This window comes from Vombatus ursinus, unplaced genomic scaffold, assembly GCF_900497805.2.
Source record: "Vombatus ursinus unplaced genomic scaffold, bare-nosed wombat genome assembly UNPS02000546.1, whole genome shotgun sequence".
NCBI classification, from domain to species: domain Eukaryota; kingdom Metazoa; phylum Chordata; class Mammalia; order Diprotodontia; family Vombatidae; genus Vombatus; species Vombatus ursinus.
The window spans coordinates 705,824-777,912 of record NW_020940324.1 but is presented as its reverse complement, the minus strand read 5'-3'; the positions used below and the strand labels follow the sequence as shown (position 1 = coordinate 777,912).

Below are 72,089 nucleotides of genomic sequence, written 5' to 3'. Positions count from 1 at the left end.
GAAAAACTTCCATTCAATTTTGCAATTAAAAGATCATTGGTAACTTTGGAGGAAGTAGTTTCAGGTGAGTGATGAGGCTGTAAGCCTGGTTGTAAAAGGCTAAAAAGAGAATGGGAGAAGAGGAAGTCAGGCATGCACTCTTACAGGTGATCATCTCCCATTTGGCAATTAGCATCTGAACCTCTCAATGACTCCTCCTCCTCTGGAACTCACAACATAGTTGCCAAGACTACAAACATCCATCATAGAATGACTATTTGGTCACCTGTACTCAAAGAAAGAAATTCAAAGCATGAAAGACAACTAGGAACTTGAAATTGACTATCAGGTTCACCTAGACAAGCACATGCTCTCACCCACGGGGAGCACCATAAGGACACCATGAAAATAGCAAAGCTATTGGGAATCTGTCAGCCTGGAGGTGAGTTGCCTTGGCCACTTATGTTTCTCATGTGTGTGTCTCTCTGGTGGTAGTGTACAATATGCTCACTCTTCCCACTGAAGCTGTGTAATTCTGTAGAAGAGTGATCCAGATTTGGTGGTGTGGCGTGGGAAAATACTTTCTTACTACTGTTCATGCTATGACGTTTCAGTACATGTCTTTGTTTTGAACTAATTGTATTTTCTAGGTGACTATTGAAGGTAAACACATTTGTGGAAGCTTGTGAACTATGGTTTTAGAAGTGCAAACTCACAGAGTACCTGGAACCTGGGGGTAGTTGCCATCTGGGGAACACAACTTGTGAGTACAAATCAATCGGAACAAAGCCTAGATGGGAGCACTAAATAATTTGCTTTTTTTTTTCTTTCCAGAATTTTTCGTTTGTATCCTTTAGCTATATGTTGGAGAATGGTTCTTAATCTCACAGAATTGTGCCAATTCCCTGTAGATTTTAGATCTTTGACTTTCATCAGCATTGTTTTTTTGTTTTTTTGTTTTTTATGAGGCAGTTGGGGTTAAGTGACTTGCCCAGAGTCACACAGTTAATAAGTGTTATGTGTCTGAGGCCAAATTTGAACTCAGGTCCTCTTGAGTCCAGGGCCGGTGCTCTATCCACTGCCCCACCTAGCGGGCTGCCCCATCAGCACTGTTTTTTGCAGACCTTTTCCTAGTCCTTTATTTTCTTCTGATTATCTATTGTAATTTTAACTTCATTTATTTTATTTGTGGGAAAGATCTTAATTTTTATGTAACTAAAATAGTCTATGTTGTCTTTTATAACATTCTTTATGTTGTGACTTAATCCTCTATCCACAGTTGTGAGAGAGAACTGTTTTTTCCCTTCCTCTAACTTTTTTTTTTCACTTTTTGGTGAGGCAATCGGGGTTAAGTGACTTGCCCAGGGTCACACAGCTAGTAAATGTCAAGTGTCTGGTTTGAGGCCAGATTTGAACTCAGGTCCTCCAGACTTTAGGGTCGGTGCTCTATCCACTGTGCTCCAAGAATGCAACTTTTTATATTTAATTTGTATGTCCATTTGGATCTACTGTGGTGAAAAGTACTTGCTTTTATATATTTTCTGTCAATCCTCTGTCTAGTTTCCCTGAAGTTTTTGTTTACTCATTTTTAATATTTTGTTTTTTTCCAATTACATGTAAAATAATTTTTACATTCATTTTTTAAAAATTGAATTCCAAATTCTCTCCCTCCCCTCCTTTCCCTCCCCCTTCCTGAGAAGGTAACCAATTTGATATAGACTATACATGTGCAGTTATGCAAAATATTTTTCCATATTAATCATGTTGGGAAAGAAAACACAGACTAAAGAAAACCCCCAAAACAGGAAAAATAAAGAAAGTAAAAAAAAGTCTGCTTTGATCAGCATTCAGACTCCATCAATTCTTTCTCTGGAGGTGTATAGCCTTTCTCATATTAAGTCCTTCAGAACTGTTTTGGATCTTGTATTGTCATTCACAGTTTATTGAACAATATTGCTGTTACTGTGTACAATGTTCTCCTGGTTCTGCTTATTTCACCCAGCATCGGTTCATGTAAGTCTTTCCAGGTTTTTCTGAAATCTGCCTAATCATCATTTCTTATAGCACAATGATATTCCATTACGTTCATATGCCACAACTTGTTCAGCCATTCGCCAATTGATGGGCAATCCCTTATTTTCCAATTCTTGGCCACCACAAAAAGAGCTGCTATAAATATTTTTTGTACATATAGGTCCTTTTCCTTTTTCCTTGATCTCTTTGGGATACAGACCTAGTAGTAGTATTATTGTGTCAAAGGGTATGCACAATTATATAGCCCTTCAGGCATAGTTCCAAATTGCTCTCCAGAATGGCTGGATCAGTTTACAACTCCACCAGCAATGCATTAATGTCCTAATTTTTCCACATCCTCGCCAATATTTATCATTTCCCTTTTCTGTCAAATTAGCCAATCTGGTGGGTGTGAGGTAGTACCTCATAGTTGTTTTAATTTGCATTTCTCTAATCAATAGTGATTTAGAGCGTTTTTCATATGATTATGAACAGCTTTGGTTTCTTCTTCTGAAAACTGCTTGCTCATATCCTTTGGCCTTTGTCAATCGGGGAATGACTCATCTGTTGTTATAGATTTGACTCACTTCTCTATATAGTTGAGAAATGAGGCCTTTATCAGGGAAACTTTCTGTAAAATTTCTCTCCCTTCCACCACCAGTTTTTTGCTTTCCTTCTAATCTTAGCTGCATTGGACTTGTTTATGCAAAAACTTTTAAATTTAATATAGTCAAAATTATCCATTCTACTTTTCCTAATACTCTGTATCTCTTGTTTGGCCATAAATTCTTCCCTTATCCATAGATATGACAGGTAAGATATTCCATGCTCCCCTAATTTGCTTATATCTCCTTCTATGTCTAAATCATGTACCCATTTTGGCCTTACCTTGGAATACAGTGTGAAATATTGGTTTATACCTAGTTTCTGCCAAACTGCTTCCCAGTTTTCCAAGCAATTTTTGTCAAATAGTGAGTTCTTGTCCCAAATGCTTGGATCTTTGGGTTTGTCAAACATTAGATTACTATAGTAATTTACTACTGTGTGTTGTGTATCTAATCTCTTCCACTGATCCACCACTCTCTTTCTTAGCCCGTACCAGATTGTGTTGATGATTACAGTTTTGTAATACTGTTTGAGATCTGGTACTTTTTTCAGCAGTTTTTGAATAAAGACTTCTTTCTCTTGTGCTTAATATTCTTGGGTTTATCAAAGATTAGGTTCCTTATGTGTTTTCTTTAAATCGTGTTTATTTAATTTATTCCACCAATCAACTATTCCATTTCTTTCTAATACTAAATGGTTTTCATAATTCCTCCCCATCAGACCTCCACTGTTTGAATAATTCAGTATCATAAGTATAGCAAGAGATATACCTCATCTCTTGCCCCCTTCCCCTACGAGATATCTTTAGTGCTTCAGTTTTAGGAGCCATGTTGGTAATTTTCTTCTTTCTCCAAGTCTGAATGCTATTCAAAAACAATATGAGTGATCGCCTTGTTTCTCTATAAGGTCTGTGGCACATACTCAGGGGCTACAATCCAAACTGCCGCTTGTCCTAACAAATTGGGTCCCCAGAGGGCAGCTGATACTTCTCTCAAGATTCTAGGGAACCCTGAGAGGCTGTGAGTATGTCTTTTGTAATACCCTGTTATAGTAATTAGCTTGTTTTAAGCCTAGTGGCAATACAATGGATCCTCAGGTCCACATAGTTTCCTTCTCTGCAGGTTCAGGGACTTTATATCAAATCATAATTTAGAAATTCACAGTTTCTCTAAGCCCCAACTTGGAAAAATTCCTAACATTTAAACAGATGTTTGGCTTAATTGACATTTATATTAATCTAATGCCACTTTGTAGTTGAGACAAAATTCAGGTTACCAGAAATATTTGGGTGAAGAAGTAGCAGAGTACATTCTGGTATTTGTTATTAGACAAATATCAGGAAGGGAAATTGGAGAAAGAACCGATATCTTTCTTGGAACTTCCGTCAGTTAATGAGGAAGTGGGTATGACCGGTGGCATGGGCCTGAGTCTTCTGCTTTCAGATGCCTGGAGGGCTAATGACTCTCCTTTGTCTCTCCCTTCTCTGCCACCACTTGCTGACCTAGATGTCTCAGCTGTTGGGTTGATTCACTGCTAGGCTGGATCAGCAGGTTGAGCCATGGGGCTTTGGCTCCTCACTCGACTGCTAATTCAGTTGCTACTGCTACCAGCCCAAACTCTGATAAAAACTCCAGGTGATAGACCTTGGGTGGTTCTTTTGACCTTTCAAAGCTGACAAGGTCCTCTCCTGGTTCATTCCATCTCCAGCACTCACTCATCTAAGACTAGGAAAAAACAAAAAAACAAGGCAAAAAAAAAAATTGCAGAGGGCCCATGTATTCATGGCCACATGTCAGTCTGGGTGGAGAAAGTAGGCAGCTATCATTATCTCTCTCTTCCAACCCAGAGGTTTACAACAGTTCTTACCTTGTTTGCCAACAGGGAAGAAAGCATGGTTTTTCTTGGCTCTAACAGGGTGTGCATACTCAGTTCTGTCTCACCACCCAACAAATCAACAAAAAAGTCAACAAATTAAATCAACAAGCGTTTATTATGCACTTACTAAGTGCCAAGCACTATGCTAAGGGCTAAGAGATCCTAAGAAAGGCAAAAGAGTCCCTTAGAGTCAAGGGACTCACAGTTTAATGAGAAAGACAGCAAACAAAAACCACTACATTCAAACAAGAGATATACAGGATAAATTGGAAATAACCACAGAGAGAAAGCCCCAACATTAAGGGGCATCAGGAAAAGCTTTTATAAAAGAAATTTATGTTTTCTTCACCAAATAGTAAGCAGATAGGAAGCAGTCATAGAATGCCTGGTTATGCTTTGAGTTGGGGGCAGAGCCTCTATACCAGGGGTGGGGAACCTGTGGCCTTGGGGCCACCCTAAGCCACAGGTTCCCCACCCCTGCTCTACACTATCTATCATCATCCATTTTCAGAAGCACTTCTCTCTGCTGGGCAGTGATCTGTCATTTGAACTAGGCAAAAATGTAAGAGGAGGCCAGAGGGGTGGTTCTTTAATTAAGAATCCATCCTCATGAATCCCCAGCCTCTAGAAACCAATTGGAACCCCAGGCCCTAAGAACCAATCTGTCAATTGTGCTGTAACAAGGTCCCAGTACACTTGTCCCAACTGTATAGAGCGAAACTATATATTCAAATTTATGAGAAAGGGGGGAATGCCCTGATCAATCCATCTTATGTTAATTTAATTCCAAAATGTTTAATGCATTTTGTTGCATTTTAAGTGGTTTTTAGAACTATGGTTTTAGAGTTATGTGGGATCCAATCTTGTCCACTCTTTAATAAAAGAAACTGAGACAGAGCTCCAGGCCAATAGCACTTTATTAAAGAGTTCAAGGTCCCCTCTAATGAAGTGGACTTCAGATCTTCCTTATGATCTGAGACGCCCCCTTTCTTTAAAAGCTTAATTTTATGAAGCTTGATACCTAGATGACAGACGAGGCCAAGTAAAACACATAGTCTCATTGGTTGATAGACCTATATCTTGATCTTCCAGAAGAAACTTTAGCTCATGCTTGCAATAGATTAGCTGGTACAGGATATCTAAATACGTGCAGAGCCTACAGTCTTTCATTGGTCCCATGTTGGACAACAGATTGGGGAATAAATTTGCAGGCAGCTCCTGCAATGTGAAGATAGGGTCACCCTTTGGTCAACTACTCATAGGACCAGTTGGCCAAACGCCATAGGCTTGTTCCCCTAATGAGGGGATAACAAGGATGGAGATATAATTTTAAAAAAATAGCTTTTGGAAGGGGGAGGTTTTTTGAATTAATTAATTGATTTTTACTTTTCAACATTCACTTCTATAAAATTTTGAGTTCTAAATTTTCCCCCTCCCTGTTCCCCAAAATGGTGTGCAATCTGATGTAGGCTATACATGCATGATCATATTAAACATATTTCCACATTAGTCATGTTGTGAAAGAGGAATCAGAACGAAAGGGAAAAACCATGAGAAAGGAAAAAACAAACAAAAAAACTTCCAGAAAATAGCATGCTTCAATCTGTATTCACACTCAATAGTTCTTTCACTGGATATAGATAGCATTATCCATCATGACTTCTTTTGTAATTGACTTAGGTCATTGCATTGCGGAGAAGAGCTAAGACAGGGAGACAGACAGAAAGATAGAGAGATAGAAACAGAGAGACAGAGACAGAGAGTCATAGATATTACACAAAGGGAAGTTCCCCAGGCTTTAGTGTAGTAAGCTGGGGATAGGGATATGATGGAGACTGCCAGCTCCTTTCATATCAGCTTCTTTCCAGAGTCTTTTCCTTTAGCAACCTGTAGTGAGGTTGGTGTTATCCATCTTCTCTCTCAAAGCTGGAAGTCAGAAGAGTCCAAAGTGACTGCAGAACCTGAAGAAACTGAAAACCTCCAAGGAAATGATGAGATTCAAAGAGCCTGGCACTCTCCTTTCTCCTGTGCTCACCAACTCCTCCCCATCCCTCATGAAGGTACATGGCATTGATCTCCACCAGTGAGGAGAGAGTCTCATACCAATAGGCTTTGAGACTTGAGTTACATTTTTTATCATGTTGACGAAAGGTCTTTTAATTTCTGCTTTTTAGTGTTTTTAACCTAAATGACTGCAGGTTTTCTCTGCATAAGTTGATATAATCATATTGTTTTTGTTATGAATATGATTTACCATACTAATTGTTTTCCTATTGCTGAAACATCTTCAAATTTGGGTACAAATCCAAGTTGGTTCGGATATATTTCTGTTATTTCTTTGCCACTGTTTTGTTTAATTTTTTGTTTGCTTTAGTGTTCATCAATGTTATTAGTCAAGAATTGTGTTTATTTTCTTTATTTCACCCTGGTTTGGAAAATCTGGACCATGTTTGTCTTATAGACTGATTTTGGTAGTATGACCTCCTGGTCCAAGGCCATGACCCCATCATAAGGGTCTCTGGCTCAGGATTCAGTGAGAGGAACTTGACCCCTAAATGAGGAGGGTAAGATTTCTCTCACTCTTTCTGACTCATAAAGAATCTCCCCATCCCAGGAAGTACCTGGTCTGTGTGAATCTGGAGCCAGAGTTCCTTGTGGGAGATAACCCATTGGTACCACAGGTCACATCTTGGGGGCTTATCTGAGATTTGAAGATATGATTCCCATCAACCCAAAGTGCCTAATCCCTTTCTGAAAGTCCCACACATCTTTGGGGCTCACCCAAGTTTGTCCTATTTCTACCAGTACTAGTGTTCTTGCTCTATGATTGAGTGAACCTGAATTTTCATTTGGATGTCTTGTTTTTCAGGGACTCACTGGAGAAATTTTGGGTGCAGAGGCCCACTGGAAATATTTTTGTCTAGACTTCCATTTGGAATTGCCCTCTATGTGGCAGGGATCTATTGTAGATATTTACGGCCTCCCTTACATTCTGAAGCGACCATGCGAGGAATTTCCATCCTGGACAGTTGATTTCTCCCCTGAGGGTAAAGGGGTGACCTCTATTCTACCCCAATTTCCTGATTGCTCTTGGAGAAGCCCACACCCTCTGTGAGCTGATTTGGACTCAACTTCTCTGAAAAAGGGAGCCCATTTTCTTTTATTTTTTATTTTCCTCTTCTTTCTTTCCTCTTCTTCTCCTCTTCTTTTTCTCCTCTTTGGGTCGGCACAGTACCTTATATTTACAAGGCAGTTAGTAACCTGTGTGCCCAGTCAGTTCCATGCTCCTCTGGTCTGGTTAGCACCTCACTTTTACTGCCATTCTTTTCCACTATTCCCTACCTTTAATGTCAGGAAGACCAGGATGCCCTTCCTACTAAGCTTCCTACTGGGCTGGGTGGGAGAAACAAGGACCTGGGTGTCATCATGCTTCCTCTTTCTCTGAATCCCAACATGTCCTTTCTGGAAGGAAATGCTTTCATTTTCCCAGAAACCTGAGAAAGTCTAGGTAATGTCTGTGCCAACACTCTTAGGACCGTCCCAAAAACATCCCCACCCACCAAGTCTCCATGTCAACATCTCAGTGGGAAGGGTGATTTCCCACAGAGGTTACTCTAGAATGCTCATTCTTCCTTCCTTCCTCCCTCCCTCCCAAAAACATTTATTAAGCACATTCTGTGTTTCTTTTCTGTCTTCCTTCCTTCCTTCCTTCTTTCCTTCCTTTCCTTCCTTCTTTCCTCCCAAAAACACTTATTAAGCACATACTGTGTTTCCTTCCTTCCTTTCTTTCTTCTTTCTTTTCTTCCTTTTTCCTTCCTTCTTTCCTTCCTTTCTTCTTTCCTTCCTTCCTTCCTTCCTTCCTCCCTCCCAAAAACATTTATTAAGCACATACTGTTTCCTTCCTTCCTTTCTTCCTTCCTTACTTTCTTTCCTTCTTCCTTCCTTCCTTTCTTCTTTCTTTCCTTCCTTTCTTTCTTCCTTCCTTCCTTCCTCCCTCCCCTTCTTTCTTTCTAAATAACTTATGCAGCGGGACAATTCTTTGTTATTCAAATGCTTGATAGAATTCACTTATAAATATATTTGGACCTGACATAGGTTCCCCACCCCCAATGACTATTCATTTATGACTTGCTCAATGTCTCTCTCTGAGATCAGATTATTTAAATCATAATAATGGTTATCATTTAATTACTAACATTTATGTAGCACTTTAAGGTTTGTAAAACACTTTGCAAATATTATCTCATTTGATCCTCACAACAATAGTGGGAGGTGGGGGTCTGTTATTATCATCCCCATTTTCAGATGACAAAAATGAGACTAGGAGAGGTTAAATGACAAAGGTAACACAAATAGTAAGTGTGAGGTCAGATTTGAACGCAGATCTTCCTGATTCCATGTCTAGCTCTCTATCTACCGAGCCATGTAGCTGCCAAAAAGGTCATCTTTGGTGTCTCTTGCTAATTTTGCTCTTTTATATTCTTGTCAAGAACCTGTTTGACGTAGTGGAAAGAGGACCAGCCTTCTCAATGAGAAGAACTGAATGAGCTCTAGTCCTTTATGTGAAATGTACTAGCTGTGTGACAGTGAGGGGAAAAACTGCAAAAATCAGTGCCTCAGTCAACTCTAGAAGAGTGTAAGTTACTATAAAATATTTCATCTGTGTTCACAGAAGAGTTTCCACACCGGAAATTCTCCAAACCAATAAAATCAAAGGTCCAAACAAATATATGTATGTATGTGTATAATGTGTGTATGTGTATTTGTATGTATATACACATATTCACACATAAATGAACACACATCAACTTAACTCAGTAAGTCAATAAATACTTATTAAGTCAGGCACTGTGCTAAGTATTAGAAACAGAAATAGAAGTAGAAAGAAAGAAAGTCTTTACCCTCAAGGAGTTATATTCTTTTTTTAAATTTAATTTTAAATTTATATTTTTTGAAGTACAGACTTTTTTATTCTTTTTTTTAGTTCCAAATTCTCTTCCTTCCCCCTCCCCCATCAAGAAGGCAAGAAAAATATCCATTATGTATATAGTCATACAAAACAAATTTCCTTATTAACCATGTCTCTTCCCTGACCCCCCCTCAAAAAGTATGAAAAAGAGGGAAAAAATACATATACACATATATACATGCATATATGTATATATGTATGTATGTATGTATGTATGGGTACTCTGAGTCCATCAGTTCTCTATCTGGAGGTGGATAACATTTTTCATCATGAGGCCTTTGAAATTCTGTTGTCTCATTGTGTTGATCAGAGTTACTAAGTCTTTCCCTGTTTATGATCTTTTTATTGTTATTTAGTTGTTTCAGTCTTGTCCCTGTTTGACTCTTCGTGACCCCATGTGGGGTTTTCTTGGCAGAGATACTGGAGTGGTTTACCATTTCCTTCTCCAGCTCATTTTACAGATGAGGAAACTGAGGCAAACAGGGTTAAGTGACTTGCCCAGGGTCCCCCAGCTAGTAAGTGTCTGAGGCCAGATTTCAACTCAGGAAGGCCTGGCATTCTATCCACTACAACACCTACCTGCCCACCTGATTATTTTTACAATATTGTTATTACTATGTAAATTGTTTTCTTGGTTCTGCTCATTTCGTTTCACATCAGTTCATATAAATCTCAGGTTTCTGGAACCATTCTCTTCATCATTTCTTGCATCACCATAGTATTCCATCACAGTCATATACCACAACTTGTTCAGCCATTCCCTAATTGATGAGTACCCCCCCCAGATTCTCATTCTTTGCCACCACAATAAGAGGTACTATAAATATTTTTGTACATATGAATCCTTTTCCTCTTTTTTTGATCTCTTTGGGACATAGACCTAATGGTGGTATCAGTGGGTTAGAGAGTATGCATAAATTAATAGTTGGACAAGAAGCTTACATTCTAATGAGGGAAGAAAACCCATGCAAGGGAACTGAAAAGTAGGAGAAAGGGAAAGAAGGTAGAAAGAGGATGGGGCATGGTGGAGAAAGTTCTATGGAGATGAGTCAGCAGTACAGCCTGGAGAAGGATAATATATGCACACACGACCACGTGTGTATATACGCAGCACAGCAATCTATACATGCATGTGACACATGTGTTCCTATACACACATACAGACACTGTCATATATGCACACATAGCAAGCCAAGAAAAAAAAAACCACCACATTTATTAAGCACTTACTATTTGCCAGGTGCTAAGATCTGGGGATTAAAAAAAAATCAGAAACACAGTCCCTATCTCCAAAAAGCTTGTACTCTAATGGAAGAAAACAATACATAAAAGCAAGCTGAAAAGCAGGGGAAAGAGAGAAAGAAGATACCAGGGTGGGGCCCAGGCTGAGAATTCTGCAGAATGAAAGATGGCTGATCCAGCTCTCACTTAAAATGAAGGTTTTCTGGCTTTGGGGCCAGAGAGTGAAGGAGGCTGAGTCATGGTGATAAAGTCCCAAGAGAAATGTGCATACATGTATGTGTGTGTGTGTGTGCATGTATGTATATTGTAGCAATGTGTGCGCGTATATACATGTGTGTATACATATACGTGTGTATGTGTTTCCTCTGGGAAAGAGGAGGAAATATATGTATTTAGACATACAAACAGGTATACATTTTGGAAATAGTCATCTCTTACAGTGTGTGGGCTCATAAGGAGCTTGGTTTAGCAGGAAGCCTATCTTTTCTCTCTGGACCCCACCTTCACTTGGACAGATTCATTCTATTGTCTATTTCTCCCTTCGGGCATAAATTTTTCTCTAATCACTCCTAATTACCCCACGCTCTCAAACCTGTTTGGTAAGAATTATTTGGGATCTGAAGTGAACAAGGCAATTGCCTCTGAGGGAAGTTATTTCTACTCTTTAATTTCCCCTGACCAGCATGGGTTAGTTCCATTGCCTGGGAGAATTCAAATTCACGTGGCTTTTTCTTCTGTCTGCTTTTTGGGAAGTTACAACAATACTTCTCAGTAAAATCTCCTTAGTTTATATCAAGTCCCAAATCAGATATGCTGGTGATCTGGAAAGAAAATATTTCTCTGTTTTGTCTCTTCTAGAATAACCATAGCCTCTCACCCCACTATTTCCACTATATACCCAAAAAGACTCACACCCACAGCACAGTATCGTAGAGAAATTGGTTGGTTTCTTTTTGAGGACACTTTGCCAATACAAAGAATGGGAAGTAAGCTCGGTGGGAGAGCTAAGGTAGAAGACAAGGGGGTAGTAGTGTTCCCATTATGGTTTAAAAGAGAAGATTGGGAGCAACAGCAGTCTATAGCATCTTGTTTTTGACATTCTCCCTCTTCCCTGAAACGTCAAGGTCATGGCAGAAACGGTTGCCCTGGCCCTCCAAGGCCACCCACTCTCCGTTTTTCTTTCTCTCCCTGTCTGAGCACTACTGCTCCAGTGGTGGAACCAAGTCTTCTAGCCCCAGAACATTGTTCATCTCTCACTTACCTAACATGTCAGCTCTCCCTTTCCTCGGATAAAGGGAAGGAGCTCTGTCTTTTCAACTACAGACACAATGCCCGAGGCTCCCAGAAACTTGTGTAAATAAGCATTAGGGACTATGTCCAAACATAGACTTTGTCCTCGGTGGCCTGCTACACACTCTTTTCATTTAGGTTTCCAGTTTTGTTATTATATAATTTGGTATGGTAATGAACCCCATTTTGACCTGAGCTTGGGGTGGTTTTTCTGGACAGTACTGTGTGACCTGCATGCTTACATATGTGCAGGGAGATGTGACTCCTGATGGCTTAGAGAACACTTAACCACGGTGTAGCATACCTACATCAGGAAGAAGGGATTTCTTCTGAGAGCTTGAGAGAAGTGGAAATGAAAACTATGACCTTTTGAAAACCAAATAGGTGCGAGGTAATAAAACTATCTCTTTTTGCAAACAATATGACAATATACTTGGAAAATCCTAAAGATTCAACTAAAAAGTTAGTAAAAACAATAATTTTAGCAAAGTAGCAGGATATAAAGTATACCTACAAAAATCATCAGCATTTCTATATATCATCAATAAAACCCTACAAGAAGAGATGGTAAGAGATACCCCATTTAAAATAACTGTAGACAGTATAAGATACCTGGAAGTATACCTACCAAAACAAACCAAGGAACTACATGAACATAATTATAAAACATTTTTATACAAATAAAGTCAGATTTAAATAATAGAAATATTAATTGTTTATGGGTAGGCAGAGCCAGTAAAATAAAAATGACACTTTTAACTAATCAAATCTATTCATTCAATGGTATCTTAATTAAGTTTCCTAATAAAAACTATTTTACTGAGCTAGAAAAAAAAATAACAAAGTTCATTTAGAAGAACGAAAGGTCAAGATTATCAAATTAATTAGTGAAAAAATGTAAAGGAAGGAGGCTTAGCAGTACTAGATCTTATACTATAATGCAGTAATTATCAAAACTATCTGGTACTGCCTAAGAAATAGAAAGGTAGATCAGTGGAACAGAGTAGACATAGAATATCCAGTAGCTTTATGTTTGACAAATGCAAAGATTTAAGCTTTTGAGATAAGAATTCATTATTTATTAAAAAGTCAGGTAGACAGGCAGCTAGGTAGTTTAGTGGATAGAGCACTAGACCTGGAGTCAGGAGGATCTGAGTTCAAATCTGACTTCAGACACTTGACACTTACTAGCTGTGTGATCCCGAGCAAGTCACTTAACGCCATTGCCTAGCCAAAAAAAAAAAAAAATGTCTGGCAGAAATTAGGCATGGACTGATATCTTCCACTATTTACCAAGATACGGCCAAAATGGATACATGACCTAGATATTCAGGGAAATAGCATAAGAAAATTAGAAGAATATGGAACAAATTACCTATCAGACTTATGGATAGGAGAACAATTTATGAATAAACAAGAGATAGAGAGCACTGTGAGGTGTAAAATGGATAATTTCAATTGCATCAAATTAAAAAGATTTTATACAAATAAAACCAACATAACCAAGATTAGAAGGAAAACAGAAAATATTTATAGATTGTTTCTCAGATAAAGATCCCATATCTCAAATATATGAAGAACTTTGTCAAATTTATAAGAATGAGAGTCATTCCCCAAATGGTAAATAGTCAAAGGATAAGGACAGGCAGTTTTTCAATGAAGACATAATATTATATATATGTATATATATATATATATATTCATTTAAAAATCCTCTAAATCACTATTGATTAGAGAAATGCGAATTACAACTTTGAGATATCATCTTACACCTATCAGATTGGCTAAAATGATAGAACGGGAAAGCAACAAATGTTGGAGGGTATATGGAAAAATTGGAATACTAGTTCACTGTTGGTGGAACTGTGAACTGATCCAACCATTTTGGAAAGCAATTTGGAATTATGCCCAAAAAGTTATAAAACTGTGTATACCCTTTGACCCCACAATACCACTATTAGGTCTGTTTCCCAAGATGATTAGGGAAAAAGGAAAAGAACATATATGTTCTAAAATATTTATAGCAGCTCTTTTTGTGGTGGTGAGGAACTGGAAATTGAGGGGATGCCCGTCAATTGGGGAATGGCTAAACAAGTTGTGGTATATGATTGTGATGGAATACTACTCTGCTATAAGAAATGGTTAACTGGTTGATTTTAGAAAAACATGGGAAGACTTGCATGAAATAATGAAGAATGAAATGTGAGTAGAACCAAGAGAATGTTGTACACAGTGATAGCAACTTGGAATGACTAGATCATTCTGAGTATTATACTCAAATCAATGACAAAGGACCTATGAAGGAAGATGCTATCCACATCCAAAGAAAGAACTGATATATAGAAGTGTGTATAGTATGGTTTTACATACATGTACATATTTGTGTCTAATGGTAGCCTTCTCTAGGGTGAGGTGGGGAGGGAAGGAGAAAAAAATAAAAAGTGCACAACTGAGAACAAAGAAAACTTGGAAGCACAGAAAAGATGGTTTTGAAAACAATGTGTAGTATTTATTACATAGTTTTTTCAAAAAGAGTAAATATTGTGAAATGGAAATTCATGGTTTTATATTGAATCTTCTTTTCATGTTGTGCTGTCTACATGGAATTTTTTTGTCTTTTTGTATTTAAGTTCAATATGAATAAAAATTTTTAAAAAAGAAAAAGAAAAGCAAATAGAGCCACTGACCCCAGTACATCCCTTGACTTTCAGACCTTGCAACTCTAGTGACTATTAAGAATGGTTCCCCCTTGGTGAAATCTTTCTCTTGGTTTGAGTTGAGATCTTATTTTGCTCCTAACCAAAGAGACAGTTTACTTTTGTGTGTTTTGGGGATTTCTAATTTGTGTATTTCCCCAAATTTTGTTTTACTGCTTACTTTGCTAAAGAGTGGTTTTCAGCTTGGAGTGTGATGGTAGTGAGAGATGTGTGTGAACAAAGGATAAACTCATAGCTCCTAGGGATTGCAAATATTTTCTTAAAGCCATAATCTGCATCCTTAAAAGGGTCATGTACTTTACAGATGCTTTCTATCTCAAGGGGTTCTTTTTCTATATGCATCTGTGTCTGTTTGTCTGGGCTAGTCTTCAGTGTGTGTTCCTTGTTGGAAGTTTGCTTCAGTTTCTTTGATGACATGGTCCATAGAGGGAAGAAATGTAATCCTATTTCTGGACGCACTCCTTCTTTTCCCAGAATGCCCTCTGGTACAGTCACAAGTTTCAGCTGATTTCTGGGGATGGAAGCCAGATTGCAAAAGTGCTAAGAATCTAGTGGGAGGTGAGAAGATGAGGCAAGGATACTTGAATTCAACTGAATATCAGTTAGATATTAGTTAGATATCACTTAGATGGGACAGTATATCTGAATGGGATAGGAGGGAAAAGAGAAAACTTTTTTTTTAAAGGATTGGGGAGACCTCTGAATATTTGTAGGCAGATGAAAAGAAGCTGATTAGTCAATGACTTTTATTAAACCATATGCTACATACCAGGCACTGTACCAGGTGATAAGGTTGTAAATGCATGCATCCTGAGGCCCAGAGAGCCCTCCAAAGGGATTCTGGGCTGACACAGACTCAGGTTTGAACATGGGTGCAGCCTGATCCCAAAAGGGTCAAATTTCTCTTTCTTTTGGCTTATCACTTTCACATGGATTCATCTAGAAATGTCTCTAATAGAAAATGTAGGCAGAGCTTGTGTCCAGAGTGTCCCAAATGAGTGTGTGGCAGGGTCCCCAAATCCTGCACCCAGCTTACAGTATAGTTATTGTTTATAGTACAAAATTTATTTCATCTTACAGAAAAGACAAAATGATTTCCAGGAGTTCATGAAAAATCATGGAAGCATAGTCCACTCAAATAACTCATCAGATAAGAGGATTTTTTTCCTCCATCTTCAAGAAGGGAATTGACCTTGGGAATGCTATCAGGGAAGTCCTCTGTCATTAGATGAGTTCCTTCCCCTCCCCAACCCCTGTACTTCCTACACCCTCTCCCAAAGACTCATAGTATGACTGTAAAAAGTAAATATACTTTGGAGCTCCTTTTTTTTTTTTTTGTGAGGCAATGGGGGGGCAGTAAGTGACATGCCTAGGGTCACACAGCTAGTAAGTGTCAAGGGTCTGAGGTCACATTTGAACTCAGGTCCTCCTGACTCCAAGGCCAGAGCTCCATTCACTGCGCCAGCTAGCTGCTTCCAGAGCTCTTTTTTTAAAGTATATTTGCTGCTGAAACAAGAACCATGCTCTTGGGGCAGCTAGGTGGCGCAGTGGATAGAGCCCTGGCCTTGGAGTCAGGACCTGAGTTCAAATCCGACCTCAGACACATAACACTAGCTGTGTGACCCTGGGCAAATCACTTAACCCCAATTGCCTCGCCCAAAAAAACAAAACAAGCAAGCAAACAAACAAACAAACAAACAAACAAAGAACCATGCTCTGGAACTTACTGAATAAGCAGAGCCTATACCATCTAAATAACCCACTGGCTTTGCTCTCCAGAGAGGACACTGTGCAGGAACTATGTGGATTGTCTCCTTCCTTTCCAAAGAACAGGAGTCTATAGGAAATCTTATTTCTCCAGAAGGTCCTGTGACATAACTCTAGAATTTCTGAATTTGAAGTCACCCAGGGACAACTCCCAAAGCTGGTGGTACCCAAGAAATCTGTCTTCTTGGCTAGAAAGCTAGTATTCGGGATTACACAACCTTGAGATTTCAATTCCTGCTCCACCTTCTCTTCCTTTATATAGGAAACTATATACACAGGCTTCCTCTCTGGAGCTATAAACGGCAGCTATGAAAAGACATTGTTGGAGCTTCTCAAGCAAGTGACCCCAAGAGAGGATGGAGCTATGGCAACTAGGCCCTTAGAGAGGCAAGGGCAGAGGCTTGTGCCGATCAGTCATGCTCTCAAACATGAGGGCCCTCAACAGAGGTGATAGCAGCTGGAGGCAGTGGTGGAGACTGGACAGAGCCCAATGGAGGAGCATCAGAAATTCCAGAAGTGGCCCCAGTCAGAGTCAGTTGTAGAGCTGTGAAAGAGCTTGAAACTCCAGCTTCTTAGAAAGGAGACGACTAAGCGCTGGCCTGGGACTTGAAGTCCTATTCTTTGAGGCAGTTCTATAATGGTCTGGCTTCCCTCCAGATGGGAAATCTGCCCAATTAATCAATCCACAAGCATTTGCGGTTGTTAAAGAGGCATTCCAGTGAATTCCACCTTCACCCCAGGGACCTATAATACTACCCTAAAGGTCCATGCTCTACCCACCCAAGGGAGGAGAAGGAACTCAAGTTGCCCAAGCTTATTGCTGGTCTTGTCCTCTACATGAAAGATAGGATTGCAGAGTTAGATCAAGAAGCGGCCACTGAATCCATCCCCCTCACTTTACAGATGAAGCTGAGAGAAGGCTGGATCCTACAGCAAGTAAGTGTCCGAGGCAAGATTTAAAACCAGGTCTTTATGACTTGAAGCCTAACATTCTATCCCTCGAAGTCACCCAGCTGCGTCAAGGATGTGTGTGCTCAGGGTAGAGCCAAGTTTCTGCTAACACTAGAAAGGAAAAGAAATAGTGGTTTCAGAATGACAAAGGCATGGAGGTAGAAAGAGAATTTGCATTTGCAGTCAGAGAACACAGGTTCAAATCCTGGTTCTGCTACTTATGTGATCTTGAACAAGTTTCATAGGACCTTCAAGTCACTCTACAAGTCTGATTTTTCTCATCTATAAAATGGGGGTGGCGGTGGGGTTTCACTAGATGACCTCTAATGTCCTTTTCAGCTCTAGATTTATGTTCCTGAGACAGAATCTCAGAGTTTGATGAGAGGCCATCAGGTTTAACTTGAAGGTCATCAAGTTAAATTTGCAGGTCATCCAGTTCAACTTGGAGGCCATCAGGTTCAACTGGAGACCATCAAGTTCAACTTGAAGGCTACCACATTCAACTTAGAGGTCATCAAGTTCAACTTGGAGGTCATCAAATTCAACTTGGAGGCCAACAAGTTCAACTCGAAGACCAATAAGTTCAATTATTCAACATGGAAGCCCTCAAATTCAACACACAGAACCAGGATTTGAACCCAAGTCCTAGACCCAAAGCCAGATGACAGGAGGTTTGACTCCTGGCTCTGCCACTTACTATCTTTGATGCTGTGCAAGTCATTCATTCCCCTTCTCTGAGCTTTAGTTTCCTCATCTACAAAATGGGGGTTGAGAGGCAGATTAGCAAAGTGGATGGAAAGCAAAGGTCTAAGGAAGATCTGGGTTCAAGTTCTGTCTCTGGCACATGCTAGCTGTGTGACCCTGGGCAAGTCTTAGCTTCTCGGCGCTCCTAGGCAATCTTTAGCTATTTAGAGGTAAAAGGAATTTTCCCACCCTGGAGTTCTCTACATTAAAGAAATCACAAATTTGAACCAATAAAAATGAAATAAAAGGGAGTGATAATCACCGCCAATTACTCCCTTCAAGGCATTCGAAAAGGGAGCCTTCTGTTAACTCCAAAGTCCCAGCAGACAGTTCCCTCCCACTCCTTTAATGATGTCTATACATTCCCCTTCCTCCTCTTTGCTGTCTTTCCATTTCCTGTGTAAGCTCTGAGGGTCCTTATCCCAATTCCCCCTTGTTCTTCCCAGAACAAGGCTTCCTATTTCTCCTCAGGGCACTAGGGGTATCCAATTACAAATCCTGAAGTTCCCAATCTCCTTCCTTGGTGGAGGAGGAGGGAGAGGAGAGAAGACAAAGACTACTTCTCTTCCCCACCCCCACCAGCTTCTCCAAACAATTCCTTCTCAGGGGCAAGACTGAAACTACTCTTTCCTCTAATCTGTCAGGCATTTGAATCCTGGGTTCCTAATTGGCTTGCTGTTTTATAGAAAACCCAAAGAGCTTGACCAAGTTTCTTCAGCAGATCACAATACATTTCATGTCACATCTAGGTGAACTGCATTGATGAATTGATTGATTGAATGGAAATGTCTAGGCCTGGTTCATATTTCTGATTGATTCGATTGAGCTCCTACGTGTATACTAGTCAAGTCAGAGGACACAATTAGCTCTGAATGTAACACTTGTTTTGAATCCATCTCTTACAGAGGTTATAGAAACTGTTACTATTTTTTAAGAGCATAAGAAACTAAATGGAATTCTGACAGTTTGGGGGTTTTTTTGGTGGGGGAGGGGGCAATTTAAAAAGTCAATTCAGTTGAGAAAATGTCTTGATATGAAGTACCTCTCCCTAGAAGAGTCAGGAAGAAAGTGTTGGGTTTTGTTTTGTTTTGTTTTGTTTTGTTGGGGTGTGTGTGTGTGTGTGATTTATGTGGATCTGTGGGAGAGGTCTGACTCTGTGTACTCTTTTCCCTATGGAATTAGGGAGAAAGTATGTGTTTTATCTGTGATCCATAAGGATCTAAGAAGGAAGGAGGAAGGGAATTAGCATTTATATACCGTACTAAGCACTTTACACTTATCTCTTCCTCGATTCTCAGCACAACCTTAAGAGGTAGATGCTAATAAAATTATCCTCATTTTACAGTTGAGAAAATTGAGGCAGATAAAAGTTAAAGCTGGAAAGAGATGTTGGGGCCAGGTTGTGAAGGGCTTTAAAAACTAACTAAATAGGGAAGTTTATATTTTATCCTAGGGGCAATAAGAAGCCCAGTGTTGATTGAGTAGGGGAGTCACAAGGTCAGATTTGCCCATACGGAAAATTCCTTTAGCAGCAGTTTGGAGGATGACTGGAGTGGAGAAAAACCTGAGTCAGGGAGACCAGTTTGGAGGTTGTCACAATAATCTAAGTTAAAGGGGATGAGTGCATGATGTAAGGAGGTAGTTTTGCACAAAGAGTTGGATGTGAGAGATGGTGTGAAGGTAGAAAGTAATTGAATATGTGCAGTGAGGAAGAGTGAGGAGTCCAGGAGGATGCTGAGGTCACCAGCCTGGGAGACTAGAAGGATGATTGTACTTTTGACAGAAATAAGAGATGATGTCAACAGGTTTTGAGATGAGAGAATGGGAGAAGAGAGAACGCATATTAGATGACCTTAATTTTTTCAGTAAATTAAGAGGTCAGGGCCTCAGTTAAGAGATTGGAGGGCAGAAGGAGATATGGAAGGCTTGAGAAGAGAAGAAATGGTCTGCGATAGTTTCTGTGGTTAACGAGAGAAGGGATCAGTTAGAGAGGAATAAAAGAATTGTCTTGCTTCAGAGAGGGCCCTGTTGAGGCTGGAGGACACAAATTAATATTGTGCCCTCTCAGCGTAGTTATGAGCCTTCTTGCAATTCATTTAGCAGCTTTGGAGGAGGAAGGGAAAGAGGAGGAGAAGGAGGAAAAGAAAGAAGAGGAGGAAGAGAAAGAGGAGGAAGAAATGAGAATAATTCTGTGCTGAGGTTTGGCAAGGGAGGTGCAGGAACAGAACTAGGGGATGAGGGATTCTAAAGCAGAGAACATTCAAATCCAGCCTCAGACTCTTACTAGCTGGGTGACCCTGGGCGCGTCATCTGACTGCCTCAAAAAAAAACCAAAACAAAACAGATTTCAGCGTAGAGGTGAAACGTCTAACTACTGAGGTGAGATTGGAGAGGGAGGAAAGTATTCCTGATGGAGGGTGTAGAGGTCTTGAAGAGGTCCAAGAACAGGTGAATCAGAGAGAGATAGGAAGAAAGGACTCAGGAATGAGTGAACAAGCAAAAGACAGAGGATTTATCATCAGTGTAACTCTGAGCAAGACACAACCTCTCTGGGTCTCAGTTTCTTCATCTGTTTGTTAATTCTATTCAGTTTCCAAGCACTTATACTCATGATTGAATTTGTAAAAAGCAGTGGGAATTACAAGGAGGGTTGCTGGTATGACTGACAATACCTGTAAACAGAGGGACAAAATGATCATGTTGCAGATTTTTTTCTGGAGAAGAAGAAAGTCCATCAGCTTTCCTTCGTCCAGCAAGAGATTTACTCTAGGCTACAGCTGCACCTGAAGAGTCCAGAGGTCACCCTGACTTGCCCTGCTGATGTCAGGCTGAAAGATGTCCATCCAGAATGAAGAAACAGATGGCAATTCAAACCAATCCAACAGTCATTACGCGCTTCCTATGGATCCTCCCCAATCGACCAGGGGCTTGCTAGCTTAAAGAACCCATGAGCCATGCCATGCGGGGTTACCCAAGAAGGAGAGGTCATAGTGGAGAGTTCCGACAAAAGGCGAACCACTGGAGAAGGGAATGGCAAACCACACCTGTGGCTTTGCCAAGAAAACCCCGTGGCCAGTGTTGGCCTGGCTCGATGTGGGCCACGGTGTCACAAAGAGTCCCCACGACTGAGCAGCAGCAAGTGGAAAGACAGGGTGCCAAGCTATGGGAATGCAAAGACTAAGGCACGGGTGAGCGATGTGGACAAAAAGGGCAGGATGTGGAGACGGGGGTCCTGGGTTCGAGGCCTAAACTTGCCACTCACTAGCTATGTGACCTTGGGCTACTTCTTCACCCTCCCCTTGCCTCAGTTTCCTCATCCGCAAAATGAGGGCTTTGAACCAGATGACCTTTAAATTCTTCTCTAGATCTCCGATTCAGAGGTGAGATCTGAGGGGCTTTACAAAGAAATGAAGGTGAAATACCTGAAGGTCACTTCAGTTTATTTTGGAGGACGCCTGAAGCGTGCACAAGCTCACATCTTCTGACCTACAAGGTGTACGCCTCCCGGCCCCGCCCGTGGGCGGCCACTCTGTCACGTGACACGCCTCCCTCTCGCCCCTCCCCACCGGCCCCGCCCGTTCTCCAGAGTCCTAGGCCTGAGCTGGAAGGTGATTAGTTGTCAGAGGCCCGGCGCGTGCGGGGGGAGGGGCTACGGACGCGAGCCCGACGGCGTCCGCGTTCCCGGGCGGCGCCCCTCATTTCCCTCCGTCACCACGTTCCGCGCGTGCGCCCCCGAGCCTCTCTTCCGCGGGCTCTTATAGCGGCGGCCGGGACCCTGGAGAGGTCGAGTGACCGAGCGAGCTAGCGAACGAAGGCCTGGGTCGGCCGCTCGAAGACCTCGGGACACCGACGCCGCGACATGGGGGCCCCGCTGCTGTGGCTGCTGGCGGCCGTGCTGCTCTGCGCTCGGGCCGCCTCCGGAAACGGTGAGTGGGTCCGGGGCCGCCGGAGGCCCCCACGGCCCGGGCTCGGGGACCGTTGGGGGTTGAGGGGACCCAAGGTGGGCCCAGGGTGGAGGCAGCTAGGGCTCGGGGTGAGGGATGCGGGCTGAGGAACTGAGGCTCTGGGGACCCCGCGGGAGGGGCGCAGGCTGGAGGATTGAGGTTCCGAGCATTGGGGGGGAGGATCGCGGACTGAGAGTCTGAGGCTCCAGGGGGTCCGGGGGAAAAGGTGCAGACTGGGGGCCTTAGGCTCTAGGGGTCCTGGAGGGAGGAGCGTGGGCCCAGGCTGAAGCTCGGATGGTCCGGGAGGGGGAGGGGTGCAAACTGGGGAGCCTGAGGCTCAAGGGATGCTGGGGGAAGGGGTGCAGGCTGGAGGTCTGAGGCTCAAAAGATGGGGGGTCGTGGGCTGGGGGCCTGAGGATCCAGGGAGAGAGGTGCAGACTGGGGGCATGAAGCTCCAGGAGTCCTGGAGGGAGAGGAGGAGCGCGGACTAGGACAGCTACGGTCGAGAGTGAAGGGCCCCCCGAATTGAGGACAGATGGGGGAGACCAGGCCCCGGGGCAGGGTACCTGGGTAGGGGGGCGGGTTGAGGCCATGGCCGGGAAGAGCTCGGGACCTGGGGGATGAGGAGGGGGCTGCAGATTAGGGGCCCAGTATGGGTGAAGCGGGAAGGATTAGGGACCTGAGGGGGAGGACCTCGTGGGGGTCTCGGAGGGGAGAAGGGGTGGCTGAGGGGGAGGATTTTGCCTGGCACCTGGCTGGTGGTGGTGGGGATGGAAATGAAGTGTGTCCCTGTGGCTAGAGGAATGGGGGAGGGCTTGGGGCCTCCCTTGGGTGGGCGCATTTGGGATTTAGGTAAGGTTGGGAAAACTCTGTTTGAAGGCAGCCTCACCAGGCTTTTAGGGAAGGATCTCTGACTCACATCCCGTTTAGCAACTAAAGCCTGTCTCTCCAGGGCTCTTTATATTTTAAACTATCACTGGGGTCCATTTGTACTCAGTTTAGGCCAGAGCTCTCTGTCCGTCATGTTACATATGGGGGTAAATATTCGTGTAAAGGTAGAAAATAAATATCTTTCCCTTCCTCTGGTTCTAGATTAAGGCAATATGGCAACAAAAATTTTACCTACAGTGGGTTTGTGGGCTTATTGTTCTCAATTCTGGTTAGAAATTCAGCTTGGCTGCCATTCACTAGGGGAAGAGTTTTGAAAAAGGTGAGATAGGCTTCAATGTAAGATTTTTCCCCTCTGAAGTTTAAAGACAATTTATTTTGTCATGAATGATGGCTAATAATAGCATACACGTGTTGTGTGCCCATATGGAAGAGATCAAAGATTTGGATTATAGCTATATAGCCCTTGAGGGTTTTTCATGAAGCCCTTTTTCTGCAGCTATGAATTGCCAGTGTTACTGATCCTATTTTAGGGATGAAGAAAACTGAATCTGAAGGGAGGGGTGATTTGTTCAAGGTCATATAACTAGTAGATGTTGGGACTGGGAAATTTCTGCCTTCCACTTAAATGTTCTTACCACAACACTATGCTGTAATTTCTGTGTTTCTATTTTAAATTTAATATTCTAATTATTACTGTGTTTCTAATTATTTTTTCACTCAACTCCTTTTCTCCTTATCATAATTAAAAACTATTTCAATGCTCCCTGCACTGGACACTTGTGAACCAAGAGATCAACAAAAATGTTGAACCTTTATTCTCTTTTGTATTGTAGCCCTGGGAACAAAGAAAAGCTTTCACATGATAGAAGTTTTGCTTGTGTACTGAATTCATTCATTTTTAACTTTTCTTTAGGTTGTGTTATTTTTGCCACATGGATTTGTTTTCAATTAAATTATATTTTTTCAGTTATCAAGCATTTATCCCCCCATCTCTTCAAGAAAAAAAAGTTTTATAACTTTGTAACATGAGCATAGTCAAGCAAAACAAATTCTTATATTGTCCATGTTCAATTCTGCATATCAGTCTATCATCTCTCTGTCAGGAGGTGGGTAACATTCTTCGTGATTGGTTTTCTGAAGTCATGGTTAATCATTGTCTTGAATAGAGTTCTTAAATCTTTCAAGGTTTTCTTAGGTGTAATAATGATGTTATATAGTATAAATTGTTCTCCTGGTTCTTCCCACTTCACTCTACATCATTTCAGATAAGTCTTCTTTGCAGGTTTTTCCAAAACTGGCTCTTCATTTCTCACAGCATAGCAGCATGCTATTACATGAACATAGTATAATTTGTTCAGCCATTCGCCAGTTGATGGCCACCCCTGAATTTCCAGCTTTTTGCCACTACCAAAAGCTGCTATAAATATATCCTGCTTCTTTAGTCTATTTGAATGACTCATGTTTTGTGCCATGGTCAGACAGTTTGGTTGCACATTCAGGAAAGAGCAAAAAAGTTATCATTCCATTAGGAAATTTTTCTCCCTGTGAGTTGGTTCATCTGCTTTCTATTCCCTTCCTCACCTCAGGGAAAATTGAAATTTAGTCCACTTAATTTTTTTGTGGGGGGTGGGGAAGGAGAGCTGCTTCAGTGTGCTCCCTTGCTGTGCTCAGATAACTTGAATCAGTTTGGTTTTTCTTGCAATCACTGAGATACCAAAGAAGAAAATTTCTTGACCCAGATTATCGATCTTGGCATTTTTTTGTTTGTTTTTTGCCCTAATCTTGGAATGTAGTCAACTCCTAGTTTTCTTTAGGTGAATTATCCACCTTATCTACAAAGAACTATAGAATAAAAATCTAGAGGGGATCTTAGATGTCATTTTGTCCAAGTAGACCCCCTTGCTGGCTGTTCTCTTGACTTTGGCTGCCAGATTCTTCCACATGGTTTGATGTCTCACATTCCTTCTGCTATGGGAGCTTATGGGGAGAGGGCCAGAATGGGGTTGTTAAATATGTCATTTTTAAAGCTTCTTTTATCCTCACATCTGGCTCCATTAGTATAGATAATTTAGCTGGTTATCTAGGAAGAAGCCAAAGTATTCTATCTGAAAGCTGCAGGATGTGTGCTACAAGGCAGCAGAGGAGGTAGAGGTCGGCTTGTTCCCCCCACCTGTTGTGGGCTATCTCAGTTTAATTTTGGTTACAGTCCAAACTCTCTGGGTTCTTTTTTCCCCTGGAGCAGGTAGTGTCTGTTTTTAGGTGGAGGTGACTTTACTTAGGAGTCTTTCAGGTCATGTGATTTTCTTAGGGCAGAGAATCAACTGGCTGTAGTAGTTTTAACTGTTAGACTGATTTTGGAAAGAAATTTTACACATTCCTAGTGCTCCTAGTTGCTGGGGAACTTCATACCCTTTGTACTCTGTTCACATTATCCAGGCTGTAGCTGTATACTATTTGAGTTGTTGGCAGTGATTTATTGCTTCAGGGCACCTGTAAAGCCAGGTTTAGATCATTGTACATTCTTGCTAAATAGTGATAAATGGTGTGCAATACTTCCTACAGATTTCTCAAATTTTCATATGTAGTTTCCATAATATCTTAGGTTAAAAGTGGTTTTTATTTAGTTGATGATAAACATAACTCCCTCATTTTATAGGTGAGAAAATGTAAGCTGGGAATTTTTACGACTTGCCAAAGATCATATGATGAGTTAGTGAAAGAGCTAGGGTTAGAACCCAGGATTGTATTAGTTCAAAGCATTTGTTAAGCACCTACCATGTGCCAGGCACTATGCTAAGTGCTAGAGAGACGAAGGAAAGGCAAAAGACAGTACCTGCCCTCGAGGAGCTCCCAGTCTAATTGGGAGACAGCATGTAAACAACTTGGGGGTAATCTCAGAGGGAAGATACTCAAATTAATGAAGACCTGGAAAGGCTTCTTGCAGAAGGTGGGATTTTAGCTAAGATGTGAAGGAAGCAGAAGGCTGAGATGAGGAATAGAAGTGGTGGGGAAGGAATATGCAGTGATTAAGTGTGGACCAGGCACTTTGCTAAGTGTTTTACAAATACCATCTCATTTGATCCTCACAGCATCCCTTTGAGGGAGGTAGATGAGGAGGAAGAGCTTTCCCAGCATGGAGACAGCCAGTGAAAACCCACAGAGTGTGGAGGTGTTCCAGGAATAGCAAGGAGGCTGCTGTCGTCACTGGATTGTAGATTATGAGGAGGTGGTGGTGGGTAGGTGTGGAGGATAAGGTGTAAGAAGACTGGAAAGGTAAGAAGGGGCCAGATTAAGTAGGGCTTAAAAGGCAGGGGATTTTATTTGATTCTGTAGGTGATAGGGAGCCATTGGGATTTTGTGAATAGGGGGTGACATGGTCAGACCTGCATTTTATTTAGGAAGACCATTTTGATAGCTGAGGGGAAGCAGGACTGGAATGGGGGAACACTGGAGGCAGCCAGACCAGCCAGCAGGCTAGTGCAGTAGTCCAGGTATGAGGTGACAAAAGCCCGCACCAAGTGAGGGCAGTGTCAGAGGAGAGAAGGGGGAGGATGAGATACTACACAATGGTAAAATTAAAAAGCACCTAGGACACCTAGAAGCAGTGCAGCATTCTCTGTTGGGAATGAAACATTACAATTGTTTCTTCAAAGGGATACTTTCTTTAAAGGGCCACATCCAGTTGCTTTTCATTTCTGGTATTTCGTTTACTTTCCAAAGCTTGCACAGAAGTAGCTCAGGTCCTTTTCAGACCAAGGCACAACTAGGCAGCTGGTAGTGAAATAGATAATCCAGTGCTGGGCTTGGAGACAGGAAGACCCAAGTTCAGATATGACCTCAGGCACTGACTAACTTGGGCAAGTCACTTCACCTATTTGCCTCATTTTTATCAATTGTAAAATGGAGGTCATAATAGCACCTACCTCCCAGGGTTGTTGTGAGGCCAGGATGAGATACTAATTGTAAAGTGCTTAGCCCAGTGCCTGGCACATAGTAGGTGCTATATAAATGCCAGTTATTATTAAATGGTTGAGAACCAGACTAGTATTAATATGCTAACAGGTGCTAGCTGCTCCACAGAGACTGTCACAAAGTCTCTCGGTTCATTTGGAATGAAATATGTGAAAGGCTTAAAGACTTGATTCTCTTAAACCTTTGAGTATTCACTTTGCAGAATGTAGCTTACATACTACCAGACCCTTTCCCACCCATACAAGTGTTTGGACCGGCTCACCTGTATGTATGTGAGGTGGAGTATCACTGAAGTCCTCTGATAATTATGCTACATGTTACCCTTCTAGCCTTTATTCCCCTTCACACACTCTCAACTGGACTACTTGCCGTACCTTGATCTCATTCCATTGCCCTCTAATGCGTATTCCTTTGCTCATCCTGCTGTACCCCAGGCCTGGAACAGATGACTTGCTTTCCTTAGCTTTCCTCTCCAGCCTCTTCATAAACCAACACCAAAAACAAATCACATGCTGAAATCCTGAAGCCTTAGCATTTTTAAGGCCCAATTCTAGTGCCCCCTCCTCAGTGAAGCTTTCCTTACTTCCTTCTTCTTTTTCCATGCTCCACCCCAAGCTGAAAATGATCCCTTCCTCCTCAGTTATCCTATTACATGTAGCTTTGATCCCGTTTTGATTTATCACATTCTAATTGGTATCCTGCTTCTTTCCTGTTAGCTCAGAAGGAAGAGACCATATTTTATTCATCTTTATTGTATTCTGAGAGGCAAATAGAGTGTACTGCATGTAGTGGGTATTTACTGTTTATTTAATTGAACTGAATACCAGCTTAACATTTGGTTTCTTTCCCATGGAGCTATAAAATCCATAATCAGTTATGTGTCTATGGCTCAGTCAGGATTCATCCAGTTTTGTGACTAGAGGCTACATTCTTTGGAAGGAATAAAAGAAAAGGAAAATGAGCTTAAGAACCACATTTATGCTTAGCCCAGACAATGAATGGCTCCCTCTGAGAACATAGATCTCTTCAGCCTTGTCAGCTGTTACACAAAGTTTATAAGCTCAATCCCTCTGATGAACAGTGGCTTTGCATCTTAGGATTCCTGGTAGGCTGCCGTTAGCCTTTAGGGCTGTACTTCCTGGATGGGACTTGGAACACTACGTGCATATACACTATTGATTTTGCAGTTTCTGAAGATTTTAGTTCCTTCTGAGATGTTTGAGTTGAAATGAGGTGAGATGATTGTTTTGTTTTAGTGGCACCATTAGAAATTCTCAGACCCAACCAACTCTTTAAGGATTCCGAAATTCTTTTGACTTCTGAATTAATGTCAGCTGTTGTTTTCAGATGAGTTCCTGGGTGTCCAAGTCCCTTGAAAGAGAATGTGTTGGTCAGTCATTGTGTTGCTAATAAGCCCTAGACTGATAGTCAGGAGCTCTGAGTTCTGGCTTTGTCTTTACAAATAAGTGACCACGTGACCTTTAGCAAATCCTGTGCTCTCTCTCAGGAGCCTGCCTTGGAAGCAGCAGGGGCTGGTGGTGGGCTGGCTTAGGAGGACAGTGAAGCTTGATGTTTTTGTCCAATACTTAATTGGAACATCTGTTAATGGCTGTTGGATTGATGTGAATTACTACATCTGGCCAGGTACCAAGTTTGTATTTTGTGCTTTAGCTTTGCTAGGTTTTCTATTTCAAAGAAAGAGTTCTTTATCTTTTCTGGATTTTGTTACCTTCAGCAAAAAAAAAAAAGTGATTGGTTTAGAAAGATTTGAGTACTTGAGCTTTCTTTACTTGTAAGCTGCATCTTGGACAGTAGGAAACATTTATTTGCTGCAATTGTGATCACAAGAAGAAACCTGGATCTTTTTTAGTACCTGCCAGGAGCTGACATAATTAGAGATACTAGTGACCTGTAGGTAATATTTGCCTTATATGATGTTTTTAGAAATCTAGTTTGATAGTTTGTGAAACTAAGAACTTCTGTTCTGAACTTCAACACTTTCCCTCCTATCCTGTGTTTTTTTCTTTCCTCCTCTACCCCCCAACCCACACCCCACCGGTGGATAGATGAAAACAGACAGCAACTGCAGTAATAAAGACAGCCAATGTGAAGCTGCTGCTTTTTCATGTTTGTAGTCATTTGTCTTTCTAAACTATGTTACTCACAGAAACTTCTTCAAGAGTATGTTCCCTAGTTAGGGAAATGCCTTCTATTGTTTGCATTGTATCCTGTTCTTGAGAATACATTAATCTTTGTCACTTTGTGAGAAGGCTCACTCAGATTATTTATTCTTTATTTATAAAATATAGCAACACTTGATTCAGCTGAATTTGCTAAATGATAAGCAACTTTTGAATATCAAAATAGTGGATAGCTAAGAAGCAAAAATGGTTGTGTGCAACCAAAATAGTAGTGATAGTCCACGTTTCTAGCCTGTTTTGCGATTATGATATGCCTGTAGAAGTTGTTGATCCTTCACCTCTCTGTGAGGCAGGCAGGACAACTAGAGCTCTCATTTTAGAGATGAAGAACTAAGCCTCAGGAGCAAAGTGACTTGCCTAAAGTCCCACAGCTGGGAAGTGAAAAACTGGGGCTTGGACCCAGCTCTCCTGGGTTCTCATTCCACTGCCCTTTCTTCTCTGTCACACTGCTTTTTAGAAAGAATGACTATTGCCAACAAAAGTTTTTGTTTTAAAATGGAGACTATGTTAATCCTCCAGTTCATCCACTCATAATTTATGAGAATTAAGGACAGGGATGCAGGTATTCACCAGGCCGGGGAATTTCCAAATACTTTTGAAGCATGGGAAGTACCATTCCTTTGCCATCATTAGTGTGGGTAACTGGCTTTAGAGAAGAAAGCTAATGCTTTCTTAGATTTATATTTGTTTGGTTTTGTGGTTTTTTTTTTGTTTTTTTTTTACTTTTAAACTAACATTTGCACTAATACTCTCCAACTCATAGCTGGCTTTATAAAATCACCACTATCCAAAAAGAAATTGGTGGAGGACAGTGTGGAATTACACTGTGAGGCAATTGGCAGCCCCATCCCAGAGATCCAGTGGTGGTTTGAAGGAAACGAACCTAATGAGACCTACTCCCAGCTGTGGGATGGTGCTCGGCAGGACCGCGTCAGAATCCATGCCACCTACAATGAGCATTCTACCAGTACTGTCTTCATCTCTAACCTCACAATCAGCGACTCTGGCACATATGAGTGTCGGGCCAGCAACGACCCTGACCGCAACCACTTGTCGAAGAGTCCCAAAATCAAGTGGGTTCGTTCCCAAGCAAACGTAATTGTCATCGAACGTGAGTGGCTGGGCTGAAGCACTTGACCAGACTCCACATTCTTTGGATGTCTGAAGTTTGCAGTGCACCACCTCCCACCTGTGCCCTGTGGCTTTCTGGCCCATTGTCCCTCCTCACTTCCCTGCTTTGGCTTTGTAGACCTGAGAAACTTCTTTCCTTCTGTGACTCTCCCTCTCATTCCCTTACCACTGAGGCCCTGCTCAAAAAGGGTTGTGTGACTTTGATATAAAATGCTCTCTGACCATCTTGTGCTGGATTCCAAAGGCCTAGAACTGTTCCATGCCTCAAGTTGTCCTGTTCTGTGTTTGCAGATTCAGAGTCTTGATTCTGTTTAAGGGCTTTGTTTTAACTATTACCAGCAAACTAGTCCTTCCGTTTTTTCTTCTATGAATACTCTGCCTTGCATTCAGAGGAATCCTGCCTTTTTCCAGATGATCCAACCATTTTTGAAATGGCCATTTCTATGTTACTCAAGTAGATCATAGTTCTTGGTGTTGTGAACCAACCTTGCATACAGAGCTGAAAGTCTGAGTTTTGAAGTAGGAGGGTTTTCCCAATATTGGATCTACTCTAAAAATAGGTTACTGCTTTGGGAACACTGTACTCTTTGAATTATATTTGATTTCCTAAGACAGCTTTTTAACATTCAAAGCTGTTGCAGCCAAATGATTTAAAATGTTCCTTGGCTGATAGTGCAAACCCAGTTGCACAGTATAGTGGAGCTGTGCCAGGTGATCAAAACAAAGAACATTTTTCAGCCCTGTATGAACAGTTCGTTGGGTGGTACCAGGGTGACCTGGGCATAATAGGAGGGTAGACTTGTGTATGTCATGGCAGTTATTTGTTTGTGGGGAGAATTTCGGCTTCTTGAGGATGTTTTTCAAAAAATTTTTATTTATTCCTTAAAAATAACTTTTAGTAATAATTAGAACTGATATCGATTTAATGCTTCAAGGTTTGTGAAGTGCTTTACGTATACCTAATTTGATCAACACAATCCTTTGAGGCCCTTCTGACAGCTGGTGTCACCATCATTTTACAGATGTGGAGGAAGCCAAAGCCCATTTTCATGTTAGCCTAATTTTAAAGGTTTCTGAGGCTGAAGTAAAAATAAAGTCATGAATGTGTAACTATTAACCTATTGCTCACAAGGATGTATTTGTTTATTAGAGGTAAAGTGTCTTCCTGCAGAAAGGACTCAAATTTATTTTGGGATTAAAATCAGTTAACTTTTCCTTGAGAATATGCCTGTTATGAGAATGGCTAGGAATGCAACCTGCCTATGTAAAAAATAGTTTTTTAATATAGTCTCTACTCAAAACTTTGGTCTCTAGGCTTCAACAATGAAGCCTGTACCCCTATAAAGTAGAAAACTATAAAAAATTAATGGGGGATAAGAAGGTAAGAATGAAAGTGGGGAGAGAATTTTAAAAAAAAAATCTGAATTTGACTAGATGATGGCTTTCCCCCAATCCTTTTGTTATTTATTTATTTATTTATTTTTTACTAACTTTGTCCTTTTCTTTTGTAAAAATGTAGGAAGCACTGTTTTGACGGCAATAGAAGTGTCTGGCCATAGCACACGCCTGACCTGTAGATTGAGTCAAGCTTCAACTCAAATTCAGGGTCATCGTTGGCTGAAGGGTGGCAAGGTGTTGAAAGAGGATACATCAGATAGTACGGTCACAGAATATGAGTAAGTTTTTCTTAAAATTAATCTTGTTACAGAAATAGTATTTCTCTATTGTGTTTTTTTCAGATATCACAAGGGCTACAGCAAGATTTTTTTTTTTTATTTTTAATGAATATCTTTAAAACCCTCCAAAATACCTATCCCTAAACCCTCTAAATTCATCATCCATCATATGTACTAAGGTAAGGAGGAATGTGTGACTGGGTGGGAGTTGAGGCTGTTGAGTGAGGAAATGAATTGAGATTGGGAGGCCAGGGAACTAGGGAATTTCTTGGCTTCCAGAAGCACAGTAACACCAGCCCGTCAACCAAATCCATACTTGGAAAAGCCAGTGTTTTGTTTTAACAGATCAGCTTAAGCCACCCTGCCTAGTCTTTTCGAACCTTAAGCAATTTCGGTCAGTTTTTAATAAGCTCCCACTAGGTGCAAGCACTCTTAGACACTGAGGAAGATTCAAGGTTTGACTAGAGTTTCTGCTCTTTAGCTCAGGGGTTCAGGGCCTGAAGACATGAAAAGACATACAAGTTTTATTATATGTGATTATAATAAAACTTCAGCCAGATCATAAACTATATATAGAAAAAGCCCAGAATTCCCTGAGTAGACCACATGAGGAGGATTTTAGAAAGAAGGATTGACATTGATTGACTTGAACAGTGTCCAGTTGAAACAGAGAGATCTGAATGCTGTGCTCCTTGAAAGGAGGTAGCATTCTGTCTTTATAAAGAGCCGGTATGACTTCATCAAGAAAAGGTGGTGCCAGACTGACCTCCATTTCTGTTTTTGCCAAGATCAGAGTAGCATTAATAATTATAATCGTATACTTTTAAGGTTTGCAAAGTGTGGGGGGGGGGGGGTGTGGGTGGGTGTGGATAGAGATAGGTTAAGTGACTTGCCCAAGGTCACATAGCTAGCAAGCATCTGAGCCCAGATTCTATCCATTCCTCTTTCTAGCCACTGTGTAGATCTGAGTTATCTAGGTTTGAACAAAGGCCCTACCAGTCTGTCCAGCTATTCTTGTGGATGGGGTAGAGATGGAAGCTAGACAATAATGTAGTGAAGTAAAATTGGAACTAGTTGAACTGCTGGACCTAAAGAAGAGTCATTAGTAATTGATGTCTGCTTGAGCAACATGGCCCAGGAATCATGACTCTGACTATCAGTGATTTGGATAAAGGTGTAGATGACATGCTTATCAAATTTGTAATGACAAAGCTAGGAGTATGAATGGGGATTCCAAAAGATTGATGGTGGGGGTTCTTTACTTGGGGTCATTGGACCTTTAAGGAGTTTGTAGATAGATTTAAAGTAAATTTAATGGGGGGGGGTGACATGTTTGTTTTCACAAACCTCTAACTGAAATTGAGCATTTTCTTTAGTTATGAATATAAGGAAATGGTTTTACTAGGCTGTCCAAAAAAGGGTTAAGAACTCATGTGGTAGAATTTGGGATTGAATCTAATGAAATGTAATAGGAATTGTTTCAAATCTAGGAAAGAGTTGTTTTTGTCTTTTTGATAGTTGAACACCAGATAAGGTAGATGTGGCTAGACCACGGTTTGTCCAGGAAAAGATCTGGAGGTTTTTAAGTGAACTGACTGCAACTTCAGGGAGTCAGTAGTGTGATAATGGCGATCAAAAAGGCTGTATTTTTAGGCTATGTTGACAGTCATCATATCCCTGACAAGGAAACAAGTGATCTCACTATGTTAAAGACAGACCACCTCTGGAATATTGTGTTCATTCCTGGCAGCCCCATTTTAAGAGGACTTTGGTAAGCTGCAGGAGCAACCGAGATAGTGAAGAGTCTAGAGATCATACCATATGAAGGCTGGTTGAAGGAATTGGGCATATTTAACCTAGAAAAGAAAAAGACTTAGGGTTGACCTGAGAGTTGTTTTCAGGTATTTGGAGGGCTGTGTTACAGCAGAGAGATTAGACTTGTTTGAGCTAGGAACAATGGGGAGAAACTGCCAAGAAGCAAATCAGTTCCAACTATACAAAAGAATGGTTTGCCTTAGGACACAGTGGTTTCACTCTCACCGAGGTCTTCAAGCAAAGGTGGACGAGTCCTTACTGGGGGTGGTATAGAGTACATGCTTGTTCTGATACCAATAGGAGATGGGCTTATGAAGTCCCTTCCATCGGAGATTCTGTGTCCTGGCCCTGCTTCCTATTTTAAAATTGGGACAGAGAATCAATGACTCATTGCTGAAAGTCAGTGTTTACTATGGTAAGCTCCATCGGTATCCTCAGAGGTCATTTGATCCAATTAGCCTTCTGCCTCAGGTAAGGGTCACTTCCATAGGTGATTCTTATCCAGTCTTTGCTAGACTACTTCAGTAGTGGTGAGGTCAGTCTTTCAATAGTCTGTCCTTCCTATTTTATTTGATCTATACCGATCAATTCTCTTTCCCAATGAAGCTCCCCCTTGCATTTGTCCTGATCCTGGTTTCTCTAGTTGTACAGAACGGGTTTTTCCTTTGAGCAACCCTCTGGATGTTTGAAGACCACAGATGTGTTCTCCCAGGTATGCTCATTTCTGTGTTAAGTATGCCTGGTTTCTTTAACTGTTCCTCATAGAATATGGTTGAACATTCCTTCCACATTCCAGCTTCTCTATCGGTATCGTTCTAGAGCTTTACTGTTTTCTAGAGATTTACTTTTAATCACCTGGAGGGATGTGAGCCTCATATGTCCACATGTCTTTTCTAAGATGCTAAGAAATGTGCGGTTTAACACAGCTTGTCATATAGTTAGTCGCCTGCTGAGTGCCCTCTTGCTGTTTCTTTCAGCCGAGGGCCTTGCCTCTTACTTTACTGAGAAAATATAAGCCATTTGCCATGAGTTTCCTCTTTTCTCCTTTTCTCGTAAGCTCTGGATATCATCCCTAACTCTTCACTACATTATCTTATGAGGTCCTCATCTCTTCACTGAGGCAAACCCTTCTTACAAGCACCTTAATCCCTTCCATTTCTGTCTTCTCCAGTAAATTGCCTCCATACCATTGGTTCTCTCTGTAATTTCCACTTTCTCACCATCTGCCCAGGTCTCTTTCATCCTTAAAGAATATCTTTATCTGACTTTCCCATCCCCTTTTGCTGTCATCCTACATCTCTCCTCTTATGTCTGCACTGTGCCTCTGCTTCCTCTTCTAAACCCTCTGCAAATCGAGCTGACCTCCAGCCTCATCACTCGGCTGAACCTCCCTTGTCCAAAGTGACCAGCGAGCTCTTTAATTGCCGAATCTCAGGACCTCTGCAGCGTTTGACGCTCTTGACTGCCCTCTTCCTGGATTCTTCCTCTTCTTTGGGTTTTCGTGATGTTGGTCTCTCTCTATTCTTGTACCTGACTGTTCCCTTTTAGTTCCCTTTTAGGACACAGCAGTACAATGGAAAACACACTGGTTCTGAAGCCAGAGGTCCTGGATTCAGATATCACATTTGACACTTTGTACTCCTGCCTGTGTTACCTTGGGCAAGTCACGGCCTCCTTTGGCCTCAGTTTCCTCACCTGTCCACTGAAGGGTTTAGATGAGATGGCCTCTGAAACCCCTTCTGGCTCCAACTCTGGATCTCAGTTCTTGTGATCTTTGCTGGATTATCATCTGTATCACACTAAGAAGCTTCTGTTCTGAGCCCTCTTCTCTTTTTGCAGTTGACCTTATTAACTCCTGTGGGTTTTAATTATCGTTTCTACACAGATGACTGTTTCCAGCCCTAGTCTCTATTCCGAGTGTCTGTTCCTCATTACCAGCTACCTGTTGGGCAGTTCTTACTGGTTGTCCCATCAGCATCTTGAATTCAACCTATCCCAAACTGAACTGATTATCTTTTCATTGATCCTATCCTATTCTGAACTTCCTGTTTCCCTTGAGGGTACCACCAGTCATCCAGGTTCACAACCTGGGTCTCGTCCCTAACTGCTTTCTCTCACTCGATTCTCAGTGCATATTCATTCAGTTGCCAGATCTTTCTGCCTCCACAGGATCTTTTGCAGTCCCCTTCTCTCCACCTTCATGGCTGCCATCTTAGGTTAGTCACCTTGTACCTGGATTGTTTAAGTTAGCCTTCTAATGAGTCTTCCTGCCTCAAGTCTCCTCTCCCACCCATCCTCCACGTGGTTGCCAAATAACTTTCCTCAAGTGTAGGCCTGCCCATGCCTCTCCCTTGCCCACTAAAATTCAGAGGCTCAGGGGCTCCCTTTTACCTCTAGGAAGAATATAAACTATTTTGTTTGGAATTTAAAGCCTTTTGCAACCTACCTTCCCAGTCTCTTACATCTTATTCCCTTTTATGTGCTCTATGGTCCATCAAACTGGCCTTGCTGTTCTTCATGCTTGTTATTGCATATCCCTCTCTGTGCCTTTGCACTCCTAGTCTCCTCCACTACTTCCTTCTTCCCTCCACCTCTTAGACTTCCTACTCTTGACTTTTCCTAATCTCTTTAGCTGCTAAGGCCCTCACCTTCAAAAATCACATTGTATCAATTTTACATATTTTTATACGTGTGCAGATTGTCTCCCTTGTTAGAGAAAGTTAAACTCATTGAGGTTAAGGACTCTTTCAAAAGTGACAAAAAAGAGAAAAGTGTCTTTGTTTCTCTAATGTTTAGCTTAGTGCTTAGCACAAAGTAGACGCTTAACAAATGGTTATTGATTGATGTAGAAAGGGATTTTGGGTAGGTGGGACAGCCCAAAGAAAGCTTGAAAGCAAATTCTTGAGCTTTAGTTTCTGGTAGTGGAGGAAATTGTAGGAGGTCTCACACCAGAATCCTGCTGTGTTAGTATGGACTTTTGCCATTTGGGGGACTTGTAATATTTTGTCCGTACTACTCTTTGAGGAAATCGGTATTTCCATTTGAATCTCTTATGGTTAACATTCCCAAAAGTGAATAGCTGTTTTGTAGAATGGTGAAAGCTAGGGAATAACTAGCCCATTAAAATAGCATAACAAGCTTCCCTTCTCATTACCGTCAGTTCTAGCTGGTGTTCAGAGCTAAGGCATCATGCCCTTTGTGTAGAGGAGTTGATGGGCCTCATTGCCTCTCCTCCCTCCTCCCATGGCAACAGGGAGGCAAATGAGAATTAAAGTATTTATAACCTGACCTTCTTCCAGTGACCTGACCTCAATTCCTCAGCTGAGTGGCTTTTGGGAAGGGGGCAACATACACATCTGGTAGAATTAATAAACAAATCATTGTGATCACAAAAGATTCAGCCCCCTTTCAGTAAAGGGCCCTGGAATTACAGAATCAGAAGTTTTTTGAAGGTAGCTAGCAAGTACCTTGAGTTCTGTCATGTCAAATGCTATAATAGAAATTATGAGTTTCCCTCGAAATTTAAACGGGAAAGTTTTTGAACAGTCATAGAGAAAAATAACTCTTTAATTCTTCCCTGTCTATAGCAGGTAATGGTAAGAGATTGGTCTTTCATGGAATGAATGAAACAAAGTTTTCTTAGTTTACAGGGCTAGTTAATTAGGTGCATGGCCTATTGGCTTTCCGTCCTGTAGCCCAAGGGAAGTGATTGGAAAGCAGGAGAATAACTGATATTGATATAGCCCTCCAAAGTTGGCAAAACATTTTACATACAGTAATATCCCAGAGGATCTGACAACAACCCTTTGTAGTAGATATTTCTGTTGTGATCTCCATTTTACAGATGAAGAAACTGAGGCTCAGGTCAGCTAGCCTTCTTGCTATTCCCCATATATGACTTTCCATTGCTTCACCAAATGTCTAGCTTCCCTCAAGGCACAGCTTAAGGACTATGTCCTTTTCCTGACACCTTCTCCCCTCCCCCCAAAAAAAATCCACTTTTATTTGGATATATTTGCCTGTACATATAAAATACGCCCCCAAATAGAATATAAAAACCCCTGTGGAGCAAACATTGTTTAATTTTTGTCTTTGTCTTCCCCATGCCTAGCATAGAGTTGGTGAATATCAGAGGCAGGATTTTAAAAGGTCTCTGTTACTCCCAGGCTAGTGCTTTACTGCAGTACTCAAAAGGCAAGGAGTATTGGTGTTCAGTGTATATTATACGGTACACATTTCTACTGTGATAGAAATCTACAGCCTTAGCATGCTGACCCTCTAAGGGATGTTAGAGATTATCTGGTCGAGCTATTGCCTTTTACAGATGAAAACACTAAGGTGTGGACTTCCCCGGGGGATACGGCTAGCTGGTGGCAGACCTGGGATAGAGCTCCACATCTTTTGGCCTTTGCTGTGTTGTTTTCCTTACTTCATATGACTGAGTTTCTTTAGTCTACTGTCTGGATGGGAGGGAAACATGTTCTCAGAAGTACCAGGTTTTTCTGCAAGCAAGGGGATTAAGAGCAACCTAGAATCCTGAACTGTTTGAAATCCTTGAGAAGTGAGGGCATCTTCTAGACCTTCCTGGAGGTTTCTTAATTAGTACAGGAGAGCCTCATAACTGGGTGATATTTTTGGCTTATAATTTGCTTTCTTTTTAGAGTTCCACATAGATTCAACTTTTTTGGTCCTTTAAAAAATGGGGGAATTTGTATCAATTTTAATACTCGGGAACAGTACTGACCAGCTAAACTCTCAATGTCTGTGTCCTTAGAGTTCCACTGTAATTGACTATGGCTGTCTGGTTTTTTGTTTTTCTTGTTGTTTTTACCCTCTTTACCTTATACCTGTTTCTTCTTTCAGGGTTTTGTCAGATGATAAATCTGGGGAGTATCAGTGCGTTTTTCTTCCAGAACTTGCAGGAAAGGCTGATGTCCAAGTAAAAGGTAACATCTGTCAATGGACCATAGCCCGAAGAAAGTAACCATATATGTAAATTTTAATTAACTAAATGTTTATTTATTGGTGATTAAGGGATTGAGAGAATCTTGAAGAAGTCATTAGGGAGCCTATGAGAATGTAATAAATATGATTCTTGAAAGTTATTTCTTCAGAGAATGTTTCAAGTGGATAAATACTGGTATCCTGATGTTTGTAGGGTCCATACTCAATGCCCTTTTGGGTAATCCTTGAGTGTGTGTGTAGCCTTCAGAAAGGCTAGTTCAGCCCACCGGGGCCCACTTTTACACTGAACCTAAGGCTTCCTAGACCTGATACCAAGAAAATAAAGTCAGACCCTCAGAAGACATCAGGAAGACCCTCTGTGAAAATTTGTGCAAACTAGAAAAAAATTTGGAGAATTTTAGAAAAATCATTATGTGCAATGGTGAACATTTCTTGTAGAAAACTGAGTAGGAACTCAAGCTTTTTTCTTTTTCTTAGTAAATAAAAGTATTTTAGAAATAAAGGGCCTGGGGCAGCTAGGTGATGCAGTAGATAGAGCACCGGCCCTGGAGTCAGGAGGACCTGAGTTCAAATCCAACCTCAGATACCTGACACTCACTATCTGTGTGACTCTGGGCGAATCACTTAACCCCAATTGCCTCATCAAAAAAAAAGAAAAAAGAAATAAAAGGATTTATTGTTGGCCATATTAAACTAAAGTAAGTTTGTCTTGTGTATGCTTTTCTACAGGAGGGAATTCTGTAGGAACTGGTTTGCAGATGTTGAAGTTAACTTAGCTAGGTCCAGTAGCGTTCTTTCTTTAGCAGGTAGAAAAACTGACAAGATGTTGTAAGACAATTACACATATAGAGCAATGTGTAAAGCCCTTCTTGATTGAAGAGCTGATTTCTGTAAAGTAAATTCTATTTTCCCATTTATTTTAATTCTGTCAAATATGTTTTTACAAAACCATTAACAGGAAAGGGATTAAGTCTGGCATTTTTGGTATTGTGTATTACAAGTACATTTGCCATTCTGTTATACTATTTTACCTATATAACCTTGTAAAGAACAGAATTATCTTTTGTGAGATTCAAGTGCCATCAGCAGAGAGGTAATTGAAGCCATGGGAGTAAATAAAATTGCCAAGGTAAAAAGTATAAGGAAAAATGGCCAAGGACAAACCCTTAGGGAAACCCCACATTAAAGGTTTGGGAGGAACCAAGGAGAAGTGATCAGAGAAGGAAGCAAGAACCAGGAAATGTGGTCTTTGGTGCTGAGAGAGGAGAGTCTTTCCAGTAGGAGAAGGCAGTCAGCTCTTCTAAAAAAAGAGAATAAGGATGAAGAAAATTGTGATTTTAGTGTAGTTGTAGAATGATGGAGGCAGAAACTCAATGTAAGGTCCCTTCCAACACTACATCTAAGATCTGAGGGACAATTTTGGTAAAGAATTAAGGAGAGATTAGGTAATGAGGAAATAGAGCCTTTTGGTCTAGAAAACTTTTCCAAATTTAGCGGTAAAAGGAGAAGAGATGTCAAATGGACAGGTTAGGAAAGGTGGAGGTAGGAACCAAAAATTTTGGTAGTTGGGAAGAAATTAATGGCAGAAAGATTAAAAGTACATTCACCTACTCTAGTAAAACCCAAAAATTTCGCCAGACTACATAATTGTCAAGAATTTCAATGAAAAAACTTAGTGAATTCTTCTACCTTGGAACTATATAAAGTCAGCCAAAAGCCCTGGACTATAGGAAAGAGAGTTTCCAGAAAAACTACCACTAGTACAGGCAAACAAAAATATGTGTATCCTGCCTGGCTGTGTCCACAAGTAAAAGGACAGAGGACTCTCCCTTCCTACAGAAGCCCTTCAGAGGTCAGCTACTGAGAGTGGCAGTGATCAGTACAGTCACTGTAGCACTCAGAACTGGGACTCCCTGAACCTCAAAGGTCAATTAAGGGCCCAGTCCCAGGAGGTGGAGTTAATTCAGTAACTTGGGTGACAGTTCTAAGTAGGCCTGAGCAACTCACCCAAAAGTACATCAAGAAGCTCAGCCTGACCCTGGCACAAAGCTCAATTCAGGAATGAAGGCTGGAGATAAGCATAAACACAACAAGATATTGGCCATTCTAAAGAATTATAATAGATCCAGAGATACCCCAAAATCTAACCTAGAAGGAAAGAACTTCCCAACAACCTTAAGCAGTGATTCAAAGGAAAAAGAAATTCCCCCCAGGACTACATGAATACTTAGAAGAAATGAGGCAAAAGTTTTAAAAAATAAAAGCTCTGGAGGAAAGAATTAGAAATAGAGCAAATAGCTTAGAACAGAAAATAGTAAATCTTACCCGAGTGACACTTCCAGAAATCATGACTTTTGTGAGATAGTGAGAAATACTAGAACAAATCAAAAGACTAAAACAGTAGGAGAAAATGTGAGATAGCTAATATAAAAAACATCTGACCTGGAAAATAAATCTACAGATAACTTGAGAATCTCTCGATTTACTTAAAAATTCTTTTTAATGCCTGGATACTGTATTTCAAGAAATCATAAACTGAAAATTACTCCGATCTATTAGAGTCAGAGAGCAAGCTAGTCACCTCCTAAAAGAAATTCTAAAACGAAAAGTCCTAGGAATGTCATAGCAAAATCTGGAGTTTCCACATTTAAGAAAAAATACTGCAAACAACTCTAAAGAATTCAAGTACAGTATCAAGGAACTGCAGTCGGTCTCACATCTTGGAATACAAAGTTTCTAAAGGTGGCAAAAGATACAGGCTTACAACCAAGAATAATTTACACGGCCGAGAATCCTACAGGGAGAAAAAACCTTTTACTACTTCATTAAAAGCCATTTAAAGAATTTTTTAATTAAATTTTTAAAAATTTAATGCTTTGGGGGCATTCCTGATGAAAAGAACAGAGCTGACTACTAAGTCTGAAATGGAGATACATGACTTAAGAGAAACCTAGAAAGGTGCATTTATTTGAGCGGGAGCTGTATGAAAGAGAGAAGAAACAACTCTTTCTTTAGAAACCTGTATTGGTTTTTTTTTGTTTTGTTTTGTTTTGTTTTGGTTAGGCAATGGGGTTAAGTGACTTGCCCAGGGTCACACAGCTAGTAAGTGTTATGTGTCTGAGGCCGGATTTGAACTCAGGTCCTCCTGAATCCAGGGCCGGTGCTCTATCCACTGGGCCACCTAGCCACCCCCACAACCTGTATTGTTTTTAAAGGGCATTGATGGAGTTAAATAAAATAGAGGGCCTGGGACTGGATTGATTCTGTTCTGAAAGTTTTAAGATGGGAGGAAAAGGAGTATACCGATTGTAGAAAGGAGGCAAAAGTGGGTGTGTGAAGAGCAAACAAACATGGAGGGTGGGGGGTAAAGGGAAGGTGATGGATCTTTTTGTTTGTCTGTTTTGGCTAGGCAATGGGTTTAAGTGACTTGCCCAGGGTCACACAGCTAGTAAATGTCAAGTGTCTGAGGCCAGATTTGACTTCAGGACTTCCTGACTTCAGGGCAGGTGCTGTATCCTTTTAAAAGACTATAATGAACACTGATTTCATATACAATCCTTGTTGTGATCTGTTTTGTATATGGCAGTGTTCATTATTTAATGTTAAGTTCAAGTAAGTGTGTGTGAGAGAGAGAGTGAGTGTGTGTGTGTGTGTGTGTGTGTGTGTGTGTGTGTGTGTAATGGTTGGACAATTGCTAGACCAAGGTCCTGGAGGAATCAAGGGAATGGAATTGAGCACAGGTCTCTACAGTTAGTCTAGGTGAGTTGTAGAGATAACTATCTACCTCTCTATATGAGTGTGTGGAGACAGTGTTGGGATTGTTGGCAAAAAAGAGAAGAAGTCTTGGGAAAGCTGCTATCCAGAATTAGGAGTAGAGTGGAACTGAATAGCAGTGAGTGCCCAGCCAAGGTTACATACCAAGAATTTGATTAAACTCAATTGATATTCCGCTCATGTTCAACAGCCATATAATAGAACTAGAAAAATCTGTTGGGGATTACTCTTGTGATTAGAAAGCCAATTAACGGAAAGCAAAAAGGATTCCCCTATCAGGATTGCTGAAAGGTCAGTGTAGCAAAGGATTCTAGGGTAGTGACTAGTGAGTCATTACAGTGGCAGACCATGTGGTCACAGCTGGACATGGAAACAAGTGAAGCCAGAACAGAGGAGCGGGATAAGAAAATACGGAATGAAACGTCATGATGAGGGTGGAGTGTGAGAGGTAGCAGTGGTGGGAGACAATATTGGAGCAGTTAACAAGCGTCGAGCCCTTACTTTGTGCGTTGAATCTTGGAAGGGGTGTAGTCCTGAGAGATGGTGAGGTCCAAAGTGTGCCCACATCTGTGTGATGTAGAAGTAGAGGGAAATGGCTCATTGGGGCAGGAGAAGTGACAGCGGGTTTCTGGAGGGGCTGTTGGCATGATTATTGAAATGCCCAGGGGTGAAGGGAGAGAGACAGAAATAGTGTGCCACTGAATTAATTTAAAAGTTACCTGGAAATTAGTAGATGCACAGCAACAAGGTTGATATGATGATACGGTGGTACAAATGCAGTAAATGGACCTTGAAAGAGGAAAGGCGTTTCTGTTGTTAGAGAAGTGATTTGGGAAGGTAGGAAGGAGCAAGGCATCTCGACTGCCTGCCCCTCCTGTCCCTGTGAGTTGAGGATGTAAATAGTGAGTGTTTGGCAACAGGGAGGAGGCATCTTCTGAGCAGAACCAGGCTGCTCTGTTGACTTGAGGCAGTGGGAGGAATGTTGGTTGAAAAGTTTGAGCATGTACCAAGGAATAATATACCCAAAGAGATTAGAGAGCCCTGAGAAGGAAGCCAGTTAATGGGAAAGCAATGGATGTGTACAGGGACCAAAACGCTCGCTGAGCAGCAATGAAAAGCTGGTCAAATGCTATGGACGATGTTGGCATCAAACTTGGGCAGTTAAAGCGTGTGGTCTTCTTCATGGTTTTGTGTGACTGTTCAGGGAATGCCCTTGAGGGTGAGGGGCTGTCATTTTGAGTTCTAGAGCATCTCTCATAGCAGCACGATATGTTTATCAGGAAAAAACTAAAGTTTGAAGTTGCAAAGCAATTTTTGTCAAGCAGACTAATTCCAAAGCAACAGTGAAATGGGCACAGTGATCACTGAAGCGGGTGGTGGTGGGCTGGATGGGAGTTGGAGTGAACGTGTAGGTGTGCAAGGGTTCGGGAGCAGGGAGGATGGATTGCATCCACCTGTCCTGAGGCGGGAGGAACCTGCACACTCCCTCATTTGAACTTGGTTGCTGGAGGAGCTCTACTATTAATTTGATACAGAATCTGAGAGGGAATTCTGAAACTAGGTCACTTAGCTTCTGGCAGAGCTGGGAGGAGACGTAGATGTCCTGCCTCTAGGGTGTTGAGAGGCTGCTGACACATTTGGAGGCCCGGGTTTGGGCACTGAATAATTGTATTTTTAATCTCACACTTTCCCCTCCTTTTAGGTCCCCCAAAGATTTTGATTAACAAGAAGTCAGAACATGGGAATGAGGGAGACACTATAATGCTTACGTGTAAGAGTCACTCATATCCCTCTATCCAACAGTGGAATTGGTACAAACAATATGAGCCTGGAAATACTATAGTAAGTATCACACTGGGTATCTGGGAACTACTTATAATCTCGGGGCTTTGCAGTCTACAAAGGCCTTCCATGTAGTCGGGGCAGGTATTAGAATCACAGATTTCTCTCCATTTTACCAATGAGAGAGCAGAGGATCAGGTCACATAGCTAGTTAGTGTAGGTGGGGTTAGAAGAGCGTAGATTAAGATTTGGAAAGGACCGAAGAGGTCTTCTCTTATCTCTCATGTTTCTGGGAAGGAGTCTATGGCCCAGAAAAGCTGCAACTTGCCCAGAATCTCATAGGTGGAAAGTAAGTGGCAGAGCCAAAATTGGAAGCCAGGTTCTGTGATTTCAGAACTCTGACTTCTCTTTCTGTTGTTCCATGATGCCTTTTGGGAATGCTGGTCTCTAAGTCACCGTTCTTTCTTTGATGATGACTCCTCCTTCTTTACAGAGCCTTGTGAATGGTACTGATGAGAGGTACTACATAACATCGACCCCTGAAAAAACCGAGCTGCAGATTCAAACCGCAGATTTGGAGAAGGATCCTGGAACATACATCTGCAATGCCACCAACTCTGAGGGCTCCGATTCTGCTGCCATCACCCTGAAGGTCCGCAGCCGTCTGGCTGCTCTCTGGCCCTTCCTGGGCATTGTGGCAGAGGTGCTGGTCCTGGTCACCATCATCTTCATCTATGAGAAGAGGAGGAAGCCGGATGATTTATCAGAAGGTGAGGGGCTTCTTTATTCGGTGTACAAGCTGGGAAGAGAAGGGCAAGGGAATAATTGGTAGAGTACTTAATCAGGCTTCCACACAGAACGCCATACTCTAGACCAGCAGCTTCCATAAACAAGATGAAGTCTTGAGTCTTTTCAAAGGTTTCTTCTCCAGAACAATTCAGCAGCTACGTGTTGAATGACTTCTCATTCTGGATGCTGTAATAGATGCAGAGATGAATAGAAATATAGATATAGATCTGTCTTACTGTCTATTCATAGTGGGCACTTGAAAGAAAAATCTCATCTTCACGGAGCTTGGACAGTGGGGAGCAATGGAAGTGCAGACAGACAGCAGTGGATGTGCGGTTTGGGAGATGTAGTGGAAAGATCAGCAGCTAGGCAGTCAGGAGAGGGGACCTAAGTTCTCATTCACTGAGTGACTGGACATAACCCTTTTTCTCTCTGGCTCTCATTTTCCCCACCTGTAAAATTAGATGCTCTCTAAAGCTCCTTCTGGTTTAGACATTCAGTGTTTTATGTGTTCAGTTCCCTTCTAGCTCTAACATGCTATGGTTTTGCTAAGTACCAGTACTCAGCATGTGATTTTTAAGCTGCCCTTTAAATTCTGTCCTTGAATTTTCTTTGCTGAAAGCTTGTGCATGTATTTTTAAAAGTGTTTGTCCCCAAGCTTCTGCAAAATATTTTCACTGCTGGTCCCTGTTCTTTCATCCTCGTTATATTTCATAGCCCTGGGGCTTATGCATGACCCAAGCCAAATACTCCCAGGCCCTCCTTTGGCAAACAGTAGTCTGTTGAAAAGAACTTTGGACAAAAGGTTACAAGTCTGACTTTGTGAATTTGGGTAAGTCAGTCATCCTCTCTGACTCAGTTCCTTTGTTGTCAGTTGGAGATCTGGTGCCTCAGTGAGGAGTGAGAAATCCCAGGTTCCTTCCCTCTCCTTATAGGACGGGCCCAAATTGTAGCAGAAAAGGATTATGTTAGATCTGAAAGAGGAATTGGCCTCATTTCCTCATAACCTGAAGAGGAACTTGATTTCTTTCTTTTTTTTTTTTTAAGGTTACTATACTGACATATCAGGGAAATGTAAAAGATGCTGAATATATAGATTTTAGTGAAACTTCTAACAAAGCCTCTCATATCCTTCTGGTCAAAGGTGGGACCTCATGAGTAGGATGATGACAATACATGGGTGTATTTATAGCTTTTTAAATATCCAGACATGCAGTCGTCTCTAGCATGCTTCAGGGCTTTCTCTTTAGATCTATTTTGTTTTTTGATTTTAGTTTTGAGGGGTTTTTTGTTTTTTCATTTTTCTTTTTTTTCTTTTTTTTCCTTTTCTTTTTTCTTTTTTTTTGTGAAGGAATTGGGGTTAAGTGACTTGCCGAAAGTCACACCGCTAGTAAGTGTTGTGTCTGAGGCTGAATTTGAACTCACATCCTCCTGACTCCAAGGCTGGAGCTCTATCCACTGCGCTACCTAGCTGCCCCCATTTCCACATTTTATGACATAGTTCAGGCCTTCATCAAATTTCACCTGAAATATTTCAATAGCCTTCTAATTTGTCTCCTCTGTAATAGTTAAATTTAAGATAAACTGAGGAACAAAATTCCAAGCATGATGATTTATTAGTAAAGCATGAATTTACCAATAGGATCTCAGCCTCTTTAGCAAAAGCTAAGACCCCAGCTGGAAGGGATGGCTCCCTTTTATAGTTTTTGGGGAATATAAAACAAATAACAGGACTATGTAGGTGAGGAACAAGTTATGATTAGTTGCCAGAGCTCTACATCATGAATGAAATCAGTATGACTGGTTATAGAGCTGAACTGTGGGGACAATACGATTGGTAGGAAATTAGGAATGAGGGGTTATCAACAAACCCTGCCTTAGTTTTAGGGGATTTTTTTGCTTGTTTTTTTTTTTTGTTTTCTTTTTTTTTTGTTTTGTATTTTTTTGTTTGGTTGGTTTTTGGGTTTTTTTTGTTTGTTTGTTTGTTTGTTTGTTTTTGGTGAGGGAATTGGGGGTAAGTGACTTGCCCAAAGTCACACAGCTAGTGAGTGTTATGTGTCTGAGGCCGGATTTGAACTCAGGGCCTCCTGATTCCAGGGCCAATGCTTTATTCACTGAGCCACCTAGCCGCCTCTCGATCTATTATATTCAGCATTTTTATCATTACAAGACTTTGGAATTTTAGTAAAGGTATGAGCTCAGTACAAATCAACAGTGTTACATAGCCACTAAAAATGCTGAGAGAAGGGTGCTGTTTGAGGCACGAGGGACATGCTATAGCCTCTCCACCTTCTGCACTAATCAGACAGCACCCAGAGGATTTCAGCTTGGGCAGCTTCTTTTCAAAGAAACATGAACAAGGAAGAAAAGTAGGTCCGGAAAAAGGTGACTAAGATAGGGGAGATACAAATGAAGGCCAGATAAGGAACATGGGAAGAAAAGAAAGGAGCTAAGTGGGAAGGTGATTGTTGTCTTCAAGTGTCTAAAGGATTGTCAGGCAAGAGACTTGTTCTAATTCAGAACGAGGACTCAGGAGGTGGGAGTTAAATTCGGGCCCAGTATCCCTCTGACATTAGATGCCCCTCCCTCTTCTGGATTGGCTCAGTAGAGTGGGTTACCTTTAACTGGAAATATTTCAAGGAGGGACTAGATGACTTCTTGCAATGTTGTTGTGAAAGGAGATTCTATCAGGTAAGAATTGGACCTGGGTTACCTTTGGGTCCCTTTGATCTTGAAGATTCTGCTGTTCAGGACATCCCCACATGTGAATGACAAAATCCCCTTCCTTGGGGAGGTCTGAGCATTCAGGCTCTTCAGCCTCCTTCCCACTTACACGTTTTGTTGGAGGGGGAGGAAAAGGGAGGGCCTGTCTCTCCCTTCTGGACCATCTAGGTGGTTTTTTTTTTTGAGGGGGGGGCAGGTGTTAATTTTTTCTTCAGCTGAATAAATGAAGGTACTTTTCATTTAGCTGAGAAAAATCTGTTAGGCTAGGGATGCGAGATTTTCTCGAGGAGTTCCAACTTTTTCATTGGCAGATTTCTACCTCCTGTTAAGTGATGGAGATGGCTCTGGAGGGGCTATTCCTAGTTGGAAGAACATAAGACTCAAAAGGGCATTCCCCTGTTCCTGCATTGCTTGGTGGGTAACAGCACCTGTTCTTAAACTAGCTGTTTCTAGTTCTGTGGAGTTTGTTGTCAGAGGTCAGTAGAAGACCAGCAGTCCAGGTCAGAGTGACGACTGCTTCACTTTTCATTTGTTTTTTCCTCCTTGCTTCTGCTGCTAGCTGAACCCCCACGTGGTAAGTGAATGGCACCTCCAGTTGTCATTCCGGCTTCAGCCGTCACATCAGCTGTTTGAGTCACTAAGCATGAACTCTTTGACTTTTTGCATGACTTTACCCCCCCTGCTGGGAGCTTTCACTTAACTCTCAGGAAACCTGAGCCAAGACAGCAACTCCCAGGCTGCACTGTGCCTGCTTGAAGCATGAATGCCATGGGCATCCTGTCCTTCACACTTTCCTTGTCTGCATGTATCCAATATTAACTGAAAGCTATCAGCACACTTTGGGGTGGTGGTATGAGCAGAGAATTGGTTGCCTCTCACAGATGTCTACAATTCGAACTCTTATTCTTCCCCTTTCTTACTCATTGGATGATTTTCAGATCTCAGTGACTAGCATACCCAAGAGTCACTAAACGACTTGTGTGTCCACTCTGGCCTCCAGAAGGTGTTGGGCATCCTGTCCTGTCGGAGTGCATGACATCGTGGAGACTATGTTTGTATTGTGCCCTTGGGACCTTGTGTGTTTGTCTGTCTTCTCTAAAAAATAGAGAAGCTAATCTTTTACCCTCCCTCTGTCAGAGGGAGCTTATGAGCTTAAAAATGAGTTACATTCAGAAACATTTTGGAAGGACCTTAGAGATTGTCTAGTCCAACTCCTCCATTTTTTCCATGGGATTTAGACCTAAAAAATCCCAGATTTTTATGAAGGAAAATGAGACCAGATAAGGGAATTGATTTGTCCAAGGTCACATAATATGCTGGTGTTAAAGTCAGTTTCTCACGGTGAGGTCGTCATTCAGAACCTTTAAGAAGCTAGTGGCATGGGGTGCCCTTGTAAGGCAACACGCTGTAGCCCCCTTACCTCAGTAGCTTCCAGGACCTTGTGGCCGCTTTTTCAAACATAAATTCATCCCAGGGGGGTGGGGCTCACATACACATTAGACCGGACCAGGAATGCGAAAACCTGCCTCCTAGTGGGAGCCCCTCTTCTGGTTCCCTTTATAACCACAGTGAGTTACTTCCCTTTATGGGCTTCAGATTTCCTTGTGTGTGAAATGAGAGGATTGGACTCAATGATCTCTAAGGTACTTTTCCACCCAGATTCTTTTATAACTGAGGTATGTTCTCTTGGGCAAGCTTGTGTCATTTACTAGGAGCTAGGAAAATGAAGATACAGGGGAGAACTGATCAGTAGTAGGAATAGCACAGTCGTGGACTAATTCTAACACTTTTCATTTTTCTCTCCTCTTGGTTACCCCTTGCTTGAGAAGATGAGGATGGCGGCTCTGCACCACTGTAAGTACGGGTTGGTCATAGTAGAAATGGGCAGGAGCCACTTTTTAGGGTTTGGGGGCCAGGCCTGTGAAAATAGTGCAGAAGAGAACTGAGAATGCCATAACTAGTAAGAAGTGAATGCTGTTCCTGTCGGGTAATTTTCGGGTGCTACTTACGAGGTGAGACACCTTATTCAGTGACCCCTTCTCCATCTTGACTCACATAGTTTTGGTGCCTCTTTTTAGTACATTTTAGATTCACCCATTTGAGTCAGCTGGCATTTTTTAAGTTCTTATTGTATGCTAGGCGTCGTGCTAAGCACTGGGATACAAAGAAAGGCAAGACGCAGTCCCTGTCCTCAAGGAGCTTCCAGTCTAATGGGAAGACAACATGGAGATACATTCTGGATAAACTGGGGTAGTCTTAATGGGAAGGCACTGAGATTAAGCAGTACTGGGAAAGACTTCTTGCAGAAGGCGGGCCTTTGGCTGAGACTTGAAGGAAGTGGGGGAGGCCAAGATGAGGAGGAAGAGAAATGATAGGGAAAATGCTTGGAGTCAGGAGATAGAGCATTATGTTTGAAGAACCCAAGGAAGCCAATGTCATTGGATCAAAGAGTACGGTGGGGGTGGGGGTGGGGGTCAGGGGGGATAAAGTATAAGGAAACTAGAAAGGTAGGAAGAGGCCAAACAGGATTCCATCCTTGGTCTTGAGGTAATAGGGAGTTTAGAATGGAGTGGGAGGGAGGAAGGATATGCGTAAACGTGTACTTTTGGATGATCTTTTTGACAGCTAAGTTGAAGGTGGATTAGGGGTGGGAAGAGACTTGAGACAGGGAGGCCAGCCAGCAGGCTATTGCAGAATCTAGGCATGAGGTGATGAGCGCTCATACCAGAGTGACTGTGTTGCAGGAAGACAGAAGGGGGCCTGTTCGAGCAGCATGGCAAGGATAGAAACAACAGGACTTCTCGACTGATTGGATGGGAGGGGTCGAGACAGAATATCCAGAGATGCCGCCCAGGTTGCATGCCTTGGGTGACTAGAAGAGTGTGGTGTCCTTGACCGGGATTGGGAGGCTAGGGAGAATGTATGAATCCACCCTTGAGCAAGTTTAATAGGTCTGTGAGATGTCCAGTAGGCATCTGAATGTGGGACTGAAAGTTAGGAGAGAAGTTAGGGCTGGACAAATAGATCTGACAGTCATCTTGCTTTGCAATGATCATTGACTCCATGGGAGCTGCTGAGACCACCAAGTGAATAGAGAAGAGGGCTCAGGACAAAGCACACGGTTAGCAGGCTGGAGGAGAATCCAGCAAAGGAGACTGAGCTTTGGTCAGACTGGGAGAAGGAGAACCAGGAGAGAACCTAGAGAGGAGAGAATGGGAAGGAGAAGAGGGTGATGGATGGTGTCAAAGGCTGCAGAGAGGTCAGGAAGGCTGAGGGCTGAGGAAACACCAACAGACTGGGTAATTACCAGTCATTAGGAACTTTGGAGAGAGCAGTTTTGGTGGAATGTTTTGGTTGGAAACCAGATATTAAAGATTTAAAAAGAGAGTAAAAGGAAAGAAGTGGAGGCCCTGATGCTAGACAGCCTTCTCAAGGAGTTTAGCCACAAAAGGGGGCAGAGATATAGGCCAGTAGATAATTGGCTTTCTGCCCAGGCTTCCTGTTTTCCAAGTATGCCAAGAGGTTCTCTTCTTCTATCTTCCTAGGAAAAGTGCTGTGTCTTCAAATGACAAAGATAGACAGAACGTTCGTCAGAGAAATGGCAACTGAGCAAAGGTGAGGCTCTTCCTTCTTTTCCTTCTTAATAAGCTTAGAGTAGTGGAAGGGCGTTGATTGGAAAGCCTGCCAAGTCAACTTGTCATCTCCACTGGCATCCACCTTCTCATAAAGACAAGATCACTCTCTACTGGGATATTGAAAGTGTCCTTAAAAACCCAACTCGGCACCCACAATTTCAGATTCATTAAGGCTTAGAACAAAAAAATGACCATGGAGAACATCTGGTCAGATCCCCTTGTTTTATAGATGGGCAAACAGATCTGTCATGTAATGGAAAGGGACCTTGTTGTTTGCTGCCTTGAGCTGGCCCTGGCACAGCTGCTGCCTTGGAGTAACCTGGGGGCAAATCGATTTATCTGTTTGGGCCTCAACCCGCTCCAGCGAGAGGCTTGGACTAGAAGGATCTCTAGAGAATCTTCCTCTGGGCAAGTCACTTAACCCCATTGCCTAGCAAAAAAAGAAAAAACAGACAAAAAAAGGTGGGCAGCGAAGTGACACAGTGGGTAGAGCCACCGGTCTTGGAGTCAGGAGGACCTGAGTTCAAATCCAGCTTCAGACACATAACACTCACTAGCTATGTGACCCTAGGCAAAGTCACTTAACCCCATTGCCTAACAAAAAAACAAAAACAAAGAATCTTCCTGTACTCAGGGTAGCTGGGTGGCACAGTGGGTAGAGCACCGGGCCTGGAGTCAAGAGGACCTGAGTTCAAATCCGGCCTCAGACCCGACACTTGACACTTACTAGCTGTGTGACCCTCAGCAAATCACTTAACCCCAGTTCCCTCACCAAAAAAAAAAAAAAAAAAAGAATCTTCCTACTTTCAAAAAAAGGGCTATGATTCTAAACTGTGCCCCTTGGGTCGTGTTATTTTGGAATGTTTTCCCCGTTTCTTCCATAAGTTTATAATCTTCAGTCATCTTCAGTGAATGACTTTGGGCGAGTAAGTACCTTCCCTGTCTGTAATAAGGAGTGAGCTTAAACACCCTAAGATCTTCCTGCCTGACATTGTGATCTGAACACACTCACAATAAATAATAAAGCAAATACAAATAGGTTTTTATTATGGTCTGGCTTGGCACAGGTGTTTCCTACTTTTTCTAATTCCCCAGTATATTTTGAAATTTAGCTTTGCTCCAGTAGATAACTGAGAAGCTTAAAATAAAAGTATTGGTTTAGTTCAGAGATATCAATCTAATTTTGTTCTGGTTTGGGTGTCCAGCTTGAGCTGGTCTCTTAGGTCAGATTGGGATAGGGACAGGACCTTTGGTTTCATCAGTATAGGGAACTCCCAAGTGAGGAAGTTCCCTCTACACCTTTTGAGTCTTCTGTGCCCAGAGCACTGAGAGGTAATGGCACTTGAACCCAGGTCTTCTTTGGCTTCGAGGCCAGCTCTCTATGCTGTACCATGCTGCCTCCCACAAGCTGGCTCTAAAGAGAAGGGGAGGGGGACAAAGAGGGGGAGAGAGCTTGAGGAGTTAGTAGGATTTATTTCAGCTTTTGGTTCCCATGTGAGTTTGGTTTCATTCATCATAAATTAGGGATCGAGTTTAGCTTTGCTCAAAGATTCCTTAAAGTAAAAAGTCAGTACATATGATCTAAATAACAGTGTCGATTGCTCACAAATAGGCACGTGTCTGTTGTGTAAAATGTAGGAATTTTTTGTGAATAGAAATAATTGCTTACAAATAGAGAGTGCTTTTTACATGTCATTTGTGTCTTACAAACACCTCATTGACATGTCACAATATTCTCCTTTTACTGATAAGGAAACTGAGGCCCTGAGAAAGATTCTCATGAGATTGCATTGGTTATATATGACATGATCCCAAGCCATCTGACTAGTGCTCTTTCCATTACACGAGGCCATTGTGAGAGCTGAGTAAAAAATATGAGTTGTGTCCTAGAATATAAGGAATAATTGGGGGAAAAAATTATCTCTTGGAATCAGGAGACCTGGGTTCCAGTCTTTGCTCTACCACTAACTTGACAGATGACCTTGAGTAAGTCACTATACTTCTGAACCACAGTTTTCTCCTTTATAAAATAAAGTTGGAGGTTGGGAGGACTCTTAACATTATTGTCCTTGATGGTATAGCTAGTAAATAGGGCTCATTTTCATCAGAAGTTTCAACTGATGGATTTGTATCTCTTCATTTTTCCCTTATTCCACTTATTCCTCACAGTTTCAGAGGATCAGCAGTGAAAAGATGGGGGTGTAAAGTAAGAGTAGCCAGAAACTAACCAGTTAATCAGAACTTTATAAATGGAAAAAACCAGAAAATTCTCTTCATTGTTTTCTCCCCTAGGTGACTTCTGATGAACACTTCGCCTGGATGGATGTGTTTGTGTGTGTGTGTGTTTGTGTGTGTGTGTTTCTTTGCAATGTAGCATGGAGTATATTCCTAATGTACCTTGCAAAATCCAAGCTGTCTTCACCAAATTATAGCAAACTATGTTTTAAATTCAAGTACTTTTTAAAATTGTTGGAGGGTGGTGTTTTTTTATGTTTTTGGTTTTTTGCTTTTTATTTTTTTTTTCCCCCTTACATGTAAATTTTTGTCCTTTGGCCACCAGTCAGTCTGATCTCTGGCATCAGTCCCTGGGGATGTGGGGTAATAGATATCACGGTCTGCGTGCCTGTCCTCTTCTGGATTTCTCTACCCTTGTTCTGGGCAATGAGTCACAGAATTGGGGAGAGTGTTCTTTTGGCAGGAAGGGTCCTTTCTTTTTTTAGAGGCCCAGCTGCCAATAAAGGAGAAGATGCCATAGCGGCTAGCCACGTTTTCTAAAGGGGTAGAGTGTGTGATATTGTGTCTTAGAGGAGGACCATCCAGTCGGGCAGAACATAATCTGCTTCTGCCCAACTAATCAAAAGAGGTGGCTTTAAAAAATGGATCCTGCTAAAAACCTGCCTGTCTGAAGCAATTGCTGTCTTGTCTTTTTAAAGAAAAACCAATTACTTGCCTTTTTTGGGAGATGTTCAAATGACCTTTTCTGTGTGATATGATCTGACCTCAGTGGTTAAGAATAAGTGATGGGCAAGCAGCTACAAAGGCCCCTCTCGTATTCCCTGAATGTCCTTGCTGGCCGCTTGCCCACGCCCTGAACAGTCCCTTGCTCCTTTGGTTCGCAGTGTAACATTTGATATCCCTGCAGGGAAACCCACACCACCTGCTTCACAGAGATTTGAGTGTTATGTTAATCTCCACGTTCCAAGCTTGCCATTCATGGCCTTCTCTTCCAAAATGCTACCTTCCAGCTAGACCATGTGAAAAGCGGAATCTGAAATCTAAGGGCAAGGGTGATTGTGGTAATAACTTATTGTGCAGACTTACTTAGTATCGTTATAATATCATTGGCACAGTGGAGCCAGCCACACGGGACTATTGTGTTTTGATAGACTAGACATGCGTATGACTTCGTTATGTTTATGTGCACATGACAGGAAACAGTAAAACCTATTCCACTTGAAATGTTGGCTCCTTATCCCCATCTGCCCTAGGAACCTGTGAGTGCATAATACATGTGTAGTCTCTGCTGATTGCCAGTGTTCCCCTAGTATTTTGAGGCACCCCTGCCTGTTAACATTTCATCAATAAAGACATCTTTTTCCATTTTCCAGTTTGGTGTTCTGTGTAATCCTAATTGTGTAAGTTTCCATATAGTCTGATTTAATTTGCTGGACATTTTTTTTATAATGAATATTTCTCTTTATTTGTAAACAATGCATAGAATAAAATAGATGCAAGATACTAATTAAGTGGATTGGCATGGTCATAGCTAGCAATATTTCAGTTATTAAACTATCATTATTAGAAGCACCGTGAGGAAATGGATAGGGAACCTTCCTTGAGGCTAAGAAAACCTAGGCTCTAGTTCTGCTGTTGACCCACACTAGCTGCTGGAGCCTGGACAAGTAAATCTCTTAACCTCTCAATAGTCTGAGCAACTCTCTAAGACTAACAGTTGTAGGGAAAGTGAAAAATTCTTTTGAAACAGGTAGTTTCCTGACTTGAGATTTTCTGGCCAGATCACTCTCATTTACCTCAAAATGCCTTCCTCCAGAGCCAGTGGACTTCCACTTCTTGCTGTGCTGTGCCCAGCTGATGTACAGCTTTGGGTGGTAAGAGGATTGAGACCTTCCTCTGACCTATCTCTTGCTGTGAGTGTCCTCAGAGGAAAGGCTAGAAGAGGGGCAGCATAAGGCAACTCCCACCTCCTACAGCCTTGCTGGACATGTCTTTTTTTTAATGGATCTTTTTTTTTTTAATTTATTTTGAATTATCAACAATCACTTCCATAAATTTTTTGAGTTTTAAATTTTTCTCCCCTTCTCTCCCCAAGACGGCACACAATCTGATATAGGCTATGCATATACATTCCTGTTAAACATATTTTCACATTAGTAATGTTATAGGTAAGAATTAGAACCAATAGGAACCACCAGAAAGAGGAAACAGAACATAACAGAAGGAAAAAAAAATACTTGCTGGACATTTCTTAAGAGCCTCCTGTGTTTTAAGGCTATCTGATAGGCACAGAGGCTACAAAGACAATGAAACGGTCCCTGTTTTCCAGGAATTTGCATCCTGCTGGGAAGGTAGAATGTTTCCACAGCAGTGAAAAACAAAGTAGCTTGATTCTGAGGGGCAAAAGAGAGTGCAAGAGTACATCCCAGCATGCAGGAGATAAACAGAGGCCGGAAATGGAATATTTGGGAACCTCAAGACATGCTTGAGGGCTGGTGCTCCCATTTTGTCCTCTCAGAGCTCTCTGCACCAGACAGTTCACCGACCTCCCCCCATGTGCACTGTACAGAGTGCTTGGAGGATCCTGGAGCAGGACGGGGTGGGGTCAGCTGAATCCACTTCAAGGAAAAATGTTTAGCCTGAAACAGCATGGCCGGGATGTGTTACTTATCTATTCAAGCATCTGAAGGACGACCACAGGAAAGAAAGAGTTAGATGTAGTCTACATAGCTCCATGAACAGAATCAGGACTCAGGAATTGCAGGGAGCCAGCTCAGGTCAGTGACTATCAGTAGAAGTGTTCAAACAGCCCACTTAGCAGATATTTGTAAGGGGCAATCTATGCTCTGCGAGTTGGCACCAGATCCTTTATGACTCTTCCCACTCAGAGATTCCTGGATTCAATCATTGTGCCCTTGGCGTTCTCTGCTTTCACATTCCTAGGAGTTCTGCGATGCCATTTGAAAAACTTTTAGGAAAGCTGCTTTAGGTCTGGCCGAAACAAAAATTGATTACAAGAAGAAAGACCATCCAGCTAATATGTTAAAAGTTCCCTGACCAAGAGAATGAGGGCTTTAATTTTTCATCTTAAGAGCCATTCTTCCTCATCTCCTCATTCATCGTCTCCATTGATGTTTGAAGATGCTTGAACCCGGTTGCTTCTTTCCACAACCAACTCCCTATTAGAATGAGGCAACCCTATGAAAAAAAATTATTTTGCTGTTGGTGCAGTCTTACAGGTATCAGTGGGGGAAGTGGTGGTGCCTGAAAATGTTAAATCTGGGCATTGCTCAGAGCTTGGAACGGGAATGATGAAATCTGAGAGATGTATATTATGTTAGAATGGAATTAGAACCGGACTATAGGCCAGGTTCTGCCTTTAATTGGCTGCGTGACCTAAAGGAGATCTCTTCTCCGGGTCTTAGATGTTTTCTATCATCTCTGACATCCTGTGAATGTGCTTGGTGATGTAGGACAGACCAGGATGAGATGCCACGTAAGCAGGGGCACTGGAAGCTGTGCTGCCCTTCTAGGGTCTCTGATGTGGAGATAATTTTCAATTCTGAGCTCTTAATGTTTAATATTTGCCATAATTCCCTGAAGTGTTAGGGCATTTTGAAAAATGCGCACCCACTCTCTTCAGAGCACGTGACGGTTCCCAAGTGAGGCATATCTGACGATGACAAGTATGGAGCGGTAATAGAAAAGGGGATGTTTCTCCTCTCCTCGCCCCTCCAACCTTTGGAGCCTGGTTTGGCCCTCCCTGGCTCACATTCCTGACAAGTGGGGTGACCTGAGGTAGAGTGAGGAAGACCACCAAGCTTTTGAGTCCTACCACCTTTTCTTACTAGCTGCGTGAACCTCACCTGGGGTTACTCTCTGAACAGAAATCCCCTCGGTGATTAAATGGAGCTGCTTCACAAGGTGGTGGTTAGGCTCCAATGAGATAAAGACTTCCGGCTTCTCTGTTGGCTCACTCCAAGCAACCGGAGCCCGGAAAGGCCTGTGTGAACAGCAGGGAGCAGGGTTTCCTGTGGGGCTCGCAGGAGGGGAACAGCTCTCCTCTCAAACAGCCCTGCTGTTTTCAAAACATTCCTCCCACAGACTGAGGGCCTGTTGTTTGTCTATTCACAGCAAAACGACATGGGTTTGACACCAGAAACAGCTCTGTCTCTGACACCGATGCCTTGTTCCTCTTCAGGGATCCAGAGGTGAGGGTTAGTGACAGCCAGGCTCTCCCAGGGCTGGGGATGTCAGTTTGTTAAGAGGAGCCCCCTGCATACAGGGGTCATACCTCCTTCAGTCTACCCAGCTTCAGGTTTGCTTGGAGGAGAACAGTGGCCTCAACTGTGCTCCTGGTCTTACCTTGTCCACCCTAGAGATATAAATGGCTGATGCTGGAAGGGGCCTTAGGCATACTCGGTCTCTCTAGTCTATCTTCTCTTTTCTATATTAACAGATGGGAAGACAGACTCAGAGAAGGAATTGGTTCACCATGAGTCGTTAGCCGACCTAGAACTAGAATTTAGAATACCCAATCCTAGTCTAACTCATAGCTCTTGGTATGCCACATTCAAGCAAAAACCATATATTAAGGGCTAGCTGTATGCCAGGCAACTCCCTGATATCTGGGGATACAGAAAACAAAAACAGACTTGTTTTCCCTTTCACATCCTCACTGCTTAGTGTGGTACCTAATATATAAGGCAGTGGTGTGCATTACTAGGAGCTAGAGGGATCTGGGAAGACTTCACGTAGGCAGTGGTGACTGAGCCGACTTTTGGAGGAATCTGTGGGTTTTAAGAGGTGACTATGAGGAGGGAGTGCAGTTCCTGACATGGAAAGGTGGCCTGTGTTCAATGAGTTATGCATTTATTTAGTAAAGCATGGAGGAGAAGAAGGAATGCTATGTGAGAGGAATAGACAGAAAGCCAGTTTGGCTGCCGCAAAGACTATATTAAGGGTTGTCTCATAGTCATTAGTATGGATATTGAACTTGTTTTCTGTGTAGCACAGATGGGTTGTAATGTCTAACCTGACCAGGCTTAGTAGCAGTGGCACATCTACAAAGTTATCAGTGGTCATAGAACTAAGACCCTCACACGTGGTGCTGGTGCAGGGTTGGGACTGATTTGGTTCCAGTTGAACATCTGTAGTAATGGAGGTCAGCTGGTGCATCCACCTTCCCCTGGTTCTTTTTACAGATGAGACAATAGATCCAGAAAAGTTGGGGCTTGTTCAGCGGCCCTGTGGAAAGAGCTCTGGATTTGGAGGCAGACAACCTGGGTGGTATAACCTTGTGCAAGCTCCTCTGAGCCTCAGTTTCCATATGTGTCAGAGGAGAGGACTGGATTAGATCTGTAGGGCACTATGATCCCCACTTGTTCAATAAATATTTACAAAATCTACTAGGGAAAGACAGAAACAGGCCCCACTGGCAAGAATATTGACATTCTGTTGGGGGGCAAACCCCCCATTTTTGTTGTGGCTACAGCAATGGGCCTGGGGTCAGGAAAACCTGAGTTCAAATCTTGCCCAGAACACTAGCTCTATGGTCCTGGGTAAGTCACTTAACCTCTGTCTGCCTCAGTTTTCTCATTTGTAAAATAGGGATGATAATAATACCTACCTCCACAGGAAAAAAAAAAAAAGGACAGGATGGGGTCCATTGGAGATCATGGTTTTGTTTAATTTTAAAATCAATGATATAATAAGAAGCAAGAGGGAAAAATTGTTCAGTCACACTAAATTCCCATCAGATTCTCCTCGGTCTCCTTGCTGTTCCTAGAACAAGACGCTATTCTTCCACTCTGGGCATTTTCACTCTTTCCCACACATGAATGGTCTACCTCCTCATCTCCACCTGCTTTCCCTGACTTCCTTCATGTCCAAGCTAAAATGCCACCTATGGAAAGGCTTTCCTGATCCCTGTTAATTCTGGTGTCTTTTTTCTATCTGTTCTTTCCAATTTATCCAGTATGTAGCTTGTTTACACATAATTGTTTGTATGTTGTTAACCCTTCTCCTCCTCCCCCTGCCCCTACCATTAGATTGTAAGCCCCTTGAGAGCAGAGACTTGTCTTACCTTTCTTTGTATTCCCACTGCTTAGCACAGTGCCTGGCAGATCTTAGGCACTTAATAAATACCATTTCCCTGTTTCCACCTTATCTAAACCAGAAACGCTTCCTTTGGAGAGAAGGAAACTAGATGGTCTCCTGAGAGCCTCTCTCAGCTCTGAGACGTCCTGATTTTATCACTCTTCTTCTGAACCCCACTGATCTCTTAGATGCCAAATCTAATGACTTTTTCTCAGTGCTTATCCTTGACCTCTCTGTAGCATTTGACATGGTTGATCACCCCCTCCTAGATACTTTCTCCTTTCTGTGTTTTCATGGTATGACTCTTGAATTTCTTCCTACCTGTCTGCCTGCTCTTTCTTTTGTAACATCTTCATCTATATCACACTCACTTACTGTGGGTGCCCCCCAAGGCCCCAGTCCTGGGCCACCTTTTCTTTCTGTATTTTCTCTCTTGGTGATTTCATCAACTCCTGTGGGCTCAGTTATTATCTCTGTGTAAATGATTTCTAGATCCATATATCCTGCCCTGCATTACCAGGTTGCCTATTGGACATTTCAAACTGGATGATTCATAAGCATCTCAAACTCAACGAGTACAAAACAAGTCGTTATCCTTCCCTCCCCCTTCTTCTCTCTCCCCACTCTTTTCTGACCTTCTGTATTCCTGTTAAGGGTACCAGCATCCTTTTAGTCACATGGTTTCACATGCTCAAGATCATCCTTGACTCCCTTCTCACCCCACGTGTCTAATCAGTTGCCAAATTTTGTCATTTCTGTATTTTATGACATAGTTCAGGCCTTCATCAAATCGCACCTGAAATGCTGTGATAGCCTTCTAATTTGTCTCCTTTGTAACAGTTAAATTTAAGATAAACTGAGGCACAAAATTCCAAGCATGATGATTTATTAGTAAAGCATGAATTTACCAATAGGATCTCAGCCTCTTTAGCAAAAGCTAAGATCCCAACTGAAAGGGACGGCTCCCTTTTATAGTTTTTGGGGAGTACAGAACAAAGAACCAGACTTTGTAGGCGGGGAACAAGTTGAGATTAGTTGCCAGAGCTCTGGTGAAATCAGTATGATTGGTTACAGAGCTGAAGCGTGGGGACGATACGATTGGTAAGAAATTAGGAATGAGGGGTTTTCAACAAGCCCCGCTTTCCCTCCTGTGGCAAAGAAGTGTTCATTGTTTGGGTCCAGCTGCAAAGTTAGAGCTAGTGGACCTGACTTTTTTGGCTAGCAAACCAGACATCCTTGAAGGGTGACTCAGCGATGTAAAGATACCAGAGCACACTCCATGATGTCCACCTGTATTGCCAAAGGACAGCAGATTTCCCCGGGGCAAGAATAGAACAGTGATTAGCCAGAGGACTGAATTTCTAACTTTAAGTTCAGAGACAAAGAAGTATGACTTAAGCAGTTGCAGGACAACTGTAAATAGAATCAATAATAATAATAAGACAGAATCAATCTAACCATTTCACTTTGCTTCATTTCTACCAACTGCCACAGTGATGTTCTTCAAGCTAGGTCTGCCTGTATCAGCCCCCCACTCAAATCTCTCTTACATTCTGGATCAAATAAAAAGTTTGGCATTTAAACAACCTGGCTACTTCCTACCTTCCCAGGCTTATACTTTACTCCCTTCCTCACATTCTGCTATCCAGCCATAATTGACTTCCTTGCCATTTTTCAAATACAACATAATGTTTCATCTTTCTCAATGGCCTCATCTCCAAGTTTACCTTCCACTTACTCTGGGTATATCTTGTATATATCTAATGTTACATGTTGTCTCCCTCTCTAGAACGTGAGCTCCCTGAAGGCAGACACTTCTTTTTTTTTAAATTCCTAGCACTTAGCACCATCTTTGGCTCATGTTATGTGCTTGATAAATGCTCCCGGTGATTCTATGATGTGTCCACCTGTGGTTCTGCAGTTCCTGGGGATCAGAAGTCATAGTATCTTGGAATATGAAGACTGAAAGAGACCTTAGAACATGTAATGTTAGAGTAGAAATCCAATCCAAGGAGTATTTTTTAAGCTTATATGCAGTTACTGTGCTAAGGATATAAGACTAAACACATTCCCAGTCTTAAGGAATTTATGGCCTACTTAGGAAACAGCTACTGTAGAGATGAGAGTTAGGAAGGCTTTCTTATACAGGGGTGGGGAGCCAGCAGCCTAGAAGCTATATGTGGTCCCCTAGATACTCAAGTGAGGCTCTTTGACTGAATCCCCTTAATAAAAGGATTTGTTCTGTAAAACCTGGACTCAGTGAAAAGGCCATACCCAAGGACCTAGAAGGCCACATGTGGCCTCAAGGCCACAGGTTTCCCACCCCTGTTCTAGCAGGAAAGGCTTCCCTGTGAAAGCTGGTGCATGATTGAGCCTTCATCCTACGAGGTTGAAGCACAGAGAGGATGCTCTCTAAACCTATGGCACTGCGCTGTGCAAAGGCACGAAGGCCGGAGATTCTGAATGCTGAATTCAGAACACAGCAATTCAACCGGTCAGGCTAAATAAATACATAGAGTACATGGTGGGGGGGGGGGGGGGGGGCGCAATGCATAATCAGCTTTAGAAGGAAATAAGGAATATAAAGAATTCAAAGAAACTAGAGAGAATTTGGATGAATTGCCACAGAGCCAAGTACGGCCAGGAGAAGGATTTACAAGTTGGCAGCCACAGTGATATTAAGGGAAACCACGCCAGATTTCAGAACTCTGATCAAAGCAGGGACAAATTGTGATTTCTGAGGACTGATGGTGAAGCAGGACCCTCACCTCTCCAGAGAGTGCAGAATGTTGCAGAATGAGGCATTCCTTACTTATCTCTCTTGCTTTATCATTCATTACCTCTTGTTTTTACGTCATATTCATTCCTGAAAGTTTTTCTCCTTTCTTCCCTACTCCAGCAAGCCATCTCATGTAACAAAGATTAAAAAAGAAAAAACTTGAGTAAAAAAAAGACCAACACATTGACCATAACTTTCAGCTTTCCACATCCCCTGACCCCTCCCACTTCTATAATTAAAGGTGGGGATTTTCCAAATCTCTTATCCCAGGCCAAAATCGGCGATCAGAATTACACAGCATTCAGTTTTCTTTTTCTTTTTTTAATGCACATTTATAATTTACAATATATATACTGACCACAACAGTTTACATTGTTGATTGTTGTAGTCAACGTGTGTATTAGAAGGAAGGAAGGAAACAAGTATTTATTAAGCACTTACTATGTGCCAGGCACTGTGCTAAGCACTTTACAAGTATCACCTCATTTGATTCTCAGCAACCTGGTAAGGTAGGTGCTATTAATGATGCTCATGTTACAGTTGAAGAAATTTGGGCTATAAAACTTTGCATACCCTTTGACCCAGCAAAACACTAGGTCTGTATCCCAAGGAAATTTAAAAAAAAAAAAGGAAAAGGACCTATATGTACACAAATATTTATAGCAGCTCTTTTTGTAGTGGCAAAGAATTGGAGATTGAGAGGATGCCCATCAATTTGGGGAATGGCTGAATAAGTTGTGGTATATGAATGTAATGGAATACTATTATTGTGCCATAAGAAATGATGAGCAGGATGCTCTCAGAAAATCCTTAGAAGACTTACATGAACTGAGGCAAAGTGAAGTGAGTAGAACCAGAACATTGACACAGTAACGGCACTATGTTGTACAATGATCAACTGTGAATGACAGTGATTCTCAGCATTACAATGATTGATATATATTTGCAAGACAATTCTGAAGGACTTGTGATGAAAAATGCTATCCACCTCCAGAGAAAGAACTGATTGAGTCTGAATGCATATTGAAGCATACTTTTTTTTCCCCACAACATGACTAATATGGAAATATGTTTTGCATGACTGCACATGTATAACCTATATCAAATTGCTTGCCTTCTCAATGAGGGGGGAGGGAAAGGAAAGTGGAAGAGAATTAGAAACTCAACATTTAAAAAAAAGAATGTTAAAAATTGTTTTTACATGTAGTTGAAAAAAAAATTTAAAGCAAGAAAAAAAAAAAGCAGCAGGACCATTCCATATGTTACTTCCAGAAGTGACCAGAACTGATCCTAACATAAAGTCCAAAGTCAGAAAGTAGGGTAGAAGAAAGAACAAACAGACAAAAAATCCCATCATCAAAAGCTATTATGAGGGGCTGCTAGGTGGCACAGTGGATAGAGCACCGGCCCTGGAGTCAGGACGACCTGAGTTCAAATCCAGGCTCAGACACATAACACTAGCAGTGTGACTTTGGGCAAGTCACTTAACCCCAATTGCCTTGCCAAAAGCAAAACAAACAAAAAACAAAACAAAAACAAAACAAACAAAAAAAACAAACCGATTATGGTGACCAGGGTATTCAAGACACAAACCCAGAAGACGAGAATGACTCCAAAACATCTACAAGCAAAAGCTTCAAAGGAAAACAGCTTGAGCACAAATTCAACTAGAATTCCTGGAGGAAACAAAGCAAGAGTTTTGAAAAAGAGTTTTTTTTGGTAATTTTTTTTGCATACGAAATGAGAGCATTAGAGGGTAAAATTGGAAAAGAAATGAGAGCTATGGAAGAAAGGATTGTAAAGGGGATTAACAGCTTGGCACAGGAAGTACAAAAACTTAGCCAAGCAACAAACTCCCTGCTAATTAGAATGGACCAAATAACTGCCAGTGACAGCAACATTATAAAAACAAGCAATTGTGAAAGACCTAGGATCTCTGGTCAGTGTAGTCACCAATTTTGACTGTAGAGGACTAATGATTAAACATGCTACCAGGCCTCTGCAGATCGAGACATACATACACACATGAATACATACAAATACACATATAGGTCCTGGCCAACATGGAAATTTGTCTTGCTTGACCATATGTGCAACAGGAGTTTTGTTTTTCTTTTGATCTCAGTTGGGGGAGGGGTGAGAAAGTAGATTTTTGCTGACTGAAAAAAAGAAAATTTGATTAAAGAAAGTAGATCAGGGAAAGAAGGACAGTGCAATAATGTGCAGATTTAAATTCAGTACATGGAAAAGGAAAGGCTGGGGAAGGGGAAATCACAGAATAATATCATTACCTTAAAAAGCAGATTGAGGAGACATTATTAACTACCCATATTTTAATAATAATAATAATAATAATAATAACAGCAATAGCTCACATTTATATAATCCCTTAAGGTTTGCAAAGCACTTTACAATATTATCTTTCAGTACTCTCAACAACTCTGAGGCATAGGTGCTATTATTATCTCCATTTTACAGTTGAGGAAATTGAGGCATTCAGAGGTTAAGTGACTTGCCTAAGGTCACTCAACTAGAGAGTGTCTGAGACAAGGTTTGAATTCTGGTCTTCATAACTCCAGGTCCAGTGCTCTGCCCACTGCACCACCAAGCAGCTTCATATTTTATCATCTCCATAAACTATTTATGAAAATGTCTATACAAGAATCAAAGGTGTTGACGAAAGTATGAGAAGGAAACAAACAGGTTTTCACAAATGACTTTCTATAGCACACTATACCTACAATTGACCTAAAAGTATAGAGAATACCAATCCTACATTGTCCGTTGATTGTTAATTTTTTTATTTAATTTATTTCTTTTTAGTTTTCAACATTCACTTCCATAAGATTTAGACCTTTAAATTTCTCCCCCTCCCACTTCTTCCCCCCCCCCAGATGGCATACAGTCTGATATGGGCTTTACATATACATTCATATCAAGCATATTTTCCCATTAGTCATGATGTAAAGAACAATTAGAACTAATGGGAGGAACCATGAGAATGAAACAATAAAACAAAACAACAAAGGAAAAGGAGAGCAAATAGTATGCTTCCATCTGTATTCAGACTCCATGGTTCTTTCTCTGGGTGTGGATTTGTTAATTATTTTTAAAAAGGAATAAAAAAGCCAAACAACTCAGTAGAGCAAGATTTGGCTCCATTGTGTTCTGCCCTTACAAAATGTCTTCTGTGAATATGCTAAAATCAGCCAACATCTCTTAAAAAATGCAACCACAAAGATAACTTGGTTCAGTGATGAAAACACAAAATGAGACATCTTGTTGGCCCGAGGTGTTCACTGCCTAGAGAATGTTCTGTGCAGAATGGAAGAGGGTCTCCCTCTTAATGGTGAGTTCCTTCAGATGCTGTTTGTGGGTAAGCATGGTACTGCTTACATCAAACCCAACCCTCCCGATGAGATACATGACCATTTCAAAGAGATTAGCTTCATCTTCCACAGAGGGAAAAAAAAAGAACAAAAACTAGATAGATGAAAAAATGTCCATATTATGACAAGAAGTTGAATGAGTGGCCCATTCAGCGTGCAGGACCTGGAGTCAGGAAGACCTGATCCAGCCTCAGATACTAGTACGAGCTGTGTGACCCTGGGCAAGTCACTTTACCTCCTTGCCACAGTTTCCTTATCTGTAAAATAGATATAATAATAGCACTTACCTCTCAGGGTTGTGGGAATAAAATTAGGTTATATTTGTAAAGCATTTTGTAAACCTTAACATGTTATGTAAATGCTAATTGAAGTTGTCATTATTATTATTATTATTATCATTTTAGAAGCAGCCTTGGTAATTGGAATAACCTGGTCTAAAGATTCAGGTGAAAGGAGAGGTGGAAGAGAGAGTGGGTGTTCCCTCAAATTCAAGACCTGACAAGCAGTGTTAATGTGATTGTGGGTACTGAGGGAAAGGGGAAACAGATACCGGCTGATTCACCATGAGTCTGCATAATGTTAGAACGGAAACACAGAAGAGCAGTTCCCATAGCCCCTCCTCCACCGCTGCAAAAGGGCTAATTCGAGTTATGGGATTTCAGGGACTGTGTACAAAACAAAGCTTAAGAAAAACAGCATGAGGGAGGGGTGGTTAGCTGTCAAAAACACTCAGAGACTTGTTCCCTGGCCCCCGTTAAGGTTAGGGCACTGGTTCCCTGGGAAAGGGAACGAGTGCCCTCTGCTGGAGGAGAGCCCACCTGCAGAGAGCATGGAGCCAAACCAGCCCTGAGCAGAAAAAGCAAAGGGGAGTGGGTCCAGTCACTGGACAAGAGCTGACCCTCACAGAGCAGCAAAGCAGAGCAAGAGCTGAAGGGCAGGGAGCAGGAGGGGCCCACAGTGACAGGCCGCCGCTCGCTGGGACAGTGTATGGGAGCACGAGTGGACGTACAGAGTGGGAATGGAGGGACAGGAGAGGGGAGGACTGGGGTGAGTGAAGACACCTTGCTGGACCTTCAGCTAGATTGTGCCCGCTCACCATGGACGTCCCCTAAGACCTCCCTGGGCCTTCTTCTCTTTTCTCCCTCCATCCTATTTCCCTTGGTGATCTCATCAGCTGCTATTGATTCAATTATCATCTCTACACAGATGATTCTGTTTGCCAAGCTCTAAACTTTTCCCTTGGCGGCAGCTAGGTGGCTCAGAATGCTGGGCCTGGAGTCGGGAAGACCTGAGTTCAAATCCAACCTCAGATAGTCACTAGTTGTGTGACCCAGGGCAAGTCACAACCTCTGTTTGCCTTAATCCACTGGAGATGGAAATGGCAAGCCACTCCTGTATCTTTGCCAAAAAGAAAAAAAACACACACAAAGAAACAACATGCTGTGATCATCCACGAGATCATGCAGAGTGGGACATAATTGGACAACACACTTTTTCCTGACTTCCAGTCTTGTCTCTCTGAACTGGATGTCTCAGACATATTACACTCTATACATCCAGAATAACTTATCTTCCCACCCCACTCCCAAATGTTCCAATTTCCTCCCAGTCACCAGGGTCCACAATCTCAGGGTAATCTTCAGCTCCTTGCCCTCTCAACCATCATACCCAATCACTTCTAAATACTGTTGATTCTGCCTCCCTAACACTTCTCAATATGTCCCCTACTCTTCTCCGACACTGCCATCTCTCGAGTGCAGACCCTCATCCCCTCATCCCCTCACCCTCTCATGCCTGGTATATTGCTTTGTTTTGTTTTGTTTTGTTGTTTTTTGCTAGGCAATGCAGTTAAGTGACTTGCCCAGGGTCACACAGCTGATAAATGACAAGTGTTTGGTCTGAGTCTGGATTTGAACTCAGGTCCTCCTGACTCCAAGGCTGGTGCTCTCTCTACTGTGCCACCTAGCTGCCCCCATGCCTGGTATATTGCAATAGGTGCTGGTAGATCTGCCTGCCTTGAGCCTCTTCCCACTCTGGTCCATCCTTCTGTCAAAGTGGTCTTCCTAAAACACAGGTCTGACTGAGTCATTCCCTAATTCAGGAAACTCCAGTGGCTCCCTATTACCTCCAGGATCAAATAAAAAACCACTTGATTTTTTAGCTTTTTTTTTTTAATAACCTTGCCCCTTCTTACTTTTCCATTCTGAGCCAAAATGATGGAATAGCAGGAAGAAAAAGCTCCCTCAGTTCTCCAAACTCCTCCAAACAGATCTCAAATATACATCTGACCAAATCCTGATTGGAAAAGGAAAAAAATCACAGTGAGTCATTTTTCTAGCCTGTGTCAGCATAGGGAGACAGAGAAGTTTGAACCCACTAAAGAAAGAATCTGGCCAGAATCAAGCCTTATGGATCATTTAGACATGGGGAGAGGCTATGTACCAGTGGAAGAGGAGATCCTAGATGCAACCTAGAGAGGCCTAGACTTGTGTAGGGTGCAGAAACAGGGGCCAACTCACGTACTGTCACTCACTCCCCAGTTCTAGGCAGCAGATCCAGGGAGGACTGAGGAGAAGACCCACACCTAGGAGCGATGTTCCAGGGTGAGGAGAGTCCCTGGGCCCTGGGCTGTGGACTGAGCTAAGAACAAGTTCAGAAGAAAGCAGCAGTTGTCTGGTTTGGACCCCAAGAGTGGAGCAGGATCTCAGTTTCAACTTGGATGCAGCTAAATCTGAAGTCTGAAATCTGAATAACCAGGGCAGGAATCTCAGACTGGAAGGAAGCCTACAGTTCTGTCTTTGTGAACCAGTGGAGCTTTCCAGCTGACCAACCGTGGCTGAGCCCAGCAACAGTCTGCTCAGCACTCTTGGACCCGAAGCCAGGTCAGGAACTCGCAGAGCTCAGACCAGGGAGGGCAGTGAGCAGACTTTGTGCTGGATCAGACATGCTGAGAGCAGTGAAAACTTGCAGGGCCCCAGTCTGGACTGTCCCCGAGATCCTGGACCATCCTACCTTTCCAAGCTCCTTCTACCTTATTTATGCCACACGTTCTGCCGTCCACTGATAGCGGCTTCCTTGTTCCTCACACCCGACACTCATTTTTGCTGGCTCTCTTCCATGTCTGGAATTCTCTCCCTCCTGATTTCTGTTTTCTCTCTTCCTTGGATTCCTTCCCTGATTTCAAGTCTCAAAGTCCCACCTTCTGCAAGAAACTTTTCCCAGTCCTACTAAATCTTGGTGCCTTCTCTCTGAGATTATCTTCAACTTACTCTTTCTATGGGCAGCTAGGTGGCTGTGCATGGAGTCAGCAAGACTCATCTTCCTAAGTTCAAATCTGGCCTCAGACACTTACTAGCTGTGTGACCCTGGACAAGTCACTTAACCCTGTTTGCCTCAGTTTCCTCATCTATAAAATCAGCTGGAGAAGGAAATGGCGAACCCCTCCAGTATCTTTGCCAAGAAAACCCGAAATGGAGTCATAAAGAATTGGAAATGACTAAACAACATTCTTTCTATATCTCATGTATACATAATTGTTTACATGTCATCTCCACCATTAGACTGAGTGCTCTGCCTTTCTTCTTATCTCCAGCATTTAGCAGTGTCTGGCACATAGTAGGTGCTTGATAATTGTTTGTTAACTTCAAGCCCTACCCAAGTCAGTACTATAAGTCATAGAATCTGTACAGGTTTCTGGGAATAGGTTGTTCACTGGGGTTGGGGTGTTGGTCAAGGAATTAAGGGCACTTTTTGTGGGCTCAGATATGAGTCCTACACTTTCATTAACGTATTAAAAAATTGCTCATGTTTTGCATTTTATGGGTCTTTGTGCTTATAAGGGCAGGAGAAGATGTTAGGTAGGTGGAGTAGTAGATAGAGTCCTGAACTTGGAGTCGGGAAGACCCGAGTTCAAATTCTGATTCAGACACTTACTCACTATGTGACCCTGGGCAAGTCACCTCAACCTCTCTCAGCCTCAGTTTCCCATCTGTAAAATGTGGATGATAACAGAATCCACCTCGAAGGGCTAGTGTGAAGATCACATGGGACAGTATGTGTAAAGCACTATATAAATACTCAACTATTGCTACGACTCCTTGGGGAATACCAAGTGCTGAAATTCCTAGATGATCTGGGGAGGGGCAGCAAATCAAAGAAATTAAGGGCCCTCAAAGTCTAAGCCCTTTGGGCTCCTTTGTCATAAAGTTTTACATAGATATCAGAGCTGTCCAACAGTACCATGGGTTCCATTAGAAGCATTGAGCTTCTCTTCCCTGGAAGCTGAATGACCCCTTGTCAGGGACATTGGAGGAGGGACTCCTGCTTGGCACAAGTTACATTGGAACTGGATGGACAATACGTATACGTGTGTGGGCATATACTAGACATGTACAAGGCAAGCACAAGGTATGTGCTTCAGGGACAAGGAAAAGCCTCCAGATGACTCAGCTTAGGAGACAATGTGGTGCCATGGAAAGAACTCTAGATTGGTAGTGGGAGGTCCTGGGCCCTACCTCTTACTAACTGGGTGACTTTAGGAAGTCAGCCTCTCTGGGCCTCTTCCCTCATCTATAAAAATGGTTCTAGGGGACTGGACTAGATTAAATCGAAGAGTCCTTCTGGTTCTGTGATCCCAAGGTGATTTTTCCTGCATGCTCCCAAAAAGGGGAACCAGGAGTAATGGGTAGAAATTTTTAATAAGGCAAATTTATGTGTAAGATAAGGAAAAACTTACCAAATATTAGAGCTATCCAAAAATTGCAGATCCGGAGCATAGTGGGCTCCTCATTCCTGTAGGCCTTGTTCAAATATAAAATATCAGTTCAGATATCAAATAAATGGTCTCTTTCAAGATCGAGGTTCTGTCCCTCCCTTGGTGGCCAGCAGAGGGCACTACTTCCTAGCAAAGCTCAGGAAGCAGAGAACTGGGCCACCAAATATCCATACCCTGATGACTCACATGAACCTTTCCTCGAGATCCTCTAAGCACCTTGCGGACCTTCTGTTATTGGCCATTGCCACCTCTGATAGAGATATATGGACTGTCTTTCCCCATTTTGTAGAAAAGATGATCAATGCTGGCCCAGAGCCAAGAGGAAGCTGGCCCGAATGGTTACCTATTCCAGAGTCCCAAGCTCCCAGCTCTAAGCGTCCTAATATCACCTTAGAGAAGATGTGTTTTTGAGGACGAGAGTCACCTCAATGGGACCAGAGCCAGGCCTGGAAAGCCAGCCTTCCCTCTCCCAAGGGGACCTACAACATCTTGATATGTTGGGCCAAGCTCATGAAAGGATCTTAAACTGAGGCCCATGATAGCAACATAGCAGGTGATTCTGATACCTCCTGAAAGTTGACCAGAAGAAATAGCAAAGTCATGGGAAAATGTATATTAACACAGACTTCCCATCACTCTTTTGTTTCTTTTGGTCTTTAGACATGAAGATCCTCCTGGTCTACCTTTTCAAGCCATGCCTTCCACGTGTTTGTGAGCATAGAGCTTTCTGAGACTGGGCATGCTTGGTGGGGGCGCTGTGGTAGCTCCAGGCTGAGTAGGGTACCAGAACAGACGATTTGGAACAGATCCTTGATCCTTAGTGGTTAGGGCACAGACCCAGAGGGGAGACAGGGCCAAGGCATTGGAGATATGAAGAGATGAACAAGCTAAGATTAGGACACTGGAGTAAGTCTTGGTGGGCTTGGCAGGTACCATGAGACCCCAGCTACAGTAAGACCAAGCGGGAGGGTTTCCCCAAACCCTAGCTCTTCTTATTTTCCCTACCTGCTTACTCAGCCAATCTCAGTGAGTTCCAAAGGTGTAACTCTTTTCCCCTTAATCCTTCTCCCTGTGCCCTAGGAAGTGAATGTGGTTTGGAGAGTGAGCACTCACAGAGCAGCTCTTAACACGTGTCTTATTCATTAGGACCCTGGGTCTCTGAGAAGTGATAACAAAAACTATTCTAGGAACTAATCATTTCACTGGGCATGCATGCACAGGCATACCCATCCGGGAACCAGAGAGCTTCTACAGTTGCTAAAAAATTGTGGAGGAAGTGTTTCTCTGTTTATGGATTCCCTGCCAGGATCTACTGCCCCAGATATAGACTTGGAGAGTAAGCTACTCAAGGACACATAAAA

The 72,089-nt window shown here is 42.1% G+C and overlaps 1 protein-coding gene across 1 annotated transcript; it reads left to right on the top strand.

Moving 5' to 3' along the window:
• The first annotated feature begins 21,895 nt into the window (after window positions 1-21,895).
• On the top strand, window positions 21,896-55,059 carry BSG (basigin (Ok blood group)). Its single transcript, XM_027859209.1, has 8 exons — window positions 21,896-22,079; window positions 31,812-31,968; window positions 38,647-38,729; window positions 44,225-44,364; window positions 44,798-45,074; window positions 49,647-49,671; window positions 51,363-51,432; window positions 53,745-55,059. Exons 1-7 carry the CDS (start codon window positions 22,013-22,015, stop codon window positions 51,424-51,426), a joined length of 813 nt encoding a protein of 270 aa, XP_027715010.1. The 5' UTR covers window positions 21,896-22,012; the 3' UTR covers window positions 51,427-51,432; window positions 53,745-55,059.
• Window positions 55,060-72,089: the final 17,030 nt, after the last annotated feature.

Coding starts and splice junctions, on each gene's coding strand:
- BSG (XM_027859209.1), top strand. CDS start 22,013: ATGGGGGCCCCGCTGCTGTGGCTGCTGGCGGCCGTGCTGCTCTGCGCT. Junction 31,969..38,646: donor AGTACGGTCACAGAATATGA/GTAAGTTTTTCT, acceptor TTCTTCTTTCAG/GGTTTTGTCAGATGATAAAT. Junction 45,075..49,646: donor GCCGGATGATTTATCAGAAG/GTGAGGGGCTTC, acceptor TTGCTTGAGAAG/ATGAGGATGGCGGCTCTGCA.